Genomic DNA, 72089 nt, shown 5'->3' on the forward strand with positions numbered 1-72089 from the left:
ATACACCCAGCCACTGGAATGGGTGGAGGTTATTTCCCTTCCCTGCCAATATTGGGCTGGGTCACATAACTTGCTTTGGCCAAAGGAAAGGGGCAGAGTGAGAACGTGCTGGTTCCTGACCAAAGCCTTGTGTTTTTCCAGTGTCTTCTGCCTCTGCCATTGTCCTGAGAAGAGCTTGCCCCTGGCACCTGCCTCAGTGTTGCCTCAGGACCCAAAAGGAACAGGTGTGGGGCAGACCTGAGCCTAACTCAGCTACACACACACAACTCGGGCAAGAGATGCCCAGAGAAGGGGATGGAAGTTGGGGAGGGGGAAGGGGGGTGGGTCAGAGTGGAGAGACATTTAGAAAGCTGAATGGCAGAACTTGGTCCTGATTGGCCAGGAGGAAGTGGGATGGGGTAAACTGAGGCTCAAGGTTTTAGTTTGGGCAGTGCGCTGAGTAGCAGTGCTGCTCTTGGGTGGAAAACACAGAAAGGGGAGCAGACTGAAAGCCAAGGGACCTGGGGTTTCTTCTTCTTTTGCTCCTCCTCTTCTTTCTCTTCTCCTTTAAAAAAAATAAATAACAGCTTTATTATGCTGTAATTTACATACGGTGACATTGACCCATTATGAGTGTAGGAGTCAATGATTTTGTAGCCTATTTACAAAGTTGTGTGACCAGCACCCGAATCCCATTCTGGACCATTTTCTAAAAGAAGCATTGTACTCATTTACAGCTGCTTCCCATTCCTACCTCCACACGGAATAACCCTAATCTTTCTGTCTCTGTAGATTTGCCTTTTCTGGATACTTCACGTAAAAGGAATCATGCAATCAGTATTCTTTTGTGTGGGGCTTCTTTTGGTGAGCATAATGTTTCGAAATGCTTTCATGAAGGCTGTGTCATCCATGTGGGAACATTTGTCAGTGCTTTGCTCCTTTTTATTGTTGGGTAATATTCCATTGTATGCACACACCATATTTGTTTATCCATTTATCTGATGGACATGGGAGTTGTTTCCACTTGGGGGCTATTCTGAATAATGCTGCAATTAACATTCATGTGCAAGTCTTTGTGTGAGCATATGTTTTCATTTCTCTGGAGAGGACTGCTGAGTCATATAGCAATTCCATGTTTAACATTTTGAAAAGCTGCCAAACAGTTTTCCAACGTGACTGCACCATTTTACATTTTCACCAGCAATGTATGAGGGCTCCAACTTCTGCACAGCCTTGCCCACACGGATTATGCCTCTTTGATTAAAGCCATGCTAGTAGGAGCATTTGAATTTCCCTAATGACTAATGATGTTGAGCATCTTTTCATGTGCTTATTGGCCATTTGTATACCTTCTTCAGAGAACTTCTCTTCAAATCATTTGCCCATTTTAATTTTTTTTAAAGAATTTGTTTATTTATTTGAGAGAGAAAGTGAAAGAGCTCCAGTGGAGGGAGGGGCAGAGGGAGATGGGTAACCATACTCCCTGCTAGCAGGGAGCCCAACGCGTATCCCAGGACCCCAGGATCATGACCTGAACTGAAGGCAGACGCTTTACCAACTGAGCCACCCAGGCACCCTCATTTCCCCACTTTTAAATTGGATTGTTTGTCTTTCTTAAAATGGATTTAAATTTTTAGAGCAGTTCTAGGTCCACAGAGACTTAACCAGAAGGAACAGAAATTTCCCATATAACCCTGCCCCCATATACACACAGCCTCCCCCCATTATCAACACCTCACATCGCGGTGGTATGTCTGTTACAGGATAACCTTTACTGACACATCATTATCATCCAAAGTCTATAGTTTGCATTAGGCTTCACTTTTGATGTTGTGCGTTCCATGGGTTAGGACAAATTTATAATAAATGTATATCCATCATTATACTACCATACAGAGTATTTTCTCTATCCTAAAAATCCTCTGTGATCTGCTTTTTAATTCTTCCCTCCCCCACTAGCCCCCAGAAACCACTGATCCACAGTTTCCACAGTTTTATCATTTCCAGAATGTCATCTAGTTGGACTCATACAGTATCCAGGCTTTTCAAATTGGCTTATTTCACTTATTAACATGTATTTATGTTTCCTCCATGTCTTTTCATGCTTGATGACTCATGTCTTTTTAGTGCTGAAAAATATTCCATTGTCTGGATGTACCATAGTATTTCCTCCAATAAGCTACTGAAGGACATCATGGTTACTTCCAAGTTTTGGCAGTTATGAATAAATGTTGGTATGGATATAAATTGTCACCTCATTTGGGTAAATATGAAGGAGTACGACTGCTGGATTATATGGTTAAGACTATGTCTAGTTTTGGGATGCTTGGGTGGCTCAGTCGGTTAAGTGTCTGCCTTCGGCTCAGGTCATGATCCCAGGGTCCTGGGATCCAGCCCTGTGCCAGACTCCTGGCTCAGTGGGGAGCCTGCTTCTCCCTCTGCCTCTGCCTATCACTCCCCCTATTTGTGCTCTCTCTCTCTGACAAATAAATAAATAAAATCTTTAAAAAAAAAAAAGACAAGACTATGTCTAGTTTTGTAAGAAACTGCCAAACTGGGGCGCCTGGGTGGCTCAGTCGTTAAGCATCTGCCTTCGGCTCAGGGTGTGATCCCGGCGTTCTGGGATCGAGCCCCACATCAGGCTCCTCTGCTGGGAGCCTGCTTCTTCCTCTCCCACTCCCCCTGCTTGTGTTCCCTCTCTTGCTGGCTGTCTCTCTCTCTGTCAAATAAATAAAATCTTTAAAAAAAAAAAAGAAAAGAAACTGCCAAACTGTCTTCCAAAGTAGCTGTACCATTTTGCATTCCCACCAGCAGTGAGAGAGAGTTCCTGTTGTTCCACATCCTCGCCAGAATTGGTTGTTGTCAATGTTCTGGATCTGAGCCTTTTTAATAGATGTGTATTGGTATTTCATTATTGTTTTAGTTATTTATTATTATTATTTTTAAAGATTTTATTTATTTGACAGAGAGAGAGAGGGAGAGACAGTGAGAGAGGGAACACAAGCAGGGGCAATGGGAGAGGGAAAAGCAGGTTTCCAATGAGCAAGGAGCCTGACATGGGGCTCGATCCTTAACCACTGAGCCACCCAGGTGCCCCTTCATTATTGTTTTAATTTGCATTTCCTTGATGTCATGACGTGGAGCTTTTTTCATATGTTTATTTGTTCTTCATATATCTTCTTTGGTAAGGTGTCCTGACTTTTCACCAATTTTGTTTTTTGCTTATTTTTTAAAAAAGATTTTATTTCTTTATTTAAGAGAGAGGGCGCACACGCACAAGGTGGGGGAAGGGGCGGAGGGTGAGGGAGAAACAGGCTCCCTGCCGAGCAAGAGGTCCGATGTGGGACTCCATCCCAGGATGCTGGGATCATGACTTGAGCCGAAGGCAGATGGTTAACCAACTGAGCCACCCAGGCGCCCCACCGATTTTTAAATCAGATTGTTCATTTTCTTATTGTTGAGTTTTAAGTGGTCTCTGTATATCTCGGATAACAGTCCTTTATCAGACGTGTGCTTCGCTAAGATTTCCTCTCAGTCTGTCACTTGTCTTTTCAATCTCTTGACAGTGTCTTTCATAGAGCAAAAGTTTAATTTTAATGAAGTCCGGCTTATCAAATCTTTCTTTCATGGATGGTGCCTTTGGTGTTGTATCTAGAAAGGCATCACATACCTAAGGCCATCTAGATTTTCTCCTATGCTATCTTCTAGGAGTTTTATAGTTTTGCGTTTTACACTTAGATCTACGATCCATTTTGAGTGAATTTTTGTGAAGGGTGTAAGATCTATGTCTAGATTCTTTTTCTTTTTCTTTTTTTTTTTTTTGCATGTGAATATCTAGCTGTTTCATCACCATTTGTTGAGAAGACTACGTTTTCTCCACTGTATTGTCCTTGCTTGTTTGTCAAAGATCAGTTGGTCTATTTCTGGGCTCACTATTCTGTTCCATTTATCTATTTGTTCTTTCACCACTACCACATGGTCTTGATTACTGTAGCTTTATAGTGGGTCTTGAAGTTGAGTAGTGTTAGTCCTCCAACTTTGTTCTTTTCCTTCAATATTGTGTTGGCCATTCTAGGTCTTTTGGCTATAAACTTTAGAATCAGTTTGTCAATATCTGCAGAATGACTTGCTGGGATTTTGACTGAAATTACATTGAATCAAATTTGAAAGAAACGACCCCTTGACAATGTTAACTTTTCGTATTCATGAACATAAAATATCTCTCCATTTACTGCTTCTTTGATTTCTTTCATCAGAGTTTTGTAGCTTTCCTCATACAGATCTTGTACATGTTTTGTTAGATTTATACCCAAGTATTTTGGTCTTTTGAAGCTAATATAAATGGTATTGTGCTTTTAATTTCAAATTCCACTTTTTGGCATATAGAAAAGTGACTGACTTTTGTATACTAACCTTGTAATCTTGCTATTTACTTATTAGTTCCTTAAAAAAAAAAAGACTTATTTATTTATTTGAGAGACAGAGAGCAGGGGAAGGGAAAGAGAGAGAATCTCCAACAGACTCCCTGCTGAGCGTGGAGCCCAACGTGGGCCTTGATCCCAGGACTCTGAGATCATGACCTGAGCTGAAATCAAGAGTCTGACGACACATAGCCAACTAAGCCACCCAGGCACCCTGGCTATTCACTTATTAGTTCTAATTTTTTGGGTCAGTTCTTTCAGATTTTCTACATAGACCATCATGTCATCTGCAGAGGTTTAAATCTTCCTTCCCATTCTGTATACTTATTTCATTTTCTTGTCTTACTGCATTAGCTAGGACTTCCAAACAATGTTAAAAGGAGTGGTAAGAGGACATACTTGCCTTATTCCTGATCTTAGCTGGACAGCTTCTACTTTCTCCCCATTAATTATGATGCTTAGGTGTAGTTTTTTTGGAGAAGTAATTCATCAAGTTGAGGAAGTTGCCCTCTATTCCTACTTTGCTGAGAGCTTTTATAATGATTCTATATTGGATTTTGTCAAAATTTTTTTCTGTATCATGTAATATGGTCATGTGATTTTTTAATTCTTTAGCCTACTGATATGATGGATTACATTAATTGATATTCTTTTTTAAAACATTTTATTTATTTGACAGACAGAGAGAGAGCACAAGCAGGTGGAGCCGTAGGCAGAGGGAGAAGCAGGCCCCCTGCTGAGCAGAGAGCCCAATGTGGGGCTCGATCCCAGGACCCTGGGATCATGACCTGAGCTGAAGGCAGACACTTAACCGACTGAGTCACCCAGGTGTCCTGGACATTTTTTTTAGTAAGTTCTACGTGGGGCTTGAACTCATGACCCCAAGTCACATGTTCTACCAAATGAGCCCGCCAGGCGCTCCAAGACACAGAATTTTAGTTATGATATTTTCCTAAGCCTATATATCTAGATGCATAAATAATACACAGTTCAGTTTAAAAAGTTTAAGTATGTAATTATTTTATATAATAAAAATGGTCAGAACCAGGTTATAATTTTAACTAATCATTTATATATATATAAGTAGTATATATAACTGAGACCCCTGGCCAGCAGCCCCAGCTGAGCTCCCAGATGACAGTAGCTGCCCCAGTGTCCCAGTTAGCACCATGTGAACAGAACTGCCCAGAAAAGGCACTGCTATGGTTTTGAGCCATAGATTCCTTCTCAATCTCCCCATGCAACACTTACTTGCAAAAAGAATAAAGGATCAGAGCTCACTTTGTCAGAAATGGGACTAACGGACAGCAAGCGTTTCCTCAGTGGTGCACTAAGAGGAGCTCAGCATTGCATCCAGGGTGTTCCTGCCAACGTGCCCCATAGGACTCTGAATAGAAGGACACAGCGGATGACCCCGGACTCAGGGACACTCCGCAAATCAATTAGCCAGTACCCTGCAGAAGTGTCCACGTTAACAGAGACTTGGGAGTCAGTCGTTCCTGACTGTAGGAGACCAAAGAAGCATGACAGCTGAATGTATTCTTGGTCTGGATTTTCTTCTGCTATAAAGGACAGTGTTAGGACAATTAGCAAAATCCGAGTTAGGTCTGTAGATCAGGGAACAGCATGGCGTCAGTGCTAACTTCCCTGATTTTGGTCATTGTGCTGCGGTTAGGTAAGAACATGTCTTGCTTTTAGAAATGCATACTGTACTGTTAAAAGGGGCGTGGTATCTGCAACTTACTTTAATTTTTAATTTTATTTTATTTTATACTTTTTAGAGATTTTTTTTTAATGAATCTCTACACTCAGCGTGGGGCTCAGAGTCACATATTCTATTGACTGAGCCAGCCAGGCACCCCTGCAACTTACTTTTAAATGGCTCAGAAAAAAAGCACGTGTACACATGTGTGTGCATGTGTAGGGGGAGCAAGTATGTAAAATGTTAATGTTTGTACTGTTTTGCAACTTTATGTCAAGCCTGGAATTATGTCAAAAATAAAAATAAAACACTTGAAAGGAATTGTTTGGTGAGTCATTTCTTTTGAACTTTTGTCCCAACCACCCAGCCGGCTCTAAGTTCCTTCCTCCATTCTGAACAGGGCTTGTGACTTCTTTGTGGCTCACACACCCCTGTGAACACTGATGAAGCTTCAGGTCCCTCTCCAGAAAAACACTCAGACTCACACACTCACATCACATACACCTGCCTTTGCAAACCCCCCCCCCCCCCCCCCCCCCCCCCCCTTCTCGCCAGCCTGGGGGACCAGTGAAGGAGTATCCGCATGCACGAAAGCCTAAGCAGGCACAAGCAGCAGAGCGAACCAAGGACGCCATTCGAGGTCTAAGGAGCGTGTGGCCGGAGCGAGGGCCCCTCCTCCGTGTCTCACCCCTCCGCGGACATGGAGGGGCGGGCGCAGGCGCAGTTCCAGCCTGGCCCTGGGTCGCTGTCTTCTGCCTTCTACCGCAGGCCCTTGGCACAGAGTCACTCAGCCCCTCGAGACTGTTTTCTCTTCCAGGAAATAGAGGCAATTACAGCCCCGCCATTATGGAGTCGTTGGCAGAGTTGAGAGCTCAGAATGGGAGCTGCCGCTGTCTTCCTGCTTTGGCACCTGCTGTGTGTCTGATCAATGCCCCACGGACCTTGCCATTCTCACCTCGTGGCGCTGGCAAGGCCATGCTGCTGCTCGGTGACCAACTACTCAGACACGAGCCCCCCGCGTAAGGCCCAGGCCCCAGAGGCTCTAGGCACCCACAGCTCTTGCTTTTCATCCTACCTGGAGCCTTTTGTTCGACATACTTCCTCATTTAATTTAGCCTTTATCCACATTCGGCTTTCCTAGAGTGCTAGACATTTCCGCCAACTGTAAACATACTAGTGGCGTGTTTGCTTTTCGACTGCTCATCTTCCCCTCGAAACTCTCTCAAAATGACCTGAATTCTAAGGTGTGATTCCAAACGAGGACAGGTCTGCCTTGCTTGAACCCCTGGAGCACTCGCTGCGGAGGAAAAGAACATGATGGCAGATCTGGGGCGCATAGGCACACCCCCTCAGACCGCCCATCTGCCTGGACTGCCCAACCGACCTAAAGCTCGGGGTGAAAAGACCCGTTAATTTAACCTTCAAACACATATACTTCAAGAGTAGAATATAAAGTACCTGTCATTCTAAAAACCTAAGCCTTAAAGGACCCCCACTGTGTTGGGGTCCTTGCAGGACGAGGCTAGGAAGTACCGGTACAGTGCTCTGGGAAGGGGAGGAAGGTTTGCTGGAGCGAAGCCGTCCGGGCTCTGGCGAGCTGGGCAACTGAGCGGCTCCACGCTGGGAGCACAGACCCGGCGCCCGCCCGCAGCCTCCACTTCCGGGCGTCCCCGCAGAGACCCCAGCGCCCACGGCTGCGCAGAAGCGTCACGCGGGCTCGCACGCGGGCTAACGTTTCAGGAAGTCCGTCCGTTTCCCAAGTGAAAATACAGGGTGGGGAGGGCCCCGCGGCCGGCCTTGCCATAGTTCCTTACGTTCCCCACTTTTCCTCTCACATTACATTTTAATAGTTTCAAAATTCTGTACTAGAACGTTGCTCAAGCTGTTTCTGTTTTTAACGAGAGATTGGTTAAGAACACCCAGCTTCGTACAGTAAATCCCTAGTCTTTGATGAGAGGTTCCATGATTCATTACTTGCGTATAAAACATAATATAGGGGCGCCTGGATGGCTCAGTCCTTAAGCGTCTGCCTTCGGCTCAGGGCGTGATCCCAGCATTATGGGATCGAGCCCCGCATCAGGCTCCTCCACTGGGCGCCTGCTTCTTCCTCTGCCACTCCCCCTGCTTGTGTTCCCTCTCTCACTGGCTGTCTCTCTGTCTAATAAATAAATAAAATCTTAAAAAAAAAAACCCATAATATAATTTTAAAAAATTATTAAAAACAAACAAACAAACAAATAAATAAATAAAAACACCCAGCTCTGAAAGACCGTCAGCTGCAGGGACCACAGACCGCTCCCTCTGCCCGGCGGGCCGCCGGCCACTAGCGCGGGGCCAGCTGACGCGACCGTTCTGAGAGTGATCTTGCGGCCAGACGGGCAGGCAGAGGTGGCCCAGCAGCGCTCCCCTCCTGTGCCGGCACGCAAACCGAAAGACACCTGCACGGCGCGGGGTGCAGGGCAGGGACGGGGCCCATCTACCCGGCACGAGTGGAGAAAATGATCTTTGAAGCATCAGTAGGAGAAAGAGAAAGTAACATGGCACGAAAGATTGAATTTATATACCATTTCTCCTCAAAAATCTCTTACAATGTTTCCATGAGAAGGTTAGTCTGGCTTCCATGAACTAATTTTTAAAGTATCAGGTACTATGTTTGAAATCACTACCCACAATTATCGATCACGGGTGTTCACGAATTCTCTTCTAGTTCTTGACTGTCATCCACGAGAAAAGTAGTTGATGAATGTAGGTGATATTTAACCTTCTCTTTTTTTAATTCAAAAATTTCTAACGGTTGAAACGATAGTCTGACAGTTGAAATGACAGCCCATGATGTTCTCCTGGACACAGGTAATGTTGATAATTATGAAAACGGGAATGGAATTTGAATCCAAAAGAATTTTTTTCAAGCCAAGCCTGGAACGAAGGGCTCCTCAGGCCTCCAGGAGCCTCCCTGACCTCCCCAGCCCAGCCCCCCAGCAGCTCCGTCCTCACCTGGGCTCAGGTGGCCATGTGTCCGCGGCTTGGTGGTCCTCAGGGCGAGCTGCCAGCCCCTGCTCTCTGAGGGCCCAGGGCAAGCTGCATGCAGGAGCGGATGGTTAGATTTCCAGCGATCTTGTGAGTCATTATGGAATGTTGAATTACATAAAATTACATGAATCACATTCAAAATCAAGATAATAAATTCTCAAAACTCACCACGGGCTGATTTTACTATGTGACAGCTCTGCTCTCGAGGAGGTTTCTATCCACCGTGTCTCTATGACAGCAGTGCTGCGTGATGGTGTGCTACGTACATGACTTTCCGCCTCTGGCGTCAGTGACATCACATTGGGAGCTTTGGATCCACCATGGTGAGTGTTAACGCCGCAGAAATCAGCAAATGCGGCAGATCGGTGCTTGACTTACTGCTCCTGACTCTCTGACCCCGGCCCCACCAGTGGTCAAACATTTATCAGCACACCTCTGGCTGCATGACATCGGAGACAAACATCTAGGGGCTCCAGCTGCCCCGGGGGCTAAGGGCATTCCATGGAACCATGCTTCGACCGGTGGCCTTCATGACACTGACGCATGCTTTCACGTCACCCACGGTAAGACACCATCTAGTGAAGCTAGAGGGGGAGGCCGAGCTGCCCTCTGCACCCGTGGGCTTGCCTGAAGCCATACCACCTGTGACAACCACGGGCCCCTTCCAGCTCTTACCTGAGCAACCTTCAGTCTTCGTAGCTCATCGAATCCGAATATGGTTACGGGCTCTGGTTACCCTGGTAGGATTCCCCTACCCTAGTGGAACCTGTGTAGAGTATTGTAAGGTTCTAAGAGGTAGAAGCCGCCTTTACTCATCCAGGCAGAGAAGGGGCCTGTGCTCATGCAGGGTCCAAGAAGTGAGAAAATTTTAACTTGTGATAAATAGAAAGATTCTGTGTTTGTGAGATTTGGGAAAGTGAAAAGAAAAAAGAGAGAGAGAGAGGTCTCCCCCCCGCCCCCCCCAAGCCCAGACGCACACAGTAAGACACTTCATTTTCTCCGCACCCACCCAAGCCTTAGCGGGTGCCAGTCCTGCGCTGGGCGGTTCTAGGCACTGGGGATAGTGGTGAGCCACGCACGATGCTGACCCCTCCCAGAACTCCCACCTACCACCCCTCATCCCCAGGGCGGGGCCCAAGCGGGGCAGGCCGCAGGCTGACACCAGACTGCCTGCCTTTGAATTCAGGTCCTCCGTTAGTGATTTTCTTGGCCTTGTTGTCCCTATTGTGGCAAACCTGTCAGGCAGGGATCATCAACCCTCTTACGAGAGAGCAAGCTGAGGTTCGATACTGTCTGAGTTAACTTAGCCTGTTTCCCAGGGTCCAGCACATGCTAATGAGCGCACAAGTATGAGGCAAGTGTGTACCAATGAAGAATCTTACAACCACTCCATGGCCATCCCCAGTAGTGAGATACACTTTTTTATCCCAGTCTCCTGCTAGTAGATACCAGAAGCATATCCTTAACCAAGGAGTGTGCCGAGCAGCCCAGCCCTATGGAGTGGACCCGGGATGCTCTCCCCCTAGGGCTTAGTGGGGACACCGAGCCCACTCACAGGAGGCAGTTCCAGGGAAGGTTCCAAGGAAGTGTGGCTTTTAGGTGATGAGCATTTTGCATAAAGCATGTTAACTAAATTTTAGAAAATTCAAAATTATGGTTTTGGTTCTCAAACATCCTGCTGCAAAGAGCTCAACCTCCCTAGGAAGACTCTGGATAAGTAAGGACATGGTTAATTCTGGTCTCACTCCTACCTGCACAGGGGCCCTGGAAGCCCACTCAGCTACTACAGGCCACCTCCCCAGAGGCAGGGAGGCCTGGCTACAGGTCAAGGACAATCCAGACTCCTTGGGAACACACAGCTGAAGATGGGGTTCCTCAGCTCTTTAGAACTCACACCCACTTTTGTAAAACAGAAAACAAGCCCTCCTTACTTGGGAATGTTGAAATTTCAAAATAAATTATAATGGAAAGTCCACCCATGCCGCAGCCCCCACCCCGTGCATGAGTTAAGCATTACTTTTGGAGGGTGGTTAGAGGTTTCTGATAGTGTCAGCCTGGGGGAAAGCCAAGGGCAGATCAAAACCAGCGGCTGCTTGCTATACTGGGGCCACTAGGCCCATCTCTGGAGGTAGCCTAGGCCCAGCGCTGGAGCAGGACTGCGGTTGGGCAGGGCATGTCTACACGAACAGACTGTGGAGAGGGGGCCATCAGTCACCCGTGTGACCCCCCACTTGGACACTGACCCAAACCAACCACAGCAAAGGCACTTTTGAGGCAACCCATAAGTGTGACTACATATGGACTACTAGCTAATTCTGAAAATGGGTTCACCTTCTTGTGAGTGGTAATAGGCATTAAAGTTATATAAGAAAATATCCTTAGTTTTTAGAAATATCTACCAAAGTAGGTGTGAAATTATGATATCTGGGATTTACCTTAAAATATTTAGCAAAGGACAGATGAAGCCAATGTGGCAACAATCTTGATAATCACTGAATCTGAGTGGTGGTGGGGGGTTGTTGCACCATAATTTAAAAATGCGGGGCGCCCGGCTGGCTCTGTTGGTAAAGCATGCGACTCTTTCGAGCCCCACATGGGGCACAGAGATCATTTAAAAATAAAATCCTTCAATAAATAAAAATGAAAATGTAAAACAAAGGTAGATTAAGGCCATCGCAGAATCCCTCAGCTCCTCGAAGTTACGGAGGAGTTGCTTCCGCCACATTTCCCAGCAAATGCTTGCTGTTCCCGTACAACAATCGCAGCCTGGTTTCCAAGTTTGGAAAATGTCACTTCCTCCACTTCACTTGTTGGGGTCATAATCCCCAAATCTTTAAAAGGTAGAGAACTGTCAGGAAGAAGGGCAAGGAGGAGGGAGGAAAAGGGGAGGAAAGGAGGAAGGGAGGATATGCTGCTCCTGGCCCTCGCGAGGTGGAACAGAGCCTGGGGTGCTGTCCAAGGACAGAACCAGGCGGCCCTTGCACAGACGGACCGCGCCTTCCCCTTGAACAAAGAGATGCGAGCTGGCTCTAAGTCCGGCCCCTGGAACAGAGGCTCCTGACTGCGGTCCACAGATCTCGGAGGCAAGATTTTAAATGTGCATGCACAGTTTTCTAGAGAATTCAGCTTTCCTTGGATTCTCACAGGGAGCCAGGTCTCCAGAAGTTAAGAACCACTCACTGCTCTTCGTTAAAGAGAGTTTGAAAGCAAATTGGTTAGACTGAAGCTCTGGCCATAGATTGTCACAAGGAAAGATTTTTATTTGAGAACATCTGATACTTTTGGAAAAGCTCCTGCTGGATCCAAAACACCCCGCCTGACAGTCCATCTCCAACACCCCCCCAAACCCAACAGCCTGGTCCTGCAGACAAGACAGGCTCTGTCCCCAGCTGGCTTGCTTCCACCACCCACACCTCCAGCCAGCAGCACAGTCTTGCCGGCAGGCCGCGCAGACACTGCAACCCCAAACCAGCTGCACGGGCGCGGGGAGGAGGGGTCCTCTGGCAGGAGACGCTAACAGCAGAGCAGGTGACACGCATGTGGACACAAACACTCTGTTTATTTGGACTGTGGCCAAAGTCAGGGAGAGACAGCAGCAGCTCAGTGCCCTAGAAGTCTTCCCAGGTTCAAGGCTCAACGACGGCTCACCGATGGCCGGGTGAGTGCTGGCCTCCCTCCGTGGGCTGAATCTCCCACCGTCCCTGACGGGCTAGCGCCCCGTGGCATGGCCTCGATCGTTCGCGGCTACCGTACTTCCTCATCCTGTACACTGGCACAGACTCTCTCTGACGGAACATCAGCTGAGATGCTCCTTTATTCCTGCAAGCTGTGCGTGGAAGGACAGCAGTGGCATCATTCAGTCCTAGCGGAGTCCCGAGATGGGGGCCGAGGCCTCAGCAGATGGGACAGGATGGCGCTTTTGCTGAAGGGCTGCTCGCTCCTCAATTCCGCTGCCCACCACCGGTCTAGCCTCCGGTGAGAGGTCTGAGTGGCCGTCCAATCGCAGAGACGGGGGCCCCCGGGGACAGAAGCAGCTGCCTGCGGCCTACGTGAGGACCCACCTCGAAGAGCACACTGTCTCTGTGGAGCGCTCGTTCACCTCAGCGCCGGAGCCTCAGGAAGAATGCGTGCTTACACTCCGTACTCTCCAGGGGGTAATACTTATCGTAGAAATCTAAGACGTATTCCTCAGTCTTGAATCCAAACTTCTGGTAGAGCAGCATAGCGGGGTTGCTTGCTGAGACGTGAAGGGTCACATCCTTGCCCATGCAGGTCTGCCAAAGGGTGGAAAAGTACCAGATGAGAATCAAAGAGCCCGAGGGAAATGAGTAGGTGAGGGAAGTCTGTGAAGTGTAGGTAGGTAGTTATGGCAACCGGGGACAGCAGGGACGGCAGCTGGGACGCCCAACACCCAGCAGCAGCTGGGAGCCCCAGTCACTCTCTGCGGCCGAGCCACACGCTCACGGAAACGTTCGACACTAAGGAAATGGATGGTGTGCTGGGTGTTTTTGCTCTCTGAAGCAAAGGGCCCAGGGGGATAGTTTATTGTCAACTGGATTATTTTATTTATAATTCAACCACACTTCCAGATATCACACATATCAATACCTGGCACTCTGACAATCTTGAAGAAGTAGAGAACAAGATGAGAAGTTCTTGCTTTTTAAAACTAGATGTTATCTTGTACTTAAACTTGTAAAAATGCCCTTCCTACACCTACTAGAAAGGATGCTGTTAGGAGGCTGGATACGAGGTATCAGGCCTTTCGTTTAGTTATGAAACCTAAAGACCCAGCCCAGACCTTGGGAATCCCACAGGCCCCCTGCCATCCCTCCCAAATGGACAGCACTAGCTTGCGGTTTCTGTAGTCAGCACTGCCCTAATCCTGGGGGTGGGGGGAGGAGAGTAATCTTCATTCTATTAATACCAGGCAAGTTCTTAAGATTCTTTAATGAGCTACACAGAAGAAAAAAATCAAAAGTCATAAGACTTTGCTTTCTAATGAGGAAGGCACCAAAATACTGAGGCTGACAGGGTCCTTGAGATTTTGCAACCCCAGGGTCCCCTCAGGCCTAGATTTAAGAGGTCTCTCAGGTAGACAGCTCTCCCCTTTGCTCTGCTTCACTCACGCTCTGGGCCCAGCAGCACCACTGGGAGTGCAGGACATGAATTCTGTGGAGTGGCGCTCGTGTCCCGTGCCTGGTCCGACCATGACGCCATCGAGCACTACCGCCCAGCTGAGCGGTACTGTGTGGGCCTGAGGCTCGCGGACTGGCTGTGGGCCGGGCCTGCACACAGGACGAACGCACCTGCACCCACCCGCTGAGCACTCAGGAAGGACTGGCCCTGCGCCAGGCCTTCCGTGAGGCACATATGTGGGAACGGTGCCCCTGCGCTGCCCGCGGGCCCCTGCCAGTGACGGGGATAAAATAAATAAAATAAAATCTTTGAATAAATAAAAATAAAAAAACTAAATTGGAAAAATGATGTTTTATCTTCCCTTTCCTCTATTTAAAAGGAATCTTGCCCATGTAACACTCAATCCTTCATGCCAAATGGTTTCTTTTTTTTTTTTTTTTAAGATTTATTTATTCATTTGAGAGAGAGAGAGAGACAGAGAGAGCACGTGAACACACAGAGGGGGAGGGAGAAGCAGCCTCCCCACTGAGCAGGGAGCCCGACACAGGGCTCGATCCCAGCACCCTGGGATCATGGCCTGAGCCAAAGGCAGACACTTAACCAACTGAGCCTCCCAGGTGACCCAGCCAAATGGTTTCGAAATAAAAGTTTACCAGAAAGATTCTGGGGGGGAACTCCTTATGTGTTTTTCTCATGTTAGTATATAAATATATGGTGTATTTTCTTCAACAGTGGTACAGATATATCAGAGGATGAATTGTAATTCAATATTAAAATCAAGTCTCAGAAGCTTATACAGCTCAGACAGTGATAGTAAAGTGAAGAGTAATTGGCAGTAATAGAATGTGTAATCCTGGTGGATATGGTTTGCTAAAATGTTTAAAATTACTTAAAAACTTTGGCAACAGCATAGGTGGCATTATGCTTAGTGAAAGAAGTCAGACAAAGACAGATACTGTATGATCTCATTTATATGTGGAATCTAAGAAACAAACAATAAAAACTGAACTCACAGATAGAGATAACGCACTGGTGGTTGCCAGCGGCGGGGCTGGGGGGTGGGTGTACAGGCGGAAGGTGTACAAGTCAAAGGTGCAGACTTCTAGGTTAGAAAACAAGTCAGTCCCAGGGATGTCCCGTACAGCATGGAGACTAGAGTTCACAATACCGTACTGTGTATTTGAAAGTTGTTAAGAGAGCAGATCTTAAAAGTTCGCATCCCAAGAAAACAAATGTTTGTAACTATGTAACTATGCGTGGTGACGGATGGTAACTAGACTCACTGTGTTGTTTCGCAACATATCCAAGTATTGAATCATTACACTGTACAGCCGAGATGAGTATGTTTTGTATGTCACTTATACCTCGGTAAGAAAAAAGCCCCAAAGACTGCAGTCCCACTTCTACTCCTCAGAGTCGTGGCGGTGGGGTTTCTAAGATCAGCAGCAGTTACCACTGTGGGTCCTATGAGTGCTTTGGGCTCTCACTTCTGGTATTTTCTCATTTTATTTACTGTACATGTTTACAAACTGGTTTCTTTGAAGCCTGGGCCTGAACAGTGATCTTACTTTAGAGGGGCGAAGATTTTTATCTGTGTGTGTTAAGAGCCTCAGGAGGGATGGTGACTGATGTTTTCTCAGTGGGTTTCTGAGACCACCCATTCTTTTGGGCCGCGCTGGGAAGGCTCAGCCCAGCATCATTTCTCCTGTCTTCCTGGGGAGCCCAGAGGCAAGCTGGTAGCACAGAGAGCTTACCTGAATCAGATGGTAAATCATGAATGTCGCAATCCCTGCTCTTCTCCATTCAGGATGGACAAACAGAAATGAAATGTAAGCTTCATTGTACTTCACGTCGGGAACCATGAAGCCAAAGGCAATGATGACTTTTTTATAAAGGACAACAACACTGAAGTCTGGATACTGCAGGCACTCAGACAGGTCAATGCCTAAGGAAAAGACATAATTGAAGATTCAAATTGTGTGCCTTCTGGAATTAGCAAACACCAAGCTGTTCAGTCTGTACTTACAACTACACCTGCATGCTAAAAAAAAAAAAATCAAAAACAAAACTAAAGACAGAGATATTAGCATAGACAGCATACATTCAGATCATAAAAATAGAAGTGAATTTTAGAAAATATCAAAACTAACACTGTCTTTTCTAAGTACATGTGTTAAAAGAATAGAAGCAGGATAGGGTCGGTAGTAGAGATCGCACAGGTCTAGAACTGGACATACCTGGCCTTGAACTTATGCTCCTCCACAATGTGTCAGCCAACACCTTTCTAGAAATGGGCCTCAGCGTCTGCACACCCAGACCTCACAGGGTGGGAGCAAAGACCCCCGAGAGCCCATACTGTTGTGTTTTTCACCTCAAACGTGTACAGTTTACAAGCTCTTTTGTACAAAGGCTACATTTTACAGTAAAAGGGATAAACAATGATTGCATGCATAAAGTATGGAGGCACCCAAAGTAAGGTCGGGAAGTAGCAGATGCTCCCAGAATGTTCCCTTAGGCCCCCATACCACTCCTAAAAGATGAGCACAACTCTGCCACCACACTATTACGTGGTTATCTGACAACAAAGATGACACAGCTCTAATCCCGAAGAAATCTTATCTAACTAACATCTGGAAGACATGTAATATTTCTTTTGCGTTTCAAAGCAGCACGGTAAAACAGATCCACAAAGAACGTGTTTATATTTAGCGATGAAAATGCGTTCATTCCTTTACTTGCTGGTTTTGGTCTATAGAGATACAATATGTTGAGGCTAATAAAATGACAAATCATATTGGGTCTACTCTTATTTTCAAAGTCTGCAATTGGGGTATCTGGCTTTTTAAAAATGCCTTTTGGCTGTATTAACACTGTTCCCAAGGAATAGCTAAATAAATAAAATTACAGAATTATTAAGCAAAAAATCAAAAGTGTCCCAACATGCCCAAGCTACCAGCCAATGTATCACTGGTAGAAATTACCTGGTATCTAAACATATGTAGAAGCAAAACAGGATGAATCTTTTATTCTGGAAGCAGAGACAGACAGGGAAGAGAAACATATAAAAATATTGCTTATTACTTTAATTGCTGGCTTTTTCTTGATCTTAGGAAGAAAGAGGTGTTCATATTTTACTATTTCTATGTTAGCAGAGACAAACTAAATGAGATCATGAGTAAAGACTTTAGAGTCACATGACCTACACTAATTTAAAAATATCACTACAGTGAACTACACAAAAAACTGATCTGCCTAGTTTGGGAGGGAGAACATACCGGGCCAGAAAAACTCCTGACACATGGAGTTTATTGTTGGGATGTGATTTGGCCGGACGTAGCAGTAATCAAGAGGTGCCTCAGCTTCTGGCGTCCAGTGAGGGTCACTCCTGTGCAGGTGGGAACGAATCTGTGACAGGAGCTGCAGTTTGGGCGGCTTTGTTTCATAATCACGCCTCCAGGATCGCAGAAAAAAACAAACTCAAGTCAAGAAAAACAAACTCACTATCATTCCTAGCCAAGTGATTCACATCAACTCTTCACTCTGCTTGAAATTTTAAGCTAACTTGTGCCCCTTTCTATGGCAGATAGCTTGACAACTTGAAAGCCTGATACTTTTCTGGTATGAAATTTAAAATTCACCCTCTGCACCTGCCAGGAACACTACTTGTGCTGACGAGCCTTCATGCACAGAGTGAGGGACCAACAGCAGCCTGATTCAAGCCTGCGTGCGCTGGCCCAGGACAGAGCCCTGGGAAGGAGGGTCCGCACACTGCCTGTCACAGGCCCGGCGGACGGCGCTGTTGGGCAAGGAGGGTCAGGTGACTCTGCAGCAAGTGTGTCAACAAGACACTCTCCCAAGACAGCACTGGGGGCCTCTCTGGTCAGCTCAGCTCAGACAGCACTGCCTAGACAACGAGACTCATCATCACCCCCAGACGTTAGCCCAACTGAGATATCTCTCCCATTTTTTTCATTTTACAGACTACTAATATATACAACGTTAAAATTTAAAAGAAACGTGACGAGTATAATACTCATAATGAATTCTAGTGGAGTTAATTTATTTTTGCTTTTTACATTTCCTTCAAAGGACTGCCCTTTCTGCAAAAAACTACAGTCGAAACAAGCCAAGGGTAAGACTGGACGCGGAGCACAGACTCAGTCTGTGCTGATGCCCGCTCCCAGGGGCCCGTCTGGCCTCACTCCAGCGGCGGACCAGGGTGCAGAAGCCACCAAGGCCATTGCTCACAACACGCTCAACGTCACAGCTCTTCTCCAAGTACCTGATGTAAGGCTTCAGGATCCGAGAGGTGTAAGGGCTGACGATACTCTGGTCCACGGCCAGATCCTCCGATCCCACCAAACGATACAGAAATCTAGTAGTCTGGTGCCGAAACCCTTTCCTGGATGGCAAGGCAGTCTAGGAGAAAGAAACGCTGGTGATGTAGAAATAAAGTCACTCAAAGGACTGGTTTAATTTCAGATAATTACTATGTAAGGACATGTTTATGTGTTGGAAAGTAGGTCTTTTTGTATTACTTATTGGGAACGCTCAAATTTCAATAGTACCTCTGCATAGAATCAGATATGAAAAACTGATCCTGGTTGTTAAGTTTAAAACTGAAATAATTTAAAAAATTTTAAAGTTACCTAAAAATGTTTAAGTGAGTGGAATGCAGGGCTGAGCCCTGGATTTACAGCTTCTGTAGGTTGCATTCTGCCTAATAACACCTCCAATCCAGTCATCAGATCTTAACCTACTCAACACGTGGGTCACGTTGGAGGAGCAGTGTGTTATCCACAGAGCGGAAGGGGCCAACTAATGCCGCCCCTGTGTACGGGTTTGGTAAAATCGGCCTCTATTCTACTAAGTTGGACAGGTGTAGGACTGACATAGACCATCGTCCCTATGACAAATCACGACAGCGGAGAGGCCCTCCCAGAGGTCGAACGAGGAGGTGCTCTGAACAGGTGGGTTTCACGCCGGGAGCCTGAACGGAGATGTCTGGTTCCTGGAGTGCTGCTCGAGGGCCCTCAGTCATGTAGGAACAGAACATGTGCAATTAGGGCTTTACAGCAGAGAGCCCAGATGGAAGATTAAAAGGCACATGTATGAAGTGGTTTGCCAAGGGCTAGATGAAGTTTAGAAACCGGAGTTGTTTTTGGAGAGTCCGTTTGCTCTTTAGCCTAGAAAATAACTTCGTTGGAAGGAGAGCAAGAATTCCTTCTTTTATAATTTGCTCTCATTACTTTCCCCAACTGGACACCAAAACTTTCAAAGGATGACTTTGAAATTCTTCCAGGACTTTCAAATAAGTTTCAGAGGGAAATTCAGGGCTATGGCATACAGTCTCCAAACGTAGCCTCGACACTTCCTCCCGCGCCTGTGAAGACTGTGGCTCTTCCTGTCAAGGGGCGGTCTACTCCCCTTGAATCTGGGTGGGCCTTGCAACAGGCCTTGACCAATGACAAAGCGTCAGAAGTCACGCTCTGGGACCTTGAGCCCAGGTCTTAAGAGCACCGGCAGCTTCCGCACTCTCTCTTCCAGTCCAGCTGCCACGGTGTCTAGGCTGGACCCCACCTGGAGATGGGCTCTGGAGGAAGGCGAGCCATCCTGGTCATTCTGATCCTGACCAAGCTCCCTGCTGAAGGCAGCCATAGGCGTAACCTCAGCCTTCAGCACATGGGGTAGAACCACCACCCAGCTAAGCCTAGTCAACCCACAGAATCAGAAGATTAAATACTACTTTAAGCCTCTAAGTTCTAGAGTGGTTTGCAATGCAGCAACAGATCACCGAAACAGCAGCCACTGAACCACTGGCCCACAATGGACGATCTGGTTCATGACTCGAGGTGAGCTGTGTGGATTCCACAGAAGTCATCCAGTACCCTAACTTCTCTAGACCACCTGCAACATCTGCCTGGATCACTACCGCCACTTCCCATGGGTCTCCCCACTTCTACTCTCGCCCCTTATCGCCCATTCTCCCATGGAACCAGATGCTTCTTTTAAAAACAAATATACCCACTTCCCTTGATCAAAACTCCTATGTGGCTTCCCGTACAATTCAAAGTCCTTACCTGTGACTGCAGGATCTACCTGTTAACCTCTGTGGCCCCATCTCCCACCCACTTCCTCCGCCATCACTATGCTCCAGCCCCACGCACCAAACTATCTGCTGCCTCGGGGCCTGCACCTGGGCCTTCTGCCCCGAACCTTCTTCAGCCGGGCTCCTCCTTGTGGAGGGGATGGGGTCGAGTGGCACCTCCACTGAAAGGCTGTCCTCAAGCGGTACTGCTGCCTCTGCTCTTCCACCCACTGCGGCACCCACCTTGCAGGAAATGATCCCGCTTCGTGAGCTAGTCCTGTCATCTCACTGCCCCATCAGGTGGGCACCTCCTGCCCTATTTCACCGCAACGTCCCCAGCTGGAGGAGTGCTTGGCACACATTGAGTACTCAATTTACCTTTGCTGAATGACAAAACGGTGGTGGGGGGTTGGGGGGAAGCATCCCACAGTTTGGAAAATATTAAATGAGTTTCTTCTAACTTCTAGTTCTAAACAAAATGGAGCACTAGGTGGGCTGCTGGGTCCGTTCCCCAAACCCGTTCTGAAAGATGCCATAAAAGTGACAGGGAAGATGGAACACAAAGGCTGTGAGAAACCTCAGGAGAGACCAAAGGTGGCCAGGGACAGGTAGGCAGCAAAGGGCAGCCTAGAGCAGAGCAAGGCTTTCTACCACACATGGGGATGGGGGCACTTCCTCTTACAAGCTCTGCTCCGGCGGACCTCTGCCAATCACCTTTGCCTGCAAGTGTCGGCTGGAGGGGTCACAGCAGGACGCCCAGACTGCTGGAGACTACAACTTGTCAAGAGGATGCCCCTCCCCCAGGTGTACACACCAGCAAAGGCACCTGGTTAGACCAAGAGAATACTCATTCACAAGGGAAAAACTCAAGATATGCTAACAAGGAGTGCAGAAAAGAAAACAAAGTAAACAAATGTACTGGAAAAGGCAGGATTAATTTACCAGACAGCCAAGCGTTTTTAAAAAGCAAATAAACAGTCATCGGGGAAATGCAAACCCAAACGACAATGAGATACCACTTGACACCCACGAAGATGGCTATAGTCAAAAAGAGATAACAACAAGTATTGGTAAGGATGTGTGGAAAAGTCAGGGTCTTCATAAAGTGCTGATGCAAATCTAAGATGGTGCAGCTAATGTGGAAAAGTCTGGCAGTTAATTAAAATGTTAAATATGTTACCATTGAACTGAGCAATCCCACTCATAGGTAAGTACTCAAGAGAAATAAAAACCTATGTCCACACAGAGACATCTATACCAATTCAAGCAGCATTGTTCACAAGAGTCAAAACGTGGAAACAACCCAAATGTCCATCAACTGATGTGTGGGTAAACAAAATGTGGTGCGTGCACACAATGGGGAATTACGTAGCCACAAAGAGGAATGAAGTCTCATATATACTACAACATGGGTGAGTCTTGAAAACGTGCAGAGTGAAAGAATGCAGTCAGAAAAGACCGCATATTATCTGATTCCACTTATGTGAGATGTCCAACAAAATAGATAAATCCATAGAGGCAGAATGTAGATTCATGGGGGCTGGGTGTGGGGGATTGTCCAGTAACAGCTAAACCATTCAGGGTGATGAAAATGTTCTAAAATTGATTATGATGATGGCTATACAATTCTGTGAATACGGTAGAAACCACCAAATGGTACACACACTGTAAATGGGGGAATTGTATGGTATGTGAATAGTATCTTGATAAGCCTGTTAAAAAAAAAAAAAAAAGCATAATAAATAGGTTCCAAGGTAATAAAGGCATCTGGCAACAGGAATGAGTATAGTTATGAAGAAACTCTTATTCATTACCGGGTATTAAATACATGATCACTGAAATAAAGGACTCAGTGAACAAGTTAGGGACAGACTGAGGATCTCTTCAAACAGGCAAAGGAAGAGATAAAGGAAAGAATTAATGGTGTCAGCACCCATAACAGAAGTTCATAAAAGAGGGGAAAAAATAAAAGAGGAATATATTTAAAGAAGCAAAGATGAAGAATTTCGCAGATTAAAGAGCAAGTGAGAGGACTTCCGATTTCCTGTCCAGCATATAAGGAGAACGGAAGTTGTCGCTGTATCCTAACAAGTAAAAACTCTTCATAGATCCATCAGAGCACTGAGATCACAGAGCAAACTATACCCCCTCCCCCCAAATTGGAAAGACAAACAGGTGTACACAGAGAATCCTAACTCCGCAGAGTAGAAACCTCCAGGAACCAGTGCTGGGGTAGGAAAACCTAACCAGCAACGGACAAATTGCTGGAGACACAGTGTGGATAAAGGGGAGAGAAAAAACTCCAGGGGGGTGGGGGGGGCACATTTTTGTGACTTTTACCTCCAGGAGCTCTACCAGGTTCTCATGGTAAGGATCAAAGAAAAAAATCCCCTCAGGCTTCCAGCAAGAAAAAGGTAGCTGTTCTGAAAATATGTCAGAGTCCTTTGTTCTTTATAACAAGGCCTGTCCTCAAGAGAAAGTATTGTACCAAAACCTAGCCCATTCGGTTTTATCAGAACCTAACCAACTTGTGGAAAGGAAATTAGCCACCTCCAGCTCCCGCCAGCCATTCCATGCCACCCAACTGGGGAAGCAAATCTGAGACACACTGTGACAGTAACAGCCCAGGGACACATGTTCACTAAAAGACTGAGAACTGATCATAGGTCCATGGACTGCTTCTCACCAGTACATCTCACCCCTATACCACTAAAGGCCTATTTTCCATAGTTCCTTTTACCTAGGATAACATATTTGGCTTTCAAGAAAAATTATAAGGCATACTAAAAGGCAAAAGACACTGTCTGAAGAGACAGAGCAAGCATCAGAACCAGACTAAGACATGGCAGAGATGTTGGAATTATTAGCCCGGGAATTTAAGACAACTATGATTAAACTGTTAAAGGCTCTACTGGACAAAGCAGACAACACCCAAGAACAGATGGGCAATTTAAGCAGTGAGATGGAAATGCTACGAAAGAATCAAGTAGAAATGCTAGGGATCAAAAACATTATAACAGAAATGAAGAGCCGCCTTTGGTGGGCTCAAGAGTAGACCGGATAGGGCTGAAGAAGGAACCTTTGAGCTTGAGAAGACATCAAGAGGAACTTCCCAAATTGAAAAACAAAGAGAAAAAAAAGACTTAAAAAAACCCAGAACAGAAGAGAATATCCAGAACTGTGTTGCAACTGTAAAAGGCGTAAAATACGTGTAATAGGAATACCAGAACGAGAAGAGAGAAAGGAGCAGAAGAAATATCTGAAGCAGTAATGACTGAGAATTTCACCAAATTAATCAGACACCACACCAAAACCACAAATCTGGGAAGCTCAGAGAACAAAGGCAGGATAAATGTCAAGATGAAACCGCTTAAAAGCATAAAGTTGAACAAAAATCAAAATGGTTGCACTAATGCTTCAGCGAAGTTCGGTTTTAAAGTCACCCTGTTCCTCTCTTGCACAACCACTCCTCCTCCCTTCTTAGCCTTTTGTTTCAGGAAGCCAGCACTATCCTGAAGACATGTCCAATGAGGCTGGCAGCACAGACAAGTTCCTGTCAAACCCAGCTAGATCCTGTATTTCCCTGTAAAGCCCCCCAGCCTCTTCCTCCGGGCGGGTTTGCAGTTTTGAAGGCCTTAGCCTGCTGCAGCCTTCTTTGCCTGGCAAAGCAATAAAGCTACTGTTCCTTCTTATCCCAAACTCTGTGTTGTACTTGGCTCTGAAGCAGAAGTTAGTGGTTTTTAACAACAAATCAGCATATAAGACACTGTGACTGAAGGAGAAGCTCTGTCAAACAAGATAAATGAGATCAAAAAAACACTTTTAAAGCACAAACAGAATTAAAGATTGGAAATGAAGACAAATTAAAGATTGGAAACGAAGACGCTTCCAGGGTGCGGGAAAATAAGACAGGAGACCACCTACAAAGAAACAAGAATAAGACCAACAGTGAGGCTCTCAGCAGCAACACTATATGCAAGATGATAATGGAGTAATAATTTCAAAATCTTGAAGGAAAAAATAAAATTACAATTTTATATCCAGCTATGCTATCATTTAAATGCAAGAGTGAAATGAAGATAATCTTAGGCATACAGGTATTCAAAATTAATTTCAAAAAGACCGTATTTTTAAAAAACTGTTAAAGAAAGTAGTCTAACAAGAAATTAATCTAGGAAGAAACGATGGGAAAGAAGAATAAACAGTTTAGTGAGGTTTACTGTTATCTAAAAAAGCAATACAAAAGAACAAAGATAGATAAGAACATGCAAAAATATTCTGTTTGGAAGAAAGACCACATGATAATATTAGAAAATTTACAGAGCAAAATAAATATATGTCGTAAGTTAGGACCCACAAAAAGAATAAAAATAGAGCATGTAACTTTCTTTATAGCAAAGAATCAACATCATATACACTATTTTCTCTGACCGCAACATAATTTGATTAGAAATTAAATCAATTACTAAAAGAGACCTTAAAAATTCCTACATATCCTGGGGCGCCTGGGTGGCTCAGTCGTTAAGCGTCTGCCTTTGACTCAGGGCGTGATCCCAGGATCCTGGGATTGAGCCCCACATCAGGCTCCCTGCTCAATGGGAAGCCTGCTTCTTCTTCTCCTACTCCCCCGGCTTGTGTTCCCTCTCTCGCTGGCTGTCTCTCTCTCTGTCAAATAAATAAATAAAATAAAATAAAATAAAAAAAGAAAACAGTAAATTAAAAAAAAAATTCCTACATATCTAAAAACCAAAAAAAAAAAAAAGCACTAAATAACTCGGGTAACAGAAGAAATAATGAGAAAAATCACAAACTGCTAAGTACTGATTGATAATGAACTCACATCATTTCAAAAGTCCTAAGTCACAGCTAAAGCAGCCTTATAGGGACATTTATAGCTATGACTGATTTATCAGAAAACAACAAAGAGTACAGATTGAGCAAATGCACTGATAGCTGCTCCCCTGTGTAACTGCATTAACATGATACTAAAATTCCATGTTGGGATGGGAGATTAATCACAATTTTATCCCCTCCCAAACCCACTAGAACTATAGAATCAGCCTTTAAAAAAAAGAGAAGCAGACAAAAATAGAAAGATCAGGGGAAGAAACATCTGGGAGGCAGATGGACAAATACTGATTGCTGTGAAGCCAGCACTCCCAAGCTGGCTCCGGGTAAGGTGAGAAGCAGGCCCATCTGTACCGCAGCACCCTCCCACAACCCGGTGGCAGCACCAGACTCCTCTGGAGCTGGGAAGAAACGGGGCAGTAGAATAAGGAGCACGGAAGAGCTGTGTGCCCCGCAGTTCGATCCCCAGGGCCTCAACCCCTGCTGCCAGCTGGCTGCCTCCCCACAGACGTCTGCACATCCCATTTCCAGGGGAGGTGTAACCGGCACTCTGGGGGGCAGCTCCCGTGGTGCGGAGGCAGGAGTCCCACAAGTTGGAAGGCTAGGGTCCCCCTGCCCCTAGGAGGTAACCAGGGTTCCGAGACTGGAAGAGTGGCCCGAGGGAAAGACCCCAAGGAAGAGACAGTGGGGGTCCACGTCAAAGGGTGCTCCCAGATAACGGGTCTGGACACAGAGACCCAGGCTGAGCCTCATTTTCCCTCAGAATGGGAAAGCTGCCAGTACTGCTTAGCTGTCTCAGCTTTACCCAACACTGGCTTGGGACTCTGGCTTAAGTTCAAGGCCTTTCGGACATGTAAGGTCTCCAGTTTTACTTCCCAGGCAGCTTTCCTCCAGAAGCCACTAAGAATGCGCTCAACGAAAGCAAGGGAGTAAACCTTCTTGTAAGAAGGTGAAGCTGAGGCACAGGAAACCGAAGGTTCAATACAGAGCAAGGGCGAGTGAGTCTCCAGCGAAGGGAGGTCCTGGGACCACTACTGAGCGACAAGTGTCACTCGAGGAGCAGGCACACTGAGGCCATTGTCTTAAGTCCCTGCTGCAGTGTATCATCTTTTATTTAGTTTTATCATTTTATTTTTTTCATCGTAGGTGTCCTCCTTAGTCCCCATCCCCTGCTTCCCCTTTCCCCCTACCCCCCTCCCCTCTGGCAACCAGCAGTTTGTTCTCTACAATAAAGTCTGTCTCTTGATTTATCTTTTCCCCCCTTCATTTGTTTCTTAAATTCCATGTATGAGTGAAGTCATATGGTATTTGTCTTTCTCTGACTTATTTTGCTTAGCATTATACTCTCTAGCTCCATCCATGTTGTTGCAAATGGCAAGATGCCATTCTTTTTTTTACGGCTAATATTCCATTGTGTGCGTGTGTGTGTGTGTGTGTGTGTGTGTGTGTGTGTGTGTTTATATACATATATATGTATATATATAAAACCCATCTTCTTTACCCACTCATCTATCAATGGACACCTGGGCTGCTTCCATAGTTTGGCTATTGTTAAGTAATGTTGCAATAAACGTCGGGATGCTTATATCCCTTTGAATTCATGTATTTGTATTTTCGGGTAAATACCCAGCAGTGTGATTACTAGACCATTCAACACAGGGAGGTGTAGCCCAGAATCTCCTCAGTGCTCAGCTGGGTTTCACCATGCACTCTCAGACTCTTCTACTCCCTCCATGCCCACTCCCTGGATCAGCAGAGGACACTCTGACCTCCTACAGGCTGCAGGAAGCACATTAGTCCGGAGGCAGGAAAGAGAGGGTCGCACTGCCCCTGCCCAGATTTCTGCCACACTGCACGATATACACTACAGCCCTGCCTGAGGCTCGGGCTGTGATGAGCCTTATGTTTCCCAGGACTGCCTAATGACCTAAAACACTGACTCCTCTAGAAAGGGGTCACAGAAGCTGGAGCCAGCACACAACTGTGTGAGTTTCCTGGGGCTGCCACATCTATGGCCCGCATACCTGCTGGCTTAAATAACAAACTTATTCTTCCACAGTTCTAGAGGCCAGAAGTCAGAAATCATGGGGTCAGCAGGGCTGCGCTCTGAGTATCCCAAGGAAGAACCCGCTCTATGCTTTTACCTCCTGGTGACGGCAGCGACCCTTGGTGCCCTTAGCTTATAGACACGTTGCTCTGCCCCAGCCATCACATGGTGGTCTCCCTGGGTCTGTCTCTGTGTCTCTTCTCCCCTTCTTGTAAGGACACCAGTCATATTGGATTAAGTGCCCACCCTGCTCCAGTGTGACCTCATCTTAACTAATTACATCTGCAAAGGCCCTATTTCCAAACAGGGTCACACTCACAGGTACCAGGGGCGAAAACATCAATACAATCTTAGGCGGGGCACAATTCACTCTACAACAATGACCCAGGGAGACTGCTCAGCTTACTAACTCTCCTGGAAGCTTCCCTCTAAGAGTGGCAAAGTCCTTACACAGCTAGATGGGTGCCTCCTACTTAGCTTTTTTTAAAAACTAAAAGTGACATAAAAAAACTCAAGAGTAGGCAGTACACAGAACTTCCAATGTGCTTATAATGTTGTTTCTTAACCCAAGAGATAGATTCAAAAGCATTTATTAATCTATAAACTATACCGATGTGTTGTATGCATTCTTCTACAGTTATAGGACACATTTCACAATTTAAAAAATTAAGTATAGGGATTAAAAAGACAAACCCACAAGAACAAAGAAAAGGTGAGTAGATGACTGCAACAAAAGCATATGAGTAAGTGGCAAACGGCTGAGACCAGAGAGCCAGAGCCCAAGGCAGCAGTGAAGATGGACCAGGAGCCCCGTGATTTACATGCAGAGCCTCAGGAAAGGCAGCAAGGCAATGGGTCCTGCTAACACTGAGAGTGGGCAAGAGGACGATAGACTGGGACTCTCTCAAGAGGTTAAAGTCTCCAATTACACCCCCACTGCCCACCTCCAGAAACGATCTTTCCCTCCACGGGCAGAAGGCTAGACTGTCCGGAGAGGCTTGGCAGCGATTCTGGACTACCGGAGGGAAGTCTGCCAGCTGAATGGTAGGCTCCTGGCCCTCCCTACTCACCCTAGGGTACACGCAGGCAGGTTACTATCTCCCAGGAAAGACAGAAAACAGGAGAAAAAAGAGAAAAGGGATGCATCTAGAGTAGGGGTTGTCAGTGAACTATAGATCTGGCCTGTTGCAGTAGATAACCTGTCACTGGGACACAGCCCCGCCCATCCGTTACATCTTGCTCTCACACAACAGCAGAGGAGAGAAGTTGCTACTCAGACTGTGTGGCCTGCAAAGCCAGAACCATCTACTGTCTGCCCCTTGACAGAAAGCCTGCCGACCCCTGGTCTAGAGGGACCAACATCCAAATAATAGGTGTGTTCTAACAAGACAGAAGAGAGAAAATAGAAGACAGGAAAGGAAGAAGATGTTCCAGAATTCCAGGAGAATTCCAGGAGAGTTTCAGACTGAAAGGGCCCACACACCACATGGCCAACACAATAGAAGAAAAAGCCCCACACATGGTACATCACAGAATAAGATCAGAACACTGGCAGCATCAGCCCACTAGTTTCCAAAGAAGACAGAAAATGTGCAAATAATCCAAATAGGCAATCCACCGACAGAGAAACACCTAGGAAACATGAAAACTGTTTAAATTCACCTGGAAACAAAGACATGTGAATAAAAAATAAGATTTCACTTCACAGCTATCAGATTAGCAAAAGTAGTTAAAGGCTGCTTAGGAGCAAGAGCTAGCAAAGATTCAGGAAGATAAGACCCGTCGTTCCTGCTGTGGAAAGGTGTATTCTTGAAGTTCTGAGTGGAATTAATCATTCCCCGGAGCACTCCCAGACCTGGATTCCTCTGCATCTCCTTGGGAAGCGCTGACACACACTGATCTACTCCTACGTGTGGTCTCCTTGGAGCCGGCTCAGCACCTGGTCTGGCACCTCCTATGTCCTCAACAAAAGTAGCACTCAGAGCTATGACACAAACCATGTGTAAACTCAGTCCGCGCCAGGGACAGGAGGGACAGAGAAAGTGTCAAGGCTCTGTCTTGAACGCCCAAAAGGAAACAAACAAACCCAGATATATTAAGGGGTATCCATCATGAATAGTTTCAAAACATAAAGCCCAACAATTTTTGTATCTTTCTCCCTTGCTGTTTTCTCTCTCCCCTAGAATCACTCAGGAGTTGAAGTCCCAGCACAGCACGGTGCCCACTCCGAAGTCTGCCTGCCCCACCTCCACTGCCGCCCGAGAGTCTCACCTGGTATCGGTCAAGGATTCTGAAGTCCTGACAGGTCGTTCTGTATGTGGCTTGTCCAGCTGGAAGCCTAGAAACTCCTTCTTTGGCTCCATAAATCCCATCAACTAACAGAAGAGCAGCATTAACAACTTGATCCAAGTCAAAGAGTGGTAAGCCTCTATCCCTTTTCGCTTGTCTGACTATCAATTTCCGCTTCAGTCTGCGAGCTTCCGGCGTCATGGCTACGGCACTGGGACAAGCTTCCAGCCGCTTCAGGAGCAGCTTCTCCTCGTAGATGCTCACAGGTGTGTACTTGGGCCCTTTAGGTTTCCTGTCCTTCTCCAGCTGTGCCTTCCTCTTCTCTCGAGCCCTGGTTTGCAAAGATGTATTGGAATCTGTGTCTTCGCTGTCAATGTCCATCCTGTCGGGCTTCTCCTCCTCGCTCTCTACCTCCTGCTTTATCTGTTCCGGCGCTCTGACCTTCTTTCTGCCCCCGACTACTGCCCCGGACACTGTTGCCCCGGAGGGGGGTGGGACGTCCTCCATCCCTGGGTCTATGACCCCGTCGCCTTCCATCTCATCATCATCTGTGCAGAGTGCAAGACAGTGTGATCAAGACTGAGGAAAGAAGAAAGGCAGGGCACACTGCCCACGAGGTGAGAACGCATGCATGTACCATGGCCCGCACATAAAACCAAAGATGCAAGAAAGGCAAGTCTTACCGTGAAACAAGGCTTGTGGTGGCATCACATCTGGAATCAGATCTGCCTCTGAGAGCAAGCTGGGTGTGGCTGAGTGAGAGGCGGGGGTCCCAGGGGCAGAGAAATCCAGAGATGGAGAAGGAGATGGGCTGGTCAGCGGGGTGCGGTCAGAGGAGCTCAAGGATGAGAAGTCGATCACTTCTCCTTTTTCCAGAATCACGTCTGGCCTGCGGCCACGGCTTATAAACTTCACCGGAGTCGAAGAAGTACTCCTGTCAAGAAAGCCAGCTGCTTCCTTCTGGGCTCTCCTAATGTCCTTTGCTTCCTGAGTACGAGACCTTTTCTCCTTTAATTCCATGGCAGATTCCACGGGGTTCCGACTTGCCCGTTTTCGAAGGCCCTCAACAGTAATGATGGGATCTAAAGTTGGTTTTGAGGCTGCCAGGAAAGAATAAATACCTAAATTTTTAAGAATAAATATCTCAGCTTTGGCTTCTTTTGCTAATTTATTATTGTGAACTTACTACCACGTTCAAAATAGAGAAATGTACAATGAAAGCCCTAAACTAAGACCTAGAGCTTTCTTAAGAAAAAAGGGATTATAATGGAAATTTAAATGATTAAATGCTATCTTTTCTTATCGAAATTGGTAAACATTAAAAGTTTGGTAATGCTCAGCAAGAATATGCGGAATGGGTATTTACATGCCTTTCTAGTAAGGCATACATTTTATTACAACTTTTTACAGGGTAAGTTGGCAACACCAATTAAAATTCTGAATAAATAATGTCCTTTGATACAGCAACCTGTTTCCAGGAATTTATCACAAATAATTTACACACGAATGCATACAACTGTAGCATCGTTTAAAGTAACAACAACAAAGAGGTAGAGGTAACCAAAACACCAATCGACAGGGGAATGGCCTATTATATATCACCATATTAAGGTCACTCAACGGGATACAATGAAAACAGAAAAAGAAAAGAAGGTAGCTCTACATGTACTGCTATGGGAAGATGTCCAAGTATCCTCGTAAGCGGAAGAGGGAATAACGAACAGGTATCACAGTATGAGTTTATTTATTTTTTCAATAAAAATGCTTAAAGATGTAGAAATAACTTCTAAAAGCATTCACAAGAGACAGCAGTGGTTACTCTGGGGAGTGAAAAAGGTGTAGGTATAGGTGAGGGGGAGAGGGACACTGTCAGGCTTTCTACTTTTCAATGCTATTTGATTTTTTTCTCAGTTATATTTTTAAAAATTTAAAGCTCACTAAAATTTTTTAGATTAAAAAAAAATCAGACCAATGTGTGACTGTAAGGAGTTAAATTTTTTTTGAAGTGTGAGAACGGCATCATGGTTAGGCTACAAAAGAGTCCTTATCTCCTAAAGATAACATACTGAGATGTTTATCATGTTTGTTTTTTTTTTTTTAAGATTTTATTTATTTATTTATGAGAGAGAGGGAGAGAGGGAGAGAGAGTGTGTGTGTGTGTGTGTGTGTGAGAGCCCACGAGTGGGGGTATGGGCAGAGGGAGAAGCAGGCTCCCCAGTGAGCAGGGAGCCTGATGCAGGACTCGATCCCAGCACTCTGGGATCATGACCTCAACTAAAGGCAGATACTTAACCGACTGAGCCACCCAGGCGCCCAACATACTGAGATAAGAATTAAACGTTGATGCCTGGGATTTCCTTCTAAATAATCCAAGGGGCGGGATGGGTGGAGGGTTGGGGGAAAGTACCCAGGGGTCTAAATAAAATGAGACTGCTAGCAGTTAACTGCTAAAGTGAGGTGAAAGGTACATAGGGATTCATTATATTACTCTATTCATATTGGTATATGTTTTAAAATTTCCATATTAAAAAGGTGAAAAACAAAATGAGATTGGAAGTAGAGAACCTTTCAGATACCAAAGGAAATTTACAGAACTCATAACTTGAATGCTCGCCTTGGGAGCACATATACAACTGGTCACTTGATTAGGAAATGATAAAATATTTCTTGTATGGTATTTATTTATAGCACACACAAAATGTGTCATAATGAAATTGCCAAATAGAGTCACTCCAGAGAGGCAGATGGGCTATGCCTGGAACAAGGAGGATGTCTCACAAGCTCACACTTGCTTGGCTTCGGCCTGGTCAGCACGTCCTGTACCGCTCTCACAAGAGTACCTTTTACTTTCAGAGTCGAGGCAGACAGCTTCTCTCCTTCAGGCTTCATTATTGGGGGCTTATTGTGAACAAGCTTCCACCATCCTGGTTCTCCGAACTCCTGAGCACCCGAACGGAAGAACATTGGGCTTCCCACGCTGAGGCAACCCGCTACCGTGCTCCACCAGGTCGAAGTCTTTTTCCTGGAAAGTTCAAGAATTTAAAAAATTACTGGCTTTTCAATTCTTTCATTATGTAGAAAACACCCCCTCTGTATACTCTAGTACTCAAAGCCTATGATACGCTAGGGAACCTCCAATCTTTGAAGGAACAGAGCCTAAGTCAAGAGAGAGGCTGAGGGCACCTGGGTGACTCACTCAGTTGAGCCTCTGACTCTTGGTTTCAGCTCAGGTCATGATCTCAGTGTCATGAGACTGTGCCCCACATGGGCTCTGTGCTCAGCAGGGAGTCTGCTTGAGATTCTCTCTCTCTTCCTCTGCCCTTCTCCCTGCTCATGTGTGCTCTCTCTCTCTCAAAATAAATAAATAAATTAAAAAAAAAAAAAAAAAGGAGAGGGGCGCCTGGGTGGCACAGTGGTTAAAGCGTCTGTCTTCGGCTCAGGGCGTGATCCCGGTGTTCTGGGATCGAGCCCCACATCAGGCTCCTCCGCTATGAGCCTGCTTCTTCCTCTCTCACTCCCCCTGCTTGTGTTCCCTCTCTCGCTGGCTGTCTCTATCTCTGTCAAATAAAATAAATAAAATATTAAAAAAAAAAAAAAAGGAGAGGCTCTGGAGCCTGTCTGGCCTCAAGTCCTGGCTCTACCACCTTCTGGCTGCCTCAGTTTCTTCTTTAAAATCAGGATAACAGGGGCGCCTGGATGGCGCAGTTGTTAAGCGTCTGCCTTTGGCTCAGGGAGTGATCCCAGCGTTCTGGGATCGAGCCCCACATCATGCTCCTCTGCTAAGAGCCTGCTTCTTCCTCTCCCACTCCCCCTGCTTGTGTTCCCTCTCTTGCTGGCTGTCTCTCTCTGTCAAATCAATAAATAAAATCTTAAAAAAAAAATAAAATAAAATAAAATCAGGATAACAGAACTTAGCTCATAAGGTTGCTGTAGGGATTAAATGAAATAATTCAAACAAAGCTCATAACAAAACACTTATCCCAATCATCATGATTACGGAGTGCCACAGGCTAACTGAAATGAACTTGAGTTGCTTTTATATGTGAATTAAACACAGCTCTCAAGAAAGCAAGCAAGAGAATCATTAGCCCTGGTAAACAGTTCATTTTACCCCAGGAGTCAGATATACCTCTCGGTCTGTCTGTACATAGTAGAGTGGAATAAAACGATACAGTATGTTCTACAAATAGAGTTGAACTCTGAGGGAATAACCAGCTTTGGAAAGAAAAAGATGTAACAAAAATGTTAAATGATACGTAAAATGTCAACTATTCAGATTCCTGTTGAAAACTTTTTTTTTTTTTTTAAAGATTTTATTTATTTGACAGAGAGAGTGCATGCACACGAGCAGGGGGGAGCACCAGAGAAGCAGGCTCCCTGCTGAGCAGGGAGCCTGATGCGGGGCTCGATCCCAGGACCCTGAGATCATGATCTGAGCCAAAGGGAGACGCCCAACCAACTGAGCCACCCAGGTGCCCTGAAAATGCTTTTAAAGGCAACTGTTGTATTTCTACCTTGAAAACATAATTACCAGAAATCCTGAAACGCAGTCTCTCATAAGACCAGCCTTAACAGTTGGAAAATACTGCTAGGGAGGCAAAAAGAAAAAAGGACTCTTAGGGACAAAGATGTGCTAGAAAACAAAGAAAAACCAAAAATAAAAACTTCAATAGGCATTAGCACTCTCTGAGATGGGGGCAATGACACATAGTTTCTGCCCCAATGTTTTTGTCTCAGGGCACCTCTCCCACATTCATACCTTTTCCTAACCTTTCTAAGCCCCACTCTTACCCAAAGGATAGTGTGGGGGGAGGGGGAGCGTGTTCCGCTTGCTTTCTCACACAGTGGGTAATGTTGGATCAGCTGATGGTGCCCCCTCCCCAGGTCCTTCAGGCTCTGCTCACTTTTCTGTCAGCTTGCTTCTTCCTGTTGCTCTGACCCAGTAACTCCCAATTTCCTACCTTCGGATTCACTTACTCTTTCTTCTACTTGCTCAAACCTGCCTCTGAATCCCCACTGCAGGGAATTTTTCATTTCAGCTACTGTACTTTCCAGCTCCAGAATTTCTTTTTAGCTTTTTAATCTCTCTGTTGATATTTCTGTTGTGTTTAGACATCATTTTTTGGGCATTTTTAACACAGTTGTTTAAAAGTCTTTGTCTGGGGGTGCCTGGGTGGCTCAGTCGGTTGAGCATCTGCCTTTGGCTCAGGGCATGATCCCGGGGTCCTGGGATTGAGCCCTGCATCAGGCTCCTTGCTCAGCGGGGAGCCTGCTTCTCCCTTTCCCTCTGCCTGCCATTCCCCCTGCTTGTGCTCTCTGTCAAATGAATCAATAAAATAAAATTAAAAAAAAAAAAAGTTTCTCTGGTAGATCTACTGGTAGGTCGTTTTCAGGAACAGTTTCTGTTGGTTTATTGTTTTTTTCCTTTGAATGGGCCATACTTTCCTGTTTCTTTGTATTCCTCGTAAATTTTTGTTCAAAGCTGGATATTTGAATTTAAAAATGTAGTCACTCTGGAAATCAGATTCTTTTCCTTCCCTGAGACTTAAGGGTTTTTGTTTTTCTGATTGTTGTGGGGTGTCTCTGTATCAAAGATCAGCCTGAGGTACAAATTTAAGTTCTTCTCAGGTCCTTTCCCTGGGCATGCACGGTGACTTTTTAATTTCCTCTGTGTATGTGGTTACTTTTGATTGTCTTGGTCTTCAATGTCTGGCTCCAAAGAGGGGACAAAGAGAAAAACGAAGGTGGGGAGGAAAATGCCAGCCTTTTAAGTCCCCTTGAGGTCATTGCAGCCAGAGGGGGGAAAAGGCTTACAACAATTCAGGGGAGGTGCAGCCCACCTCTTCATATTCATTTCTGTGACCAGAAGCAGCAATCAGTGATGAGAGCAGATTCCTGATATCTGGAGGACAGGGTCCTTTTTGTCTACCCCGACTCCCACAGGCCGTGTATGAGCTGCTTTGGGAACAGGTGTGTTGCTGGCTGCCACAGGGCTGAAGGGTGTGGAATGGGAAAATGTCACTGTGCTAAGAGCTGAAATCCACCAAAATCAATGCAGTTTACCTTCCAAGCCTCCCCCTGGAAGTTGCAAGCCTTCAGTACAGATCCAGAGATCCAGGTCCATCAGACAGATTCTGCCACCTCCACTATTTTCTAGGTGGGGAAAGAATTCTGGTGCTTCCTACTCTGCCATCCTCCTGAAATCCTTGTCAGATCATTTAAAAATTTTTAAACACTATGAATCTGTTTTATCCTATTTCATCAAATGTAAGATTCGTTGACTTTAAGATACACCATTTTACGTACAACAAAAAAAGAAAACTAGCCATCAGCTATGACACACTATCCCTTCTAAGATTGTATCCAGCTTGTATCCAGCTGTTAGAGATGTGAAAATTTACAAATGTGCACATCTTAAATATCAGTGAAATATGGTAATAGTGGAAAGTATTCAAAGTATTCTTCACTAATCAAAGATATACCTCCAGTATACTGTAAACCTGAAATTAACAGAACACTGTATGTTAAACTACACTGAAATTAAAAAAAAAAAAGTTACACTTCCTAGAAAAATTCAAGGCCAGGATTATAAAAGCAGATTAAATGATCACACATACAAAGACAATTAAGCTGCAGCAATTAATTAAAGCTTTCGTATACATTTAAACTTGTTTCCACAATCGGTACCTAGAGTCATAAAAGCAAAGCCTGCAAACATCTGAAAGAAAATGTATTCAAATCTTGTACTTCATTACACAGTATACTATACTCTTAGATCCTATGGCACATGAGAAATGATTATCGTTAAGAATTTAAAGAATGTTCTATGGATAGCAGAATTAAAGCCTTCAGTAGCTTTGAAAAATCTCTAACTGTGCATGTCCTGCGTAGGCCCCTTCCCTGGGGCGTAGTGATTCCGTGTATGTTCACACACAGAGAAGTGTGACTATGCGGTGACTGCCTCTGACGAGGGGTTTCAGGGGGCTTCTCCAATCACTGATGCTTACAGCAGAGTTCCCAAAGCGAAGGACAGCACTGAGGCAGGACACTGAGTGACAAGGAATCACAGACTAATTTTTTTTTTGAGAGAGAGAGCACGCACAGGTGAGCGCGCAGGTGCAAGCAGGCAAGGGAGGAGTAGAGACAGAATCCACTCCCAGCCTGGAGCAGGCAGGGCTTGATCCCACCACCCCGAGATCATGACATGAGCCAAAACCAAGAGTCAGAAGCTTAACCAAACGAGCCATCCGGGAGCCCCACATGGAGTAATTTTTAATGATCTTTCATTCCTTCTAGTGAGATCAAGGAGAAAGTTCGTTGCTTTCAAGTTCTCCCTAACACACGCTGCTACCCTTCTTAATTAAGACAGAGGGCCTCGATTGCCTTTACAAGCCTTGTGATCCAGCTATAACTTAATAGCACTGTTTTATTTTTAGCACACCTATTTTTATAGTGTCATTCTATGTATGGCAAATGATACGGGTTCTCTACTTAGCACGATGGTTTGAAGTGTCTTTTTAAAATGAATGTACTTATTTAAAAAAAAAGTGACTGGATTTAAATAAGTAAATGGTAATTCAAGTGATACACTAACATCGCCAAACCCCACTAGTTTAATGGTTAAACTACACAGAAACTGGAGAGTAATTAATGCCTTTCAGTGAAGTATTAAAAAGAAAAAAAGCCCTGGCTGATTCCCCTCAGAGCATGCTCTACAAATGAACAAATGAAACAACTGAACAACTTATGTGAAAATATGGCAAAATCCTTAAAAACAGGCAATTTAAATCCAGTTTCTTCTAGAAGATAATCTACTAAGCAGAATGGCACTGAGAGATCAGGAAAACATTCCAAGATCTAATTTTATCAGTTCTTTCCCTTTCTTGCGCCTTATAAATGGGGTGTATTAAGTTCCATAAATAGTGCTAAATCATTAAACTAAGACAACAGATTTCCTTTCTTTAAGAAAAGAACCAGTTATACTGTCAATTCTTTTCTTAGTAGCACTAAATAACTCAAGAACAAAAATAACTCCTTTTGTAAAAATGTACTGAATCTCTTCTATTTTCTCCTCACAGCGAGCCTTCAGAAAGCCGCCTCTCCTGTCGGCTGCCCGCCCTGAGCTCTGAGCTGTGCTGGCAGAGCTGTGACCTCTCAGCGCCCGAGGAAACAGAGGCTACAGTACCCTCGGAGTGAGGGCAGGTACAAGCTCCCTGCTCTGATTGTGATCAGAGCCTGTGGCACATCTACACTGACCCAATTAGGCAAGATTTATGAACCTCACACTGGACTTCAGACAGCAACTAACCATCAGCAGCTCACACCATTTGCCAATGCAGTTGCAAACTCACTAATCCCTAATAGCAATAAAAATCTTGTTGATCCGCAGGGACCTTTAGTTAAAACATGTGGTCTCCGTATCTGTGCACTGGCACACCCAGGTCTGACGAGCCAAAGCGGCCACCAAGGAGGCGTGCACAGCAGTAAAGCCAATGCCCCATCGCGGAGAGGAACGAATACACAAGCCGTATGCATGCACCTAGACTTTGCTAAGCGCTACAATACCAAAATGTATCAACAGGTTCCACCTGCTAGTTAATAAAAACAAATACCGGTAAGAGCCTAGTAACGAAGAGCAATTTAAATAGGTACAGTCCGTCACTGCCATTGTTTTTCTTCCTCTGACCTTCTGTAAGACACTGATTTCACAAGCACATAAAGATCCTGTATCCTCACATTACAGAGTAACTCGTGCAGCTACTAAACAGCCTCATGCAATCCAATGCTCTATTTTTTGACTAAGAATCTCTTCAAATCTGTTCATGCTCAGTAGAAACCAAGAGTTGCCCCCAAAGCAGGGTAAGAAAAGTTTGGAAACCTATACTTTTTTCTTTTTTTTTAAAGATACTATTTATTTATTTGAGAGACACACACACACACAAAGCACAGGAAAAGAGAGACGGAGGGAGGAGAAGCAGAATCCCCGCTGAACGGGCAGCCCGACGTGGGACTCAATCCCAGGACCCTGGGATCATGACCTGAGCCAAAGGCATGATGCCCAACTGACTGAGCCACCCAGGTGCCCCTGGGAACCTATACTTTTAATAGTATATACTTCCACTTTGGTTTTCCGTAAACACGTTTTTTAACTTAAAAAAGTAACATTTTCGGGAATTAAAACATTCTTTGTAACCCACAAGTACTAATTCCTAAAGGGCTTCGTTAGGCTGTCTCAAACCTCGTGTACTTTGTTCTTTACTTCTTCATGCAAGTGTAAGTTTTTCAAAAATCACATTACCTATTCCCTAGTAAAAAGGTCCAATGTTTCTCAATAAAGGCGCAGATATCTTCTTTCCATCGGAAATAACCTTGCCGTCCACTTCCTTCCAGAGACAAGTTGTACATAGCTAGCATGACAACCTGGAACACAAACGCAACAAGGGCTGGGAGAAAAGCATGATTAGGGATGTTACCCTTTGGGGGAAACGTACGTTGTTTTATAGTCTGAGTAGGAATGGTGGGGAACAGAGGGGAAAAAGAAATAGTCTCATAGAGAATTTTATTTCGTGTTTTACTTTCATTAGGTGAGCAGCACTAAGCCACTTAAGTATGTGCAGTTGTTCCTTACAGGCTGCGTATGCAGGGCTGCGGTGTGGCTGAACTGATCACGATTAACAACTGCCGTCCAAAGCAAGCAAGCAACCTACCTGTGTCCCCCCATCTCTCCATCTTACACAATGCGGCACTAGACAAGAGGCTGTGAGGCCTCCAGGTACCTGCAGAGCCCACATTTTCTGACTGATGGGGCTGACTTTTATTAAATATTTTGAAAGTCACTTCTGCCTATATATTTTTCTAAGCTCTTTACAGAGCAGAAACAAAAGACTCGTGGAATTTCAAAGCTGAAAATAATGTTAGTCACCATCTACTCAGTGTTTAGCCATTTTCATATGTGGAAACCTTTCTTCGGATGACATTAGCACTAGGGCCCCGGAGCCGAGAGGCCTGTCTGCTCGGCCCACTCTCAGAGGCTCCAAGACACCCCCAGAGTGCCATGTGAAAACTCCCCTCATCTGGTCCAGTCTTGCTCCTTCACAGGTAATGCATTCGGTGGCCCCAAACTGGGAAGTGTTTTCCAGAAATACAAGTAACACATGTTCGCTGTAAAAGATTTCAATAATAGAAGAGCAAAGAAGGAGGTATAAATCACTCTAAATCTACCATCAGAAACAATCACATCTGACACGCTCAATCACTATGCTTTCAGGCATGTCTTCTTACATCTATATGCAATTTTGAATTACGTAATTTCATGTAAATGGACAAAACGATACCAGCTATTCAATACTGTTTTCAACCTAAATGAAACAATGATGGATTAGGGGCCACTGAAACTGAAAAGGGGACAGAGAATCCAAGAAAAGAATCTAACTTGATTCTTCTTTCTAGAAAGTGCATCCTGAAAGTATAAGGGGGATAGTAAACTGCATTTCAGGCTCCCAGCACCTGTGCTCATAGCTTGAGACCCCCTCAACGGTCCACAGGAAAATCTCTGACTCCAAGGGCCTGGTAATGCTGACACTTCTAGTAATGCTGACACTTCATTAACCGAGTTCCCCCCTCCTTAGACTCATGAAACCTGCAGCTTAACCACCAAACAATTAACCCCATCAACCGAGTTTTCAGGTTCTTCCATGCGTTTTTTAAACAGGTCCACATCAGTCAACAAACATCTTCCTTAATACAGTTACTGTCTATGGGGACTTACTATTTAATGGATATGGAATTTCAGCTTGGGAAGATAAAAATATTCTGGAGATGGATAGCGGTGATGGTTGCAAAACAATGTGAATGTACCTAAGGCCATTCATTGAATTTTATGCTTAAAAATAGATAAAATGGTAAACTTTCATGTTATATATATTTTACCACAATTTTAAAAAGTTATCGTTCAAGAAATGCTTTGAGCAGAGACTGAAATGAGTTCCTTCTGCCTGCTCCCGGACCCCTCAGACACATTTATTCACTGTTCATCTCAGTGGTAGAGACATTGTCTGCTACTTTATTTCTGCTATTTTTTTTTTTTTTGGTATGTGTGAAATATTTCATGACTTTAAAAAGTTAAAACTCATATATTTACTTGAAAATAACTTTTTAAAAAATCACTTAATATTTATTGTGCAAACCACAAACTCAACATATGAAGGACATGGTTTTCCTCCTCTCCTGGAATCTGTAATCTTCAAAAAAGGAATCCCAGGTCAGTCTTCTGCTCTCCTACTACCAGCCCAAGCTCATCAGTAACAGTGTGTACCCAGGGCTGAGCTCACAGCTGAGCTCAGGGCTGGCAGAGCCACAGAAGGCATTTCACAAGTACCTGCTGGAAAACACCCAGAAGAATAATGAGTACAGATCACGGTACATTCTTTACCTGCCACGGAAGAATAAGTGTCCAGGATGAGAATGTAACAAGTACCCTAGCCTTCCCAAACACATGATAAAGTTTCTCCTGCATTTCCAACTATTGTTCACAAATCCCCGAGGAGGAGAGGACACAAAAAAGGGCATGGAAGAAAGATCAGGAGACCAGACTTCTTTACTAATGGTATTTTGTGATCAAACATTTCTACTTATTACTTTGATAAATTAACAAAGTTAAAGCTTTAAAAAGATAGAAAACCAATATTCTAATATCCTATTGGTGACATCAATAAAATCTATCCAAAACCACATGATTCTCTTTCAGCTCTTTCTTGAGAGTCTAGGTTTATAGGTGCAACTAGAAATACTGGTCAGTAGTTTACCAAGACCAGATCTACCAAGTGTCTGACCGACTACTTTATACCAGGGTATTATCTCCCATCAATCCATCTTCTGGCAGTGAAAACACAATTTTCAAGTAATGTTAGTCTCATTAAATGTGCAAACTGAACCAATATTATATCTTCTAAGCAATATAACCAAAAGCCACTTGTTCTTTTCAAAAGAACCTCCACAGAAAACTAGTGTTCTTGCAAATTAACTATACATATTTGCTATTTTTCCACGTTACAGCTTTTTGAGAAGCTACCTGCAGATCAAATGCAAATCTGCCGCGGGTATATGCATCAGAATAATCTATTAATATTAATCTGACCTTGCCTAGACACAATATCCCATGTACACGTTGAGAAAAACATCACAATTCTATTTATGAGGTTATATCCTCAGTACAAACTTCCCTTCATTTTCAGCCAAGTCAAAAAAGGCTCCCTAAATTCACCCCTGACAGATTTCATAAGTATATCTCCTAGAGAAGCACTGATAATGAAGATAACAGTCTAAGCTGCTAAAGCAATCACAGTTTTATAAGGAATACCTTAAGTGGCTAAGGACATTTCATCTAAACTCATTACCCTGTTAATTTCCTTCATAGCAAAAAAAAGTGCTATTGGTAATTAACTTCTTCATTCATCTGCTTATTATCCAAAATAAATGCCTAGCATGCCAGCTACCCAGCTGTCTCACTCAGCACAGCAGTCTCCAGGCCGACAACAGCACCGGGGTTGTCCTAGGCACTCAGTATGTATACTCTGTTCGTTTTTAGAACTTACTGTTAACATTGGTACCCTGTTACAGAGCTATTACCATAAGAACAAAACCAGAAAAATTAATGCAAGTTGGAGATCAGGAAAAAGCTATTGTTCAGGCTATCGCTGGCTTGGATTAAGGTGCTGGTACTAGAGATGGTTAAAAGGTGCCCGCCCATAGGTATTTATCGAACAAAAAATATTCAAGCACGTCTGTGTTCAAATACAGAAAAGCTGGATTTACGTTGGTTTCTGCAATGAGCCACATTATACCTTCTAACTATTTCTAGTGTGGCCATCTTCACATTTTTTTAAATGGTTTTATTGTCCTAAACATGGCTGCCAGAAAAATTTGAACCTCACTTTCAACTCCATTAATATCAGAGTTTGGTATTATACATAAAGGCCATTCTCTGTGTGTCTGAGGTTTTCGAGACTCTCAAACCTGATTCACTGAGTTAGCACTGAGTATTTTTACAAAGAACTCTTTTCTCCATATATTTGGAATATGATTTTCATTGTGAAAGTAAAGTGACCCGCAAAACAGCTCAAAAGCCTAGAAGTAAGCTCCTCATTCTCTGAATTTAAATTCCAGTAAATTCTCTGGGGGATGGACCTCATGAATTCGAGGGGGAGAGCTTTTTACTCACTTGCTGCCACGTGAGCTTCAGCCTTTCATACTGCTCCTTGCCATCTTCTGAGCAGTCGCAACAAGTGAACCTAAAAAAATTATCACCCTTAAGGTAACTGAGCTGTTCCCTCAGCTGACCTAGGAGAAAAACAAAAAGGCACATCATAGGTTTATCTACAGCAGTGCTTTATCGGTTATCAACCAGATTTTCCACGCTTCCCAGGTTTTTCCTCTTTTTCAGCAACCCATGACAGCAGGATGGGAATAGGGAAGGTAGAAGAAAAGATTTTTATTTTTCTAACATGGTGTATGCCCGCTGAGATCTGTGGTTCCCTAACTTTTAGGAGAAAGATACTAGAAAAGTAAGTTTGTATTGCTGTCATTGCATTTCCCAACTGCTGACATTGCTGACTCCTATGGGTCTCTTTATACATTCTTTCAAGAAATATCTGAGTTTCCACTACATGCCAGGAACTGGCACAGGAACCAGAATGCAGTTCCCAAGACAGAGTCTGCTCTCGGCATTTTATAAATTTTGAGGGCCACAGATGAGGAAATAGTCATCACAACAGCACAGTGGTTCTCCATCCTCACAATGCATCAGAACTACCCGGGAGTGGTTTTGGTTTTTTTAGAATATGCCTGGGCCTATCCCACACAGGATGAATCAATCTCTGAAATGGGGTCTGGGTCTCTGCCTTTTTTAACGTTCCCCAGGTGATGCTGATGCTCTGGGAGGCAGGACAACCACCGGAACGGAATTCGGTGTATGCCACAGGGCAATGTGAGGACACAGAGAAGGGAGGCCCAACCCATATTAGGAAGATGGGAGAGCTAGAAAAAGTAGGGTCTGTGGGGAGCCTCAAGGATGACTAGAATTCGACAGCTGAAGAGGGGTGCCTGTGTGTTTGGCGGGGAGGCCATGGGGGCTAGAGAGATGCATATTCTGAGAGGAAATTAAAATGTGCAAAGACCTTGGGATAAGAAAGACTTGTTTGTGGAGAATTAAAAGCTCACCCTAACTGCAAAGTTCTGGTTCTGTGGGAACGAGACACTGAAGAGAGCAGCTCAAGTTAGCAGGGACCCTATCGTGAAAAACAGTTTAAAATGTATCCTGAGAGGACAAGGGGAATGCCACTGAGATTTTCGGGCAGGTGCGTGAATCAATAAGCAGAAACTGCTCAGAAGAAAACACTAGCTAATGCATAGAAAGTTCTAGATTGTTTCCTATGAAAACGTTTGTTATTAACTATTATTCTGAATGGTTAAATCCATCTTAAACATATTTCCACACACCAAAAAATGACCCATTTCATATGTATACAAACACACACACACACACGCACGCACAGAAATTTCTCTGACCTAGTTACAAACTCTATTACACAAAGAATTCCTTCGGTACATATGTCTTTACTAGTCTCTGCCTAATGGGAAAATCCTGTTTTGGTAAGACTCATGATGGCTGGCAAAGCATGCTCCTTGAGAGCCAGGAAGCTGGCAGATGCAAAGATTAAGTTGCAAGAGTGAGGTATCAGGAGAGCATGTGTGTGTATCTCTTGCCAGCACATCTAGGAGGCCAGCAAGTGGAAAACAAGAATGGTCCCAGAAAAAGAGCACAAAATACTTTAAATCTGCTAATTCTGACTTATTTCAGCATACAGTTTCCCATGGGAGTTAAGCATTACCAGAGTAACCTGAACTTTAATTCTATACGGGGCCTATTATTTGGCCCCAAATCCATAACATGATCTTGTTAGAACAATGTGGCTAATTCTTTAAATAACACAGAATTTCCAATTTTCTGATTTTTATTGGGTTGCCATCAAGAACGTTAATTTAACAATGTGAGAGGTTGACAGTAATTTTTATTGATACAAATGTCTATGATTTATATAAATCTGTCATTAACCAACTAAACTAATAATAAATATAATAATTATCTTTTTATTTAGGTCCATTTTACATTCACGTTTTGTTCACAGGTCAGAAAAACAAACCTTCACATGGGAATTGACAAATCAAAGGAATTGAGAAGCTCCTTACTGGCCGGTATCCATTTCTGGCACTTGTCACAGAAGTAGGACAGCTGCTCCTCCATCCACGACACATCTCCTTCATCACTGTTGAGGGAATCCCCACTCTGATCATGAGATAAGTCCACTGATGCCTGGTCCTCCGATTCCACGATCAGGAGAGTCTCTCCCTCCACCTCCCCCTCCTCCAGGCCTTCTGAGGTAGATGTTCTCGTGGCTTCATCATCGTGCCGGCTTATCAAACTACTCAGGTGGATGTTACTATCCATCCCTTCCTCTCACAGGTTCCAAAGTGCTTTTCACTAACGATCCTAAGCTCTGGACACCAAGCTTACGGGGGCTTCTACGAGGACCACACGGACAGACAGAAATTCTTCAGAAGAGTGTCTGCCTGCTTCTTGACTCAGAAGGGACTTCTAAAACAATAATTTAGAACAGATGATCCACTGTCCTTTTCTATGGTCAAGCTTGAAAGGACAGTGACCAAAAAAAGGCTGAAGACCTTACTAAGCTATTCTCCATCCACACTTGCACACCCACACTTGACACTGTCCCATCAATATTTGACATTCATTTCGAGTCATGTTTTTTGAGATCCTTTTGCCAATAACATCTTCTCTCTTTCTGCTTCAAGTTGCTCAGTCAAAATAATCTGTTCTCCCAAAAGACGAATGTTTTCTTTTTTCCGATTCTGTCTCTCAATGTCTCTGATCACTCCATCATGAAGCCTCTAAAAACGTAAGAAACAGATTTCAGTAACACCTTGTACAGGGGGTTCCCATCCTCGTGCCATTCAATCCGAATAACAGTGCTACTAAAATACACTGAAAACTTTCAGACTCCAAACACCCAATTTCTCTTTCACCTTTCTGTATAAATGTAAAATGTGACGAACCATCAGATTAATTTGGTAGTGTGCTCCACCAGTGCTATTACTAAATGACTTCTTACCGTATCTTAAGAAATTCCTAAACATTCAGTATAGAAACTTAATGGGAAATAACATGAATTTAAAACGAAAAGACGCTCCTGTGTTGAACTTTAAAAGTTTAATTGATACTCAATGCTTTGAAAGATTCGGTGAGATTTACTATAGTAACTCTATGAACTACTTTCCTGTTAGCAATTATCCTCACTGAATAATCAACACCAAAGAAAGAAAAAAAAAAAGTTACTGAAATTTAAATAATCAAGATGCAAAAAAGGAAAGAACTTCGCTTTTCCTAGAGTGTAAAGAGAAGAAGTAAAAATTATACAGAATTACTAACCAATTACATAACTGAGAGAGACAGGAAAAATACAATTCTACTACCAGAGAAAAAAATAAAGGCCCATCAGTGGTAGTTACTTTGATAAGCACTAAAGACAGGTAGAAAATTCCAGAATATGGACCTGGCACCTAAGGTGAGACTTTTTAAAGCAAAAATCCAGTCATTACTAACAACCGCCATTTTATAGTTTTTAGGTCACAAAATAAATTTTTTTTTTTAAACAGAGGCCTTGTGAGGTAGAATTAACGGGGGTGGGGCCCAGGGCCTGGGGTTTTTTTGGTTGTTGTTTTTTTTTTTAAATTATCAGGTCTATTTTGAAAACTCACAAAGTACCTACTTGCTAAACCTCCTCCAAGCCTAGCATTTCATTCGCTCTTACAGAGGATTTGGGAATTTAAGACTCCTGGAACAGACAATACAACTGAAAACCAGCTTTTTGGAACACTGCTCCTTGGCCAGATCTCCGGAGACATTTGACTCCTCCCTCTCCAGCTCTTTGGTCCTGTGCTCCTTACACCACGACACACCCACCCATGTGCCCACCCCGTCCCCCAAAGCACACACCATCGCCTGGGATCATTCTTTCCCCACAAGCCTCTGAGATCCCACCCTTCCTTTCTCAGACTTCAGCATACGGCTTGGGAGTTTGCTCTCCTGCCACCATCTGCTATCCTCCTCCAGGTTTCAATATATGCTGATTGCCTGTGACTTCCACTTAACTACCTTACTAACCACCAAGATCTCTTCACCATTCCTCAAGTGGCACTACTCGTTTTGCTGTGTTCCTGTAAGGATGAATGTCAGTGCCTGGTATGTGGTAGACAGTCAAAAAATGACAGAAAACTACAGTTTTTATTTCTTGCTTCGTTGAACCTTCCAACATACCCACCATGCCAATCATTTGTTTTCCTCCTTCCCAGGCTAGAAAGAAAGTCCACGGTGAATGACTGGTTGTAAAATAAACAGAGGCTATTCTGGTCAATCTTTTCTTCACCTAACTTCCAAATATCTAAATCTTTCTGCAGTGATACTCAACCCAGTCTGCATGTTAGAATTCCCTGGGTAGCTTTTAGAACATACCTAAGCCGGATCCCCATCTCTAAGAGATTCTGATTTAAGAGGTCTGGAGTAGGTTATATTGTAAAAACTTCCCAGGAACATGAGATGTGTAGCTAGTTACAGAACCAAGTTCTCACCCACCCTACCCAATACTCTTTGAAAATCCCTGCCTTCACTGACCTCAGAGCTAAATGGGACACACCATCCCTACTCCATCTCAAATTTCTTTTGATCACCCTCATTTTCTTTCACTTCTTAGAAGAGGAACTCTCCTGCCCCTGTTCCAAAAACTACCCTCCTCAGAAGCCATACTTTATTCCCAAATCTCTAACCTCTTTCATGCCCTGGCATGATTCATCCCAATACCCCCTCCCCCAAATTCTTACACCTTTCTCTGATTGCCACAGACTGTGAAAAACGAGGACAAAGACCTCATCTGTTTCATCTCTGTATACCAAGCACACTGCTCAGCCCAATGCAAGATAAGACCGTTTACTAGTTCATCCAGTTCATTACCTCCACCCTCGACAAACTAGGCTCAACCCTAACACACGCGCTGACCTAGTTGCCTCTCACACTCAACGTTCAGCACCACTGTGAATCACATAAGACTCCAGAACGCCTATCCTTCCTTTTTTGTTTCCCAACGTGCCTAGTGTGGTGCCTGACACACACGGATCGGTCATTAAACATGTGCCAACTAGAGTAAAGAAAACAGGAACTGAGAGGCACAGAATGGACGGCCGGTTTACCCATCAGTAAGTCACGGTTACTTCCAGAAATACAAGTACTGAAAAAAAGAAAATATGGAGGCCGGTATCTCTAGTTCCCAGAATCTGGTTTCCATAGCAAACTGCTCCTTAAAAGACACACACACACACACACACACACACACACACACACACACACAAAAAAAAAAAAAAAAAAAAAAAAGCATCCACCAAATTACCTTGGCCAAAGGCACGGAAAGTGGATGCAGGGAAGCCTCCTTAATTCTGGGATAAAATCTCGCTAGCACTGAAACACATTAGAATTGAGCCTCAACCTTGGGCCTGGGGTTGGGGAGAGGCCGACAACTTGCCGAGTGCACCCCACGCAAATCCCTTCCCCGCCTCGACTTTGCAGCGGCCCAGGTGAAACGCTGAAAGTCCGTGTCACCGCACGCTGGCGGTGACTTCGTAACGGGACCGCCGACCACGCCGCAGGCGAGGCTTAGCAAGAGCCAGGCGGCTGCGGCGCCGAGGGCCGAGGCTCCCAGGCGCCGGCCAGGACCAGAAATAAAATATTATAGTAGCATGATAGACAAGTAGAGGCAGATTGTACCCACACTGTGAAGCAATGAAAAGTTTTTCTGATGTCATATCCAATTTTGAGGTATATGCCCACATTCAACCAGGACCACTGTCTAGACACCTGCATTGTCATTCAGGTAATCCTGTTGGTTTCTCATACACTTCCTACTGAATCTGTTTTCGGGTCTTCATCACTTTCACCATGACTAAGTGTCCAAACTCCTGATGTTGCTTTTCCTCTCTTCCTGCTCCTCCAACTGGCATTCCACAAGTTACCACTGTAACAGGAATTTCATCTTGGGGGGAAATATAGACATGTGCTTCCCAACTATGCCACCACATAGGTGAGAAAGCTGAAGTATCAACAGAGCATCTCCCATTAGTCATTGGTTGACAGCTCTTCCTAGGGGCCATTATTTCTTCTATATTCTCAGCATACCATATGGAAGCAAAGAAGGTTTGACTACCAGAGAAAAATCCTCAGGCAAAGAAAAATGGGTGCTGGCAATTGGAAATCAAGTGAAAGTGTAAAAGGCCAAAGGGTTTGGGCCAGGTACCAACAGCATCTGCTTCAGAATTAGAAAAAAGTTTCATGATATATTATATTACACATGCATGCACACACACACACACCCTCCTGCCGACCCTCGCGCGCGCGCGCGCACACACACACACACACACACACACACACACACCTGTCCCCTCTGAGCGCGATGGTGACCCGGGTCCTTTGCTCCATACCACCTTCACCAAACGCAGCCTCATTGCCCCTGTGGAGGGGCAGGTGCCACCAGAAGATGGAGTTCTTGCTTGAAGATTCATAATTAAATGTTGCAGACACTGTCACCTGTTTTCATCTTGATGCTGTGTGCCGGCTGGTCAGGCTCTGATTTTTCTTAGAACCGAAAGCCTTCTAGTTAAAGAGCATGCTAACTGAGCAGCGACGCCTCGTTGCCTCCAGAGAGGAAAACCCCTGGTCAACTTGTTTCCCGTGTAGTCTTTAAGAGATCACCTTTATATCTTTGGAACCTCAGTTCTCACACCAATAAGACAGGATTCCTGATTCCCACATAACTAGGAAAATGAATGCATGAATGATAGAATGGGTCAGGCGTTGTGCAAGGCATCATTTTCACTTTTCCTTATGGTAGAAAGAAGTTTGGTTTTCCAGAAACTGTAAAGTATCTGATAGAGCACACAATGAAGAGTATTCCTGTTACGTCATTCTTTCCCACTGGAATTCACGGGGAGCAAGCGTCTTCCTGTGGAAACAGCTATGGATAATGTTGATCAGGGCCAGGTCTTGATGAGCAACACCCAAGGCTTCTCCATCATTCATTTCCGTAGTGCTTTGATCTTCCAGTTTCTGTTATTTAAGTGTAAATGGCATGCAGTGATTATTGTTCTTAAGAAATGTAATAAAATAAAAAATTTAAATACTCTTCAAATCGCATTTTGTCCACAGTATTTTTCTCAGTCATTGGAGGATGTACCATTGAATTGGAAAACTGGGTTCCACCCTCAATAGATCTTGGAGTTAGAAGAACTTTAATTCAAGATATATTTGTATTCTTTTCTAATAGAAAAAAAAAACTATATCAGACTGCTTTTTACTTGTGGCGGAGTCCAGATATTTTTCTCTGTGAGTCAGTGAGCCTTCAGCAGAGCTACATGGCCTTAGAATTTGTCAGAGTTAGATGGCCTTTTATTCTATTGTGACTGATTTTCCAATTTGTCTTCTTTAAATGTAGTTTCTTCTACTTTTAAAAATCCTTTATGTGTTAACAGTGTCCAATAAAAAAGTGGATTATCTGTTTAAATATTTATGACCCTCGGCAGGGTATTTTGTGTGATTACTGTCACATAAATGACTGAAATGTGAGAGAATGACTGCAGACTCCTATATCCAATAATCACACACACAAAAAAAGACAGGGAGACAGTTGACAAGTAGCAGTTGTTATGGACTGCATGTTTGTGTCCCCTCCTAAAACTCTTATGTTGAAAGCCTAACCCCCTAGTGGGGTGGTATAGGAGATGGGGCCTTTGGGAGGTAGTTAGGTTTAGATAAGGTCATGAAGGTAGAGTCCCCAGGATGGGTTAGTGTCCTTATAAGAAGAACAAGAGACTAGAGCTTGATCTCCACCATGTGAGCACATAGCAAGAAGATGGCCGTCTGCAAACCAGGAAGGGCCCTCATTGGAGCCCAACCAGGCTGGCACCCTGATCTCAGACTTCCCAGGCTCCACAACTGACAAATCTCTGTTGTCTAAGCCATAGTCTTTGGTATTTTTGTTATAGCAGCCCAAGCTAAGACAGCAATGAGCTGTTCCCCAAAGTTAAGTATGGGTGTGGATTCTTGCTCCAGAGTATCACCTAATATAGAAGATTCAAGACCAGTTCTCTGTCAGAATCTGCCAGTAACTCTCCTCCAGGAGCCAGGTGCTGATTGGTCTTCAATTCCTCACTCTCTTTTTCTCAATGGTAAATCATCACTTACGCCAACTAAATGGAAAAGTCCTGCTTAACCATTGGAGAATCTTGGTAAGAGGTGCTCCTGAAATAATCACAGAGGTAAGTAGAGGCAGAGCTCCTACTACAAGGTAGAAGGCATAAAATTGAGACCCACCCACCTACAGGGAGGGTTAAAGAGACCACTTCATAATGTTGGCACTTAGCACATTAATGTGCTGCGTGCATTTCAAAGCTGTTCATCCCTTTACCAGCATCTCTCTATTTCCTCCACCCCCTGCTCCGACTATTCTACTCTCTGCTTCTATGACTTTGACTTTTTTAGGTTCCACATATAAGTGAGAGCATACAGTATTGTCTTTCTGTGTCTGGCTTATTTCACTTAGCATGATACCCTCCAAGTTCATCCATATTGTTGCCAATGGATCTCCTTTCTTTTTCATGGCAGAATAATATTCGTGTGTGTGTGTGTGTGTGTGTGTGTGTGTGTGTGTGTGACATATTCTTTGTCCATTCATCTGTCAGGGGACGCTTACAGTGTTTCCATATCTTGGCTATTTTGAGTAATGCTGCAACTAACATGGGACTATAGATAACTCCTCAAAATCCTGATTTTATTTCCTTTGGATGCATACCCAGAAGTGCAATTGCTGAATCACATGGTAGTTCTATTTTTAATTTCTTAAGGAATCTGCATACTGTTTTTCGTAGTGGCTGCACCAATTTATATTCCTACCAACAGTGTACAAGGCTGTACCAATTTATATTCCTACCTCCTTTACTCCACATCCTCACCAACCCTTGTTACTTCTTGTCTTTTTGATGACAGCCATTCTAACAGGTGTAAGGTGATACCTCTTTATGGTTATAATTTGTGTTTTCCTGACAATTAGCGATGTCGAGCACCTTTTCATCTACCTGTTGACCATTTCAGTTATAAAAACGAATGAGTTCTGGGGATCTAATGTACAGCACGGTGACTATAGTGAATCATACTGTGCTGTATACTTGAAATTTGCTAATAGAATGGATTCTAAGTCTTCTCACCATACACCAAAAAGCTAACAGTTTGAAGTAATGGATGTGTTAATGAGCTTGACTGCGGTCATTGTTTCACAAGGTGTAGGTGTATCGAATCATCACCTTGTACACCATAAATATAAACAATTTTTATTTGTAAATTATGCCTCAATAAAGTTAGGGAAAAAAATAAATTGTAGGAAGATTTTTAAAGCACCAAGAAGAAAAAAATAAATTATACCTGCACATATACACACACGAAAAGAAAAGACTAGAAGTACTGATACATGCCACAACATGGATGAACCTTGAAACCTTGAAAACAGTATGCTAAGTAAAAGAAGCACAAAAGACCAGCTACGGTATGATTCTATGTATATAAAGTGTCCAGAATAGGCAAATCCATAGAAACAGAAAGTAGATTACTGTTTACCAAGGGCTGGGGGATTTGGGACATGGGCAGTGACTGTGAATGAGTTTCTTTTTGGGGGTAAAGAAAATGTTCTAGAATTAGATCATGGGGATGGGTGCACAACTCTGACTCTACTAAAAGCCAATGATTGGGCACTCTAAAGGGTAAATTTTAGGGTATATTAATTATTTCACTGAAGCTATTAGAAGAAGGTGGGGAAAAAAGCTGTTTATATGTATCAACTCATTTCATCTTCACAATAACCCTACAAAATGGGTGCTGGGCATTTCCCATTTTACAGGTGAGGAAACTGAGGCACAGAGCAGTATGTAACTTGCCCAGAGCCCACAGCCAGAAAGTTACAGAGCAAATTAATTGGTTTTTAATCTTGTCTTCAAAGACATAAAAGATTAAATTTGCCTTGTTTAAAGTTTAAAACAGAGAACACACATCTTCTGTTGAGAGATACAAGGAGAATGAGTGTATCTAGAATCTTCCAATCCCATATTTGAGCTATTTACAAAATGGGAGGAGAGAGCTAGGCAAGAGAGGGAGGAGAGGAAAGAGGGAGGAAGATAGGACTAGGCACCTGATGGGAGAGGGAAGAGAGAGAGAAACAAGAGAACAGAAAAACCAACAGGAACCCTCCATAGGTTCTGGGACAATAGCATTCACCTCCCTGGAATGTTCACTGGAAAATGGACTTCTGAGAGGTGTGCCCCATTCATGCGGCCCCTGGGAATTCTGGTTTGGGGTCTTCCATTCCTCCCTTTGATAGGAGAGCCTTGCAGCATCCAGCAGAATATTGTTCTCAGAAGATGATCTCTCTGAGCGAGGCTCTGCAGGAACAAGCAGGTGGGAAGCTGGGAATTCTGGCTTCACTTGGGGGTCGATCCCTTACCTTTGGGGCCTCAGTTTCCTCCTCTGAACTAGGGGGACAATTATATGTCTGCTACCTCCTTGGCTTTCTGGTTGAGACAAGGAACTAGTATCATGGCTACACCAAAGCCAGGCCGGTGGTGATAATGCAAGTTGGAGCATCCCCGCCAGGGAGCCTTAGGATGGGAACCCCTGGGCCCTGGGGGGAGGGGGAGGGCTCCTGTCACTATTGCTGCTGGGAGTGGCCCTGAATCCTTGCTTCACATAGTTAGGAAATATCTCTCAGTTTGCAGCTGAGTGGGCCTTCCATGGACATCTGAGCGGGGGCAGCAGTGAGGCCTCTCCCTGAGCTTACCCAAATCATGGATGCGTTTCATCGTTTCTAGATACTTGGTGTGACTGAGTTCTTTTGGATTCAAAATCCAGTCACATTATCAGAAAAAAAGTCAACATTACCGTTGTTAATGGAAGAAAAGAGCTATTAGAGCCTTTACATAAAATTTTGACTGCTTGGGGTGCCTGGGTGGCTCCGTCGGTTAAGAATCTGCCTTGCATTCAGGCCATGATCCCAGGGTCCTGGGATCCAGCCCTGAACTGGGCTCTCTGCTCAGCAGGGAGTCTGCCTCTCCCTCTGCCCCTCCCCCTGCTTCTGCTCTCTCTCTCTCAAATAAATTTTAAAAATCTTTAAAAAAAAAGTCTTGATCAGGATTTATGTGCAGACATTTTATTTTTCATTTTCATTTTTCTTTCTTTTTTTTTTTTTAGTAATCTCTACACCCAACGTGGGGGTTGAACTCACGCATCCCAGATCAAGAGCCGTACCTTCTTCTGACTGAGCCAGCCAGGCGCCCCTCTGTGCAGATTTAAACATAAAACTTGGTATAGAAAAGACACAGAGAAACAAGCTGTAGTTTTTCATTAAAAAAAAATCACAGAGGTGTTATCAGGAAAGTTTACATGGATTCAATATTTAAATCTGCCCCAACACTTTGTTTTTATTTTTCTTCCCCCCAATTATAGAGTACCATAGATTTTTTTTTTGTTTTTATCTTTATTTTTTTAAGGATATATAAAAAGACAATGTAAATAATGATCATCTGTGAAGTTGCATTTAAGAGTCTCATGATCCCAGCCGGCTATACAAATATCCCTTTTTTATGTATATCAGGATGGGACAAAGATTTGGAAACATGGCGAGTTTAACACAATTTGTTTTGTGGGCCAGAACTTCGAACCTCACGTCTCTGCCCTTCTCCTAGTGTCCGGGTATCCTGAGATCACATGAGCTCCCACCCCTCTCAACTTCGGACTGACCCAGATGTGTCGCGAATGACCACAGCAGTGCTGTCACCACAGGGGGACAATGGTGCTCCATTCACAACTCCTGTCCCTTCAATGTGGGTTTTCATGGGAGCTGAAAACGGGGCCAGTGGTGACATTAAAACAGGAAGTCTCAGAAGCACGTCTGCTCAAACTCAGGTGTACTGGAAGCTTCTGGGCTTCAGGGTCCCTCACCCTTGCTGACTTGTTTCCCACCCTTGGAGTCCATTTGAAATTGACTGCTTGTGTGATCATTCTTCCTCTGTAAAATTCCTGGAGACACAACCACTGCCATCAGCCTGAGCTTAATTTCTAAGACAAAAATATAAATCTGACCTTCTTAAAAACCTCTATGGCTCTGCATTCCTAAGGAATGAAGCCCCATACTGCCCTCTGCCCTCCTCTCCAGACTTTTCTAAGGAAGAGAAGACATCAAAAAGAATACAGTTGGAAATCAGGGGCTTGGAGAAGAACCAAGAAATGAAAACTAAGTTGGGGGAGTACAGTCATCTCCCTATGTTTGAACAATGTGGTCACACAATGCTTGTTCTGCCTTAACTCGTACAAGGGCGGGATTTGAAAAAAAAAAAAAAAAAAACCTTCACCACCCAGTGTGTCATTTGGCTTATGTTTTGTGGGCTTGAATCGTGGCCAAGTCTTTGCAGCTATTATGGAAGAGCTGGGTTTCCAAGTCACTTCTGTTTTAGGGAATATTAATCATCAGTACTCTAGTGGGTGATATTAATAAGAAGGCATAGGTTTAAAGTGGGATAGACGGTAGGCACGAATGGAGCAGGTGAGGGCAGATGCCTAAGGCTATGGATGAGAAGGCTGTATGGGGCAGGTCTCTGAGAGAAAGAGGAGGCAGCGAGGGGGCCGGTTTGTTTAGGAAGAAGGTGAAGGGTGTCAGCTGAATTGGCACCAGTGTCCAACCTTTGCGTCAATGTTCCAATCTCAACACCAAGTGATTGAGGGAACATCACATCACATGATGCCCTGTAAAGCACCCTTATGACTATTTAAAAAGCGAACATGGGGGCGCCTGGGTGGCGCAGTCGTTAGACGTCTGCCTTCGGCTCAGGGCGTGATCCCGGACATCTGGGATCGAGCCCCACATCAGACTCTTCTGCTGGGAGCCTGCTTCCTCCTCTCCCACTCCCCCTGCTTGTGTTCCCTCTCTTGCTGGCTGTTTCTCTGTGAAATAAATAAATAAATAAATAAATAAATAAATAAATAAATAGCGAACATGGAGCCCTGCCTTGTGTACGGCCCTGGGGGGGAGTATAATAGGGCCCCATCATCTTCAGGTTTAGGTTCTAAAAGTCAGCCCTCAGCATGGAAAGCAAAAATCACAGTTGAAACTGCCCTTGAAAATCTCTTAGGAAGGTGATGTGTTGGAGACAATAGGCTTCATCTCAGTAAATCCGACAGTTTTACGTCTGGCCGTGAAATTGATTGCTGTGAATTCAGTGGACAATCTTTTTAATTTATTTGGAATTCTGTGTAGGAGATTTGTCCCTTCTCTCCCATTTAGTAATGCGTTCAATCATTTATTTATATCAGCATGGACTCACACATACTTGTCTTATACTTTGGTTTATAACACAGCATTCCTTTATCTTGTGGCTCAAATAGTTCCAGCTTTGGCTACTGGGAGCTCTTCCAGTTGGCTCCTGTACCCTTTGACACATCCCCACCAATGTGGGTTTTTCTTTTTTTCCTACTTGCTTACTTTCTGGCTTACAAGAGACTCCAGCATCATTTGTTGAAAAGACTCCTCTCCCCCAGCATCATTTGTTGTGAACCTCACACCCTTGTTAAAAATTAGTGACCATATACTTGAAGGGTTACTTCTGGGCTCTCTATTCTATCCCATTGGTCTGTATGTCTGTCCTTATGCCAGACAGAAAAACACTGTTTTGATTATTGTAGGTTTGTAATAAGTTTTGAAATCAAATCTGAGTCCTTCAACTTTGATATTTTTCAAGATTGCTTTGGCAATTTGGGGTCCCTTGAGATTGCCTATGACTGTTAGGATTGGTGTTTCTAGTTCTGCAAGGAATACCACTTGGATTTTGATAGGGATTGCATAGGATCTGTAGGTCACTCAGGGGAGTACTGTTACCTTAGCAGTGCTAAGTCTTCCAATTCATTAGGAAATGCTTTTCCATTTACTTATATCTTTCTTTAATTTGGGGGGGGTAATATTTTGAGTTTCCAGTATACAAGTCTTTCTCCTCCATTGTTAAATTCATTCCCAAGTATTTAATTATTTTCGAGGCTGTTTTAAACAGAATTGTTTTCTTATTTCCATTCTTGGATTGTTCATTGTTCATGAATAGAAATGCATTCCTTTCTTGGATTGTTCATTGTTCATGTATAGAAGTGCAGCTGGGGGTGCCTGGGTGACTCAGTCAGTTAAGCATCCGGCTCTTGATTTTGGCTCAGGTCATGATCTTGGGGTCCTAAGATCAAGCCCCACATGGGGCTCCATGCTCAGTGGGGAGTCTGCTTGAGATTCTGTCCCTCCTTCTCCCTCTGCCCCCACCCACTTATGCTCCCTCTCTCTCTCTCAAATAAATAAGTCTTTTAAAAAATGCAGGTGAGGGACACCTGGGTGGCTCAGGTGGTTAAGCATCTGCTTCAGCTCAGGTCATGATCCCAAGGTCCTGGGATCGAGCCCCATATCGTGTTCCTTGCTCAGTGGAGAGCCTGCTTCTCCCTCTGCCTGCCACTCCCCCTGTTTGTGCCCTCTCTCTTTCTCTCTCTGACAAATAAGTAAATAAATAAAATCTTTTTTAAAAATGCAGGTGATTTTTGTACATTGACCTTGTATCTTGCAACTTTGCCGAATTTTTTAGCTCTGTTCTATTGTGTATGGACTCTTTAGGGGTGTTTGCATATAATAGCATATTATCTGTAAATAGAGATAATTTCACTTCTTCCTTTCCAATATAGATGCCTTTTCTTTTTCTTGCCTGGTTGCCCTGGCTAGGACTTCAGTACTATGTTGAGCAGAAGTGGCAAAAGTGGGCATCCTTGCCCTTAGGGGAAAAGTCTTTCACCATTGGGGATGATGTTAGCCATTGGTTTTTCATATATGGCCTTTCTCATGTTGAGGAAGCATCCTTCCATTCCTAGTTTATTAAGTGTGGGGTTTTTTATCAAAAGCTTTTTCTGTAACAACCAAGATGATTATGTGGATTTCTCCTTCATTTTGTTAATGTGATGCGTTACACTGATTGATTTTTGTATGTTGACCCAGGCTTGCATTCCAGGAATAAATCCTACTTGGTCAAGATGGATAATCTTTTTAATATGCGATGAATTTGGTATGCTGGTATGTTTTTTTTTAAACAAATCCAACTTTTTATTTGCATGGCCAATTATCCTTTGTACTCATTTGTAGTATTTTACTGGGGATTTTTCCATCAATATTCATCAGGGATATTGGTGTATAAATTTCTTTTCTTATAGTGTCTTTGCCTGTTTTTGGTATCAGGGTAATGCTGGTCTCACAGAATGAGTTAGATAGTATTTCCTCTTCTTCAGTTTTTAAAAGAGTTGGGGAAGGATTGGTGTTGATTCTTTAAATATCTGGTAGAATTTGCCAGTGAAGTGTTCCGACCCAGGACATTGTTTTGTTAGGAGGTTTTGGGTTACTGATTCAATCTCAATAATATAGGCATATTAGGATTTTCTATTTCTTCATGATTCAGTTTTGTTAGATTGTTTCTAGAAATTTGTCCATTTCATCTAGGTTTTCCTGTCTATTGGCATATAAACATTCATAGTATTCTCTTGCAATCATTTTTATATCCATAAAATTTATAATAATGTCCACATTTCCATTTCTAATTTTGATAATGTGAGTCTTTTGTATCTTTTTTTCCCCCAATCAATTGAACTAAAAGTTTGTCTAGGGGCACCTGGCTGGCTCAGTCGGTGGAACATGCAACTCTCATATCAGGTTGTAAGTTCGAGCCCCATGTTGGGCATAGAGATTACTTAAAATAAAATCTTAAAAAAAAAAAAAAGTTTGTCTATTTCATTGATCTTTTTGAAGAATTAACTTTTAGCTTTACTGATTTTTTCTGTTTTTTTCCTATTGTTTTTCTAATCTCTATTTCATTTCTATCTCTGCTTTAATTTCGATTACTTCCTTCTCTCTGTTATATTTAGGTTTAGTTTACTCTCCTTTTCAGTGTGAGGTTAGGTTATTGATCTGAGATATGTCTTCTTTTTCAATGTATGCACTTACCGCTATAAATTTCCCTCTTAGCACTGTTTTCACTGAATCCCATACATTTTGCTATGTTGTGTCTTTGTTTTCATTTGTTTCAAGGTATTTTCTAATTTTTTCTCTTGTGATTTCTCCTTCTACCCATTGTTTATTTAAGAGCACTCTGTTGGGCCCCTGGATGGCTCAGTCAGATAAGTGTCTGCCTTTGGCTCAGATCATGATCTCAGGGTCCTGGAATCAAGCCCCGCATTGGGCTCTCCGCTGGGCAGTGAGTCTGCTTCTCTCTCTTTCTCTCTGTCCCTCCCCCCTTCTCTCAAATAAATAAAATCGTTAAAAAAATAAAAGCATGCTGTTTATTTTTTCTTTTTTCAAGTTTTTATTTAAATTCCAGTTAATTAACACACAGTGTAATATTAGTTTCAGGTGTGGAATTTAGTGTAAAAGCATGCCGATTAATTTACACATATCTGTGACTTTTCCAGTTTTCCTTCTGTCATTGATTTCTTGCTTCATTCCATCATGATCAGAAAACATATTTTGATATTAATCCCTTAAAATGCATTAAGATTTGTTTTTTAGCCTAACATATGGTCTTTCTGGAAAGTATTCAGGAAGTCAGCTGAGAAAAATGTATATGCTGCTGTTAGGAGGAGTATTCTGTATATGTCTGGTTTATGGCGTTGTTAAAGTCCTCTATTTCCTTATTGATTGTTTATCATTGTTGAACATAGTATGTGGAAGTCTTCTTCTATTATTACAGAAATGTCTATTTCTCCCTGCAATTCTGCCAACATTTCCTTCTTATATTTTGACGTTCTAATATTTAGTGTGCGTATATTTATAACTGTTATATCTTCTTGGTGAAATGACCTTTTTATCAACATATTATGTGCTTCTTTATCTCTTATAACAGTTTTTTACTTAAATTCTGTCTTGTCTGATATTAATGTAGCCACCCCTGCTCTCTTTTGGTTACTGTTTACATGGAATTTTTTTCCCATTGTTTCTCTTTCAATTTATTCTGCATCTTTAGTTCTAAAGATGTTATAGACAGCGTATAGTTTGATCATGTTTTTTAATTCATTCTGCCAATCTATGCCTTTTGATTGGAGAGTTTAATCTGTTTCATTTAAAGTAATCACTGATAGGGGGCACCTGGCTGGCTTAGTGGGTAGAACATGTGACTCTTGATCCCGGGGTTGTAAGTTCAAGCCCCATGTTGGGTGTGGAGATTACTTAAAAATAAAATCTTTTAAAAAAGTGAAGTAATTACTGATAAAGAAGGACTTACTTCTGCCATTTTGCTATTCATTTTCTGTGGGTCTTATAACTTTTTTGTCCTTCATTTCTTCCATTACTATCTTCTTTTGTGTTTAGTTGATTTTTTGGCAATGACATATTTTTATGTCCTTTTCATTTACTTTGATGTATATCTACAGATATTTTTTGTGGCACCCGGGGGATTACATATATCATCTTATAGTTATTACTATCTAATTTGAATTGATACCACTTAACCCAATTTCACTCAAAAATTCTACTCCTCTAAAGCTCTACTCTCTTCTTTATGTTCTCATGTCTTGATGTCACAAATTACATCTTTATGTAATTTTGTACACGCTGACACAATTATTTTTGTGCATTTGTCTTTTAAATCCTGCAGCAAATAAAAATTGGAGTTACAAACAGTATTGCAATTATAAAATGTAAAATGTTTAAGTTTAATATAATGATAAAATATGAAATATTATCATATGATATGGATTTTATGTTTATTCATGTATTTACCTTTACAACAGAACTTTCTCACCATTGAGGAAGTGGTTTTTTCTTGATTGTTTGCTTGGTTGCTGAAAACCTTTTGTTGGTTTCTAGAGCTCCAACAATGCTTATTCAGACAGCTTTTTGTTGTTTTCTCAATGTTCCTGTGGATGGATGAATGAGGTTCCTGAAGTAAGAAGTGAAATTCCCAAGGTAGGGCTTTCTAGTCCACCATTTTACCCATGTCACTTCCTTCATTTCCTTTTTTGTCTCATTATAGCTTACTTAATCTTGTGGAGCTCTAATTTGTGTTCTTGAGCTTTCTTTGTTGAATGTTTTAAGTCATGGCAATATGCATGGCCAAATTTTTGCCTACTCCTAGGTGACATTTTTCTGGCAAGAGCTCTTCATCTACCATTTTTTCTGTTATTTTTCTCCTTTTTTTTTTTTTAAGATTTATTTATTTATTTTGAAAGAGAGGGACAGAGCACAAGCATGTGCAGGGGGAGGGGCAGAGGCAGAGAATCTTTCAAGCAGACTCCCCGCTGAGTGAGGAGCCTGCCATAGGGCTCATAGGGCTTAATCTCACAACCCATAAGATCATGACCTGAACTGAAACCAAGAGTCAGACACTCAACCGACTGAGCCACCCAGGTGCCCCTCTCCTTTGTTTCCTTGTGGGTATCTGTATACATCCTTTACCATTTCTTCTTCTTCTGTAATTATTATTATCATTGTTATTATCATTCAATCTTTGAAGGAAGTGAGTTCTTTTTTTTTTTAAAGATTTTCTTTATTTATTTGACATAGCAGGAGAGCACAAGGAGGGGGAGTGGCAGAGGGAGAGGGAGAAGCAGGCTCCCTGCTGAGCAGGGAGAGCCCGATGTGGGGCTCCATCCCAGGACCCTGGGATCATGACCTGAGCCAAAGGCAGTCACTTAACTAACTGAGCCACCCAGGTGCCCCAGGAAGTGAGTTCTCTATGGTTCTATTTGCAGGAGAAATGTATGGGAGAAGGATTAGGACATAATATAAGACATCAAGAATTCTACTCACGACATAGGGTTCATGGTTAGTGAATTATTTTAGCCTTTACCTCTCCTCAACCAACCAAGACCAACTCTGCTCACAATCAAGAATCTCTCTTCATCCCCTCATCCTCCCCAGCCTCACAGAAGGATTGAGTCTACAAATAAGAATTCTCTGGTGATTTCTTATTCAGCCCTGCCTTCACTCTTCATTCATTCACTCCTTAATTCAACAAATATTTTTTATTGAAGTATAATTGACATACAATATTTCAGATGTATATTAATATTTTTATACACCATGAAATGATCCCCATGATAATTCTAGTTTTCATATGTCACCTTACAAAGTTATTACAATATTATTAACTATATTTCCCATGCTGTACATTACATCTCCATGACATTTATTTTATAAATGCAAGTTTGTCCCTCTTAATCCCTTTCACCTATTTTGCTTCCCACCCCCCAACCTGTAATCGATTTGTTTCCTGTATCTATGAGTCTAAATTCATTCAATGAATATTTATTTGGTGACTACTAAGTGTCAGGTACTGTTTTAGGTACTTGAGATATATGCATACAAACAAAACTGATAAATATCTAACCTTAAGGAATTCTTGTGGAGAAAACAGATAATGCAAATATACATTGATAGCTTGTATTGTATGTTGGAAAGTGATAAGAAAAGCTGAGCAGGGTGGGAAAACTAGGAGTGCCAGTGGGGAGAAGAAGTCTGATTACAATTACAGACATGATGATCAGTGTTGGTTTCACTGATAATGTGATATTGAGCAAAGATGGGCAGAAGCTGACAGAGGAACTCTGTGGGCCTCTGGGAGAAGAGTGTCCTAGACAGAGGGAATAGCAGGTGCAAAGGCTCTGAGGAGGGGCCATGCCTGACAGCATAACAATGAGGGCAGTGTGGCTAGGGTGGAATGGTCAGGGTCGAGAATGATAAGAGAGGGGATCAGAAAGGTAATGGTGGGGCCAAATCATTTAGTGCCCTGTAGAACATGGGAAGGATTTTGGCTTTTACTCTGAATGGAATGGGTGCCATTGCAGGGTTCTCAGAAGAGAATTGACACAATCAGATTTACCACTGAAAATTGCCACTCTGGCAGCTGGGTAGATAACAGACTGTAAAGGGTAAGTGTAGAAACAAAAGACCAGTCATGAGTCTCTTTTGATAATCCTGACAAGAGGTGATGGTGACTTGCTCCTGGGTGGAAGCAGTGGGATGATGAGAAGTAGGTGAATTCTAGATATGCTTTGAAGGTGGAATCAACCAGATTTGCCGATGGGTTGGGTGTGGGGTTTAAGAGAAGGAGACCATCAAGGATGACTCCAGGGTTTTTGGTTTGAGCAATTGGAAGGATGAATTCACCAGGGGAAAGGCTGTGGATACAGGACCTTGTAGGCAAAGATCAATGGTTCAGTTTGTGCGTAAGTGTGAGGTGTGTACTAGACATCTAAATGGAGATGTTGAGTAAGCATTTGAATACACAAGTCTGGAATTTGAGATTGAAGTCTATAGGGATATATAAATTTGGGGGTTTTATATACCTGGAATTTGAGGTTATATGACTGGATGACATCACCAAGGAAATAAGTGTAAATAGAGGAGACTAAGGAAAGAGTCCTCGGACACTCTAGCATGAGGTGGTTGAAGGTGATGAACCAGCAAAGGTGACTGAGAGAGAATGGCCAATGAGTAGAAAGAAAACCAAGAGACCAGATGTCCTAAGACCCAGTGAAGTATAAGAGTGATCAACTGTGTCAAACGCCAATAGTTTAAGGAAGAGGAGGACTAAGACTGGGCTTCTCCATGTGAAGGTTACTGGTCATCATGAAAAGAACTACTTCAGGGGTTTTCTCTGTGAGCGTGAAAGCCAGAGTGGAGCAGATTTAAGAGAGAATGCAGAAGAAGACCAAAGATAGTAACACAGACAACCCATCAGAAGAGTTTGGCTGCAAAGTAAAGACATAGAGTGGTAGATGATCATTAAAGTAAAATTAAGATAATTTTTTGTTTTGTGTTGTTTTTTAAGGTGTGAGCAACAACAGCATGCTTGTGTCCAGATAACGATCCAGTAGAGAGGGAAACACCGATGGTGTGGGGAAGGAAGGGGAGAATTGGAGAATCACTGGAGTGATTTCTTTGAATGAACAAGAGAGGATGGGATCTCATGTTCAAGGGGAGGGACTAGCTTTAGATAAGAGCATGAATAATGATTGCAGCATCTATGGTAAGAGTATGTAAGTGCCAATGGTAAAGGTGGGTAGATGGGGCAGTGGGAGATGTAGAAGCTACATGCTAAAATTCTAAGATCCTTGCAGTAAGAAGCAAGACCATCAGTTGAGAGTGAAGACAGAGAAGGAGGTGTCAGCTGTTTGAGGACAAAGGAGAATTGACAATAGCCAGCTAGAAGAATGGGAGAGTAAATGGATAAGGGAAGTATTAATCCTGGGTAGCATCAGGGACCCAACTGAAGCTCTTGATGTGCATTTAAAGTGTTTTTCCTCAGCTTGTTCAGCTCCACGGGCACGAAGCCAGAACGAGTGGAGAGGTGGATTTAATCAGTTTTGATGCTTTGCCAAATGAGTATGTTGAAGTGAAAGAGGGATAAGCAAGGGGAGGGTATGATGATAATTGCTGGTCATGGAAAGTAAGCTGGGTGGGGATGGAACAAAAGGCAAGAGGGATGGTGAACAAGCGACCAGATTAATGGATTGGGGGTTCTGGTGGGTCAAACGATTGTTGGAGATATCATAAGGGATGGTAGTCAGAAGGGGAATACATGAAAAGAGAGATTAAGTCACACGAAAACAACCCCAAACAAAAGGGTGCCTGGGTGGCTCAGTCAGTTAAGCGTCTGACTTCAGCTCAGGTCATGATCTCAGGGTCCCAGGATTGAGCCCTGCAGCTGGCTGCCTGCTCAGCGGGATGTCTGCTTAGGACTCTCTCTCCCTTTCCCTCTGCCCCTCCTCCTCCTGCTTGCTCTCTCTCTTTCTTTCTCTCTCAATAAATAAATAAAATCTTTCTTAAAAAGAGTGAGATTATGTCACGGAAGTGGTTATTGGTATTGACAAGGTCTAGGCAGGGCATCTCAAGCCAGCTAGCCAGCTGCGGTGATAGAGCAAGTGTTTTTCTTTCTTTTCCTTCATGCAATCCATCACACACACACACACACACACGCACACACACACGCATACACACATACACACACGCATACACACATACACACACAGCTGGAACGAATGGAGTTTTTTTTTAAAGACATTTTAGAAAATACACTGACACAAAAAACACTGATCATATGGTTGGATGTCACGGCAATGACATTTCATTGCTATGAAAGTATCTAAATGCTTTCTCTAGAATTTCTGTGCTCACCTCATGAGGACTAGTAACAAGAGTTTGTTCACTAGCATTGCCCATGGCCCACACTAAGTAGCGCTGGTCTAGCGTGTGACCATAGAAATGAGTGGCTGAGGTAAGATGAAGGCCAAAGTTGTAGAAGTTCAGAAAAGTGAAAGGACAGAAGTTGGAAAGATCACCTACAGGTATATTGAAGAAGTCACCCAGAGTTAAAAGTTTTAGAGTGATTTTAAGCCAAGGGCTAAGACTGCCAAGAAATAAGATTGCCAGGAAATTTCCCCTGGGGAAATAGGTATAGCCATAGTGGGGTAGTGGGTAATACAAGGTGATAGAAGATATTTAAAGCTGAGATTTGCGGAGGAAAGAGGGAGAATGATCTGGAAGCAGCAAGGAGGAGCAAGGAGGACACCTACTTCACCTCCTACCCAATGTGGGAGAAAAAACAGCCACCCTTGAGAGGGACGAAGGGGATATGCTGTCCTCAGGGGAAAGTCAGACTTCCGCTAGAGCAGGAAGAGGGGAACTGTTGAGAGAGGTTAAGCGTACAGGGGATTTTGTTGTGTCGTAGAAGAGAGGTTTGATGAGTAGGCAGTGGTGGGGAAAAGGACAGAACAAAGAATGTGCAGGGCTTTTCTGGGACTGGAGTGCGGGTGATGAGGGGTGAGCTGGGCCTCCAGGGCTTCTCAAACATGAGTGAAGGACATAATGATATAAGTACTGGATTCAAGGCACGTTGTAAAAGCAAGGATGAGAGTTGGACAAAACTAAGAATGGGGATCTGGGGAAAGGAGAGCTGAGGACATTGGGTTCCCTCTTGATGTCAATGATGGGGATAAAAGGCCTGAGGAGGAACGTGTCTTAACACTTCTACCTGAACGGTCCAGGCAAGATGCCACCAACAGCCTGTAGAACCCTTTCCTGCTGTTGCAACAGGAGGTTGTTGGTTTCAGAGTCTCAGGATGCAACACTTATCTCGGAAAAGTGTTCTAGACTGATTATTTTCTAATCTCTGCAGTTGCAAATATCCTTTCTCCATATTTTTCCTGCACTTTGACTGTTCTAACCCCAATTTTGGTTTAAGGTTTCAGAGCAGTCTAAGCTTTCCTGACAATGAGTTTGCATTTATGTTTCTTGGTCTCCTTGCTGATTTAGGGTATTTCACATCAGAAAGCAGAAATGTTGACTCTATTTCATCATTTTTTTTTCATTTACAAGGAATCTTTTTTTTTTTCTTTTTTAAGGATACCTCATTCTTCATTTCATTGGGGAACCCTGAATGTTTATATCTACAGGTTTTTTCTCTTACATTGAGAATTTCTCCAGAAAAGAATCTTCTAATGTCCTGATTGGGAGATAATAGGTCTGGCAGTCAACATCCTAGGAGCCCAGCAGGAGAAGGATTCCAGGAATCCTCTATGACTAGGTAGACTTCCGTTCAGTTCTCCTGTTTTCAGTAAGGCCTCATCTGTGCCTGATGTCCTTGAGTGGGTCAGGTTCTTCGTTCCCTGGACTGGGCAAAACAAGATGGTGGACAAGGGACATGGGAGAGGCCTTATGATTCTAACTGTACCTTCCTTATATAAATATCCATGTAATATGCCTACCTCTTATCCTTATGGCAAATTATATTTCCCCAAATTGTCACACAAATATATATCCCACTCCACAGATACTTTTTACAAACTAATGTTGACACACCTCCATTGAGAGGTGGGGTCTATGTTCCCTACTCCTGAATCTGGATGGATCTTTGTAACTGCCTTGACCAACAACAGAATGCCGCAAAAGTAATGCTTTGTGGCTTAGGCTTTATCCCAGACTTTACTTCTTTCATGAGATGCTTGCCATGGAACCCAGATTGAAGAAGCCCAGGCCATACGAAGAGGCCACTTGTAGGTTCTGCCCAACTAGCTCAGATCCCAGCCAACAGACAGCATTAACTGCCTGCGAATGAACCCTCAGGTGAATCTAGCACTCACGTTTGAGTCTTTTGGCTGAGTCCCAGACACTGTAGAGCACAAACCAGCTGTCTTCACAGTGTGCTGTGTGAATTCCTGACCCATGGGAACCATGACCAATGATAAATTATTCTATTTGTTTTGAGCCACTAAGCTTTAGGGGTAGTTTGTTACTCAGTGGTAGGTAACTAATACACCCGTGTCTTCAGCAATCTCTTGTACCTCTAATTTGTGGGCTTTTCCAGTGTTCTGATGTTTCTTAATTGTCCATCTACTTTCCATCTTTCAAAACTGTGTTGACATCTCTTGCCTGCATGTTGTCACTTCTATTCTCTGTGTCCTAATAGGATTTGCTTGGTTTTGTTTTGTTTTGGTTTGGTTTGGTTTCATTTATGTGGTTACTTTAGTGGTCTCAGGGATGAGTGGGGATAAATATATGTGTTCAATTCACATGTTTAATTTATGATCACTCCTCTCTGGGTTAATCCTTTTCGGAACACTCACAACATCATGTGATTTAATTTTATGGCAAGAAATAGAAATGAATTCCAGCTAATTTATACACATATAGATATATGAAGCATATGAGTTTTTTAAATAATTGAAGAGTGAATGACCGAGATAGGGAAAGGGAAGATGAAAGAAATTTTTCACTGGGTAAATAAAAAGAAAAAAGAAAAAAAAAAAGAAAAATTTCACTGAATGTTCACAGATTTTGTCTAGAGTAGTGCTGCCCAGGAGACAGATCATGAGTCACAGATGTCATTTTACATTTTCTAGTGCTATATATACATATTTTTTTTAAAAAGGTGAAATTGATTTTTGTATATTTTATTTGACCCAATATATCCAAAATATTATCCTTTGACCATGTAATAATGTAAAAATTTATTGAAATATTTTGCATTTTGTTTTTGTACTAAAACTAAAACATTTCGTTTTGTGCTAGTCTTCAAAATCGGATGCACTTACAGCATATCTCAACTCAATCTAGCCACATTTTAAGTACTTAATAGGCACATGGGGCTAGTGGTTACCATACTGGACAGTCAGGTATAGAAAATAATTGTTATTGTTCTTGAAAAAACTCAGCTCCAGAAATTTTTTTGCCCGCCTTTCTACGCTTGAAGTATCAGATTTCAGAAGAAAGAATCTCATTGGTCCATCTTGAGCTTACTCTGGACCAATCAGCCATGACCATGCACCACCATGTAATATTGAAGACCTGACCACTGGGGCTATCTTGGGTATCAGAGAAGGCGGAGCTGTATGTCAGACAGCTATCACAAGAAGGAGCAAACACATTCACATTAATATTTAATCATTTCACATATTGTGGGTAACAATTTTATTTTCTGTTCTTCCCGATGGTGTGACATCTTGCTGAACCCAGAGATACTTTCCTTCCTAGGGCTAGCCATTCCTAGAGATAGTGAAAGTTACCGGCAAGTGGGCCTTTCACATGCAAACCACCGATCCAGAGTCCATACCCCAACCACCTCTTTGTCAGGCTTTTAAGCTCCAGCCAGATAACAGGAAAGTAAGGACAGCCCCTATGCCCCAGAGTCCACTGAAATTATCAAACAAGCCAATATCAGGCCTGCTTACCTTACCTCAGCCATGCCTTAGAAACCCACATTTTCCTCTCGTCTTCCTCTGCCTCTTGACCAACTCTGGTGCCTCCCCGAGTGCTTCTCCTGCACGCTGTACTTCCTGTTTCTAGGGGACTACAAGTGGAAATTTCCTCCTCTGGGAAAGTCATTTCCACGTCTGTGCGTCTTACCATAATTGATTAAAACAAATTCTGTGTAAAAATAAATAAATAAATAAATAAATAAATAAATAAATAAATAAATAAAAATTAAATAAAAATTTAAAAACCCAAAAACCAAATTCTGTGTACATTTTAAGACACATTTGTTCATTTCACAAGATTTCCAAGTATGAGAGGGCCCTCAGTGAAAGCTTTTCTTCCCATTTGCTCAGCTCTCTTCCTGCCCCACAATAACCTCTGTCTTGGTTTTTCAATCTTTCCAGAGTAAATATATGTAAGCAAATACAAATATTTTTCCTCCTTTTTACCAAAAAGGCAATAAAATACACCCACTGCAATCGCTTTTAATGATCTTATATCTACTGGTGTCACTTCTGTTTTTGATGTTCTTGTAGGAGCCTTAAAAATTCTTATATACTCCTGTGTGGTTTGCATAATTCTTGTACTCTTATTACTATTTAGTTTGCCACACCCGTAGATTTCTTCACTGCTGTCACATTTTAAATTCCTGGAGGCAAAAGCTGGGTCTTATTTATCTTTGACAGTGTATCACTTATTATAGTGCTTCCCACATGGTCCGTAAAAGCAAATGGAATTTTAAAAAGACGATGGACAGACCTTTGTGGAATAAATGAATTAATATTAGGAAAATGCATGCAACATCTATCCCTTTCTAATAGTAACTGATTTCATCAATGTTGTGCTTTTTAAATCATTTTAAAATATTGTCAAAAATATAGTTGTCTTCTCTTTGGAATGACTTTTCGCATTTTAAGGATAGGCTGTATTTGGAAGTATTTGGGAGCTTGGAAAAAATAAGTGTAAAAATTATATCCGAACGTCATTCAAACCCAACATATGTAAGTAACCTCCTCAAATAAAGGAATTGAGGTTTAATATTTTTCTTACATTTTTATTTGGGAACTTTTCATGAGGAACGTGAAGGCACAAGACAAAGAAAGCATAAATCAAACAAACATGGGGACAAAGAGAAAGAACAATGTGTTTCCAGGAAGCTCTACTAGAAGCTAACTGGCACACAAAACCCCTGCTCCTCTGATCATTCTGGTATGAATTCTGATCCGTGCTTTATTACAGTTCTTGGCAAGTTTTCCCTTTAGAAGTGGTCTGCAGTAAGTACAGTCTAATCCCCTCCCACCCCCAGGGAGGTATTATGGGTACTTTAAAAAACCTTTTTCCTCTTGAGGAAAATGGTCATTTGTTCTCATGCAGCTGTGTTTTCACCAAGCAAGGGCAAAATGTATCCTGAATTGGGGGGATTCCAAATATCAGCATTGCCCCCTTTGCTATCAACAACAAATATATATCAAGGGCAGAGATGGTATTTTCTCTCTGCTGTGTCCCTGGAGCCTAGCACAGTGCCTGTCCATGTTTGTTAAGTGGAGATAAGAAGCCCACTCTCAGGAGTGTCTGGCTGGCTTAGTCGGGAGATCGTGTACCTCTTAGATTTTGGGGTCATGAGTTCAAGCCTCATGTTGGGTATAGAGTTTATTTAAAAAGAAAAAAGAGATGACAGTTCTCAAAGAACCAAGAACCAACAGTGAAGTTTAGCTTTTACAAGTCATGAAGCCACCACCCAGTCAAGATGGAACACAGTGTCAGCACCCTGGACTACTCCCATATATTCCCCTCCAGTGACGTTCCTGACTTACAACATCTTAGATTGATTTTGCCTGTTTGTAAGCATTATATAAACGGGATCATACAATGTGTTCTCTTGTGTGTCTGTTAATATTATGTGAGATTCAGCCACACTATTGCACGTACCAGCAGATCATTCATTTTCAGCTCTTGGTAGTATTTTGTCATGTGAACATAGCATGATGTACTTATCTGTTTTCCTGAATGGACACCTGGGAGGCTCCCAGCGTAGGCTGTCATAAATAAAGTACTATGAACACCCTTCTACATATCTTTTTTTTTTTAATTCAATTTGTTGATTGATTTTGGTGGTGTGTGTCATTTTATGAATTTTAACACTTGTATAGATTTATACAATTGCCAAACAATCAAGATACAGATATAGTCCCATCATCCCAGAGAACTCCCTGCTCCCCCCCCATCCTTAGTCCCTGACAATGACCAACCTACTCTCCATCACTATAGCTTTATCTTTTCGAGAATGTCATATAGATGGAATTATATAGTTATGTAAGTGCTGGAGGCTGGCTTCTTTCACTCGGATAATTCCTTTGTTATCCATCAACATTCCTTGTATTGTTGACATGATTACATGCCTTTTCATGGGCATAAGTGCTCACTTCTGTTGGGTACATCTGTAGGAGAAAAATTGCTTGGTGACATTTTATTTGTTTATTTAAGTACAGCCAAGTATTTTCCCAAAACGATCGAACCAGCAATATAAGAGAGTTCCCGTTTTTCCCTGTCTTCACCAGCATTTGGGAAACATTCTGGTCAGCATGTATGTAGCCTTTTAGCCATTCTCATAAGCATGTATGTATTATATTTTCAGGTTTGTCATAATTCACGGGAAGAATTAGTCATCTTCTGTAACAGATGCTGCCGGTGCCTTGCTCGGATCCCCTGGGATCCCTTTTACTGTCCCATCGCTGCTGCAGGTGTTGCTGCTAACGGCTCACACCTGCAACTTTATCCAGCACTTGCCCTTGGGCCATTAGAGCCGCCCGCATGGATTTTAACCCCCAGCCCCAAACACAGGGTGGTCCCAGCCAATGGCCGGCTCTAATGGGGTGCAAAAACCCAGTTCCCCTGCCTCAAGGCAGACAGATTCACAAGGTGGCTATTTATACTTCAGAGCTCCCCGTGGGATCAAGCAGAGGCCAGCTTCACCTGAAACTACATTTGTGTTTGGCTTTTCCTCCTGCCAAGTCCCGTTCCCCTTACTTCCTTACAAGGTTTTCCTGCAAGCACCCCCCGATGAAACACCCAGACAAGAACCCCCATTTTCAGCTCTCCTTCTAGGGAACCTGTCCCGAGACAGCTTTGCAGCATCTATGTCTCTATCCTCCCTGCCCAAAGGCTCCACTTTCTGTGTATAGGTTGAGTTAAAAAAAAAAAAAACACAAAAAACCAGACATTTGACCAAGACCGACAAAAAACCTAATAAGCAGTAGCTTAAACAAACAAATGTTTGTTTTCTCAAGCAATGTTAGCCTCAATGTGACAAGTGCCAGTTAAGCCATAGGCTTGTAGGCAGAACTATGAGCTAAGCGAAATTGCCCTTGACCATCCCACTTGTCCTTCAGGACCCTTCTGCCTGTGTTGGTCCTTCCTTCTACTTGCTTCCATCACAGTGTGTCCCAGTGATCTTGGAATGCTCACTCCAGTCTTTTCCAAACAGTACCCTGTGAGAAGTTTCAGGTTCCTGGGGTGCTTCAACAATTCTGCACATGTAAGTTAATATTTTATGCCAAACAATAAAAATTTATAAATCCTG

General features: G+C 43.3%; 2 protein-coding genes across 2 annotated transcripts; both read right to left on the reverse strand.

Moving 5' to 3' along the window:
* Positions 1–12672: 12672 nt before the first annotated feature.
* KAT14 (lysine acetyltransferase 14) lies at positions 12673–45052 on the reverse strand. The gene is made up of 10 exons (XM_008710022.2): positions 44790–45052; positions 42763–42881; positions 38842–38963; positions 32384–32565; positions 30227–30643; positions 29526–30091; positions 18554–18690; positions 17547–17722; positions 16026–16216; positions 12673–13406 (listed from the first exon to the last, which is right to left on the reverse strand). The coding sequence occupies exons 1-10, from the start codon at positions 45046–45048 to the stop codon at positions 13233–13235; spliced, it is 2343 nt and encodes a 780-aa protein (XP_008708244.1). The 5' UTR covers positions 45049–45052; the 3' UTR covers positions 12673–13232.
* A 296-nt stretch (positions 45053–45348) lies between these two features.
* On the reverse strand, positions 45349–49166 carry LOC103680543 (protein PET117 homolog, mitochondrial). The gene is made up of 2 exons (XM_040638656.1): positions 49143–49166; positions 45349–45509 (listed from the first exon to the last, which is right to left on the reverse strand). Exons 1-2 carry the CDS (start codon positions 49164–49166, stop codon positions 45360–45362), a joined length of 174 nt encoding a protein of 57 aa, XP_040494590.1. The 3' UTR covers positions 45349–45359.
* Positions 49167–72089: the final 22923 nt, after the last annotated feature.

The sequence above is a fragment of the Ursus maritimus genome, unplaced genomic scaffold (assembly GCF_017311325.1).
Source record: "Ursus maritimus isolate PB19 unplaced genomic scaffold, ASM1731132v1 scaffold_22, whole genome shotgun sequence".
NCBI classification, from domain to species: domain Eukaryota; kingdom Metazoa; phylum Chordata; class Mammalia; order Carnivora; family Ursidae; genus Ursus; species Ursus maritimus.

Excerpts from the sequence above, each read along its gene's own strand:
- KAT14 (XM_008710022.2), bottom strand. The coding sequence starts at position 45,048 with ATGGATAGTAACATCCACCTGAGTAGTTTGATAAGCCGGCACGATGAT. Across the intron at positions 18,691-29,525 it reads GAATCCTTGACCGATACCAG|ACTGCCTTGCCATCCAGGAA; the intron begins GTGAGACTCTCG and ends TCTTTCTCCTAG. Across the intron at positions 16,217-17,546 it reads TCAGGAGTTTTTCTGGCCCG|GCATTGACCTGTCTGAGTGC; the intron begins GTATGTTCTCCC and ends TCTTTTCCTTAG.
- LOC103680543 (XM_040638656.1), bottom strand. The coding sequence starts at position 49,166 with ATGAGGCTGCGTTTGGTGAAGGTG. Across the intron at positions 45,510-49,142 it reads GGCTGCGTTTGGTGAAGGTG|AGGCTTCATGATGGAGTGAT; the intron begins GTATGGAGCAAA and ends TTACGTTTTTAG.